Below are 60,948 nucleotides of genomic sequence, written 5' to 3'. Positions count from 1 at the left end.
CCGCCAGTGCCGCCAGTCTGCAAGGAGCTGCCAGTGCCGCCAGTCTGGAAGGAGCCGCCAGTGCCGCCAGTCTGCCAGGAGCCGCCAGTGCCGCCAGTCTGCAAGGAGCCGCCAGTGCCGCCAGTCTGCAAGGAGCCGCCAGTGCCGCCAGTCTGCCAGGATCCGCCAGTGCCGCCAGTCAGCCAGGATCCGCCAGTGCCGCCATTCAGCCAGGATCCGCCAGAGCCGCCATTCAGCCAGGATCCGCCAGAGCCGCCATTCAGCCAGGATCCGCCAGAGCCGCCATTCAGCCAGGATCCGCCAGAGCCGCCAGTCAGCCAGGATCCGCCAGAGCCGCCAGTCAACCAGGATCCGCCAGAGCCGCCAGTCAGCCAGGATCTGCCAGAGTCGTCAGCCAGTACGGAGCTACCCCTCTGTCCGGAGCTACCCCTCTGTCCCGAGCTGCCCTCTGTCCCGAGCTGCCCCTCTGTCCCAAGCTGCCCCTCTGTCCCAAGCTGCCCCTCAGTCCAGTGGGTTCATTTAGAGGGGTCGTCGTGGTTAGGAGGCCACGGAAGCGGACAATGGGGCAGACTAAGAATATGGTGAAGTGGGGGCCACGTCCAGCACCAGAGCCGCCACCGCGGACAGATGCCCACCCAGACCCTCCCCAATAGGTTCAGGTTTTGCGGCCGGTGTCCGTACCTTGGGGGGGGGGGGGGGGGGGGGTACTGTCACATCCTGACCAGAGTTTGCTTTGTATGTTCTATGTTTTGTTTGGTCAGGGTGTGATCTGAGTGGGCATTCTATGTTGGATGTCTTGTTTGTCTGTTTCTGTGTTTGGGCCTGATATAGTTCTCAATCAGAGGCAGGTGTTAGTCATTGTCTCTGATTGGGAACCATATTTAGGTAGCCTGTTTGGTGTTGGGTTTTTTGGGTGATTGTTCCTGTCTTTGTGTTTGTTGCACCAGATAGGGCTGTTTCGATTTCCATGTTTTCTTATTTTGTATTATACATTGTTCGAGTTATCATCTTTATTAAAGATGTTTATAAATAACCATGCTGCGTTTTGGTCCGCCTCTCCTTCCCAGGAAGAATCCCGTTACATGCTTATCCAATAGAAATGCACTAAATCACAATTTTGGCACATCTTTGATCACATTTTAGGCTACACATTATGAAATATATTGAGACAAATTAGAAACAGTAGCCTACAAGTAGCAACATAGAACTCAATTGATTGAACATGAAATATATTTCTACATGATTTAAATAGGCATGCATAGCCTACTGTTTATATGTTAATGCAGTCATCTCGGTTTTCATTTGAAGCATTTTATGTCCTTTGTTTGTATCAAATGCAAAGGAATTGGCAATTTTGTATTTGTGGTCAACTTTGTTCTGAAGTTATCATGGTCACAGAGAAATGGATAAACCATGTGATTCTATGTATAGCGGAGATCTTCTGGGAAAAAAGTGATGAGGGGGGTCAAAAAAGCATCTAACTACGTACTTAGCTGTTCTACGAGTGGTTGGACACGGAACCCAAACCGGCTGCGCGCGTGCACCATAGTGCATAAATGTATTTTGTCCACCCACAACAAACGCGATCATAACACGCAGGTTAAAATATCAAAACAAACTCTGAACCAATTACATTACTTTGAGGACAGGTCGAAAAGCATTAACCATTTATGGCAATTTAGCTAGCTAGCTTGCACTTGCTAGCTAATTTGTCCTATTTAGCTAGCTTGCTGTTACTAGCTAATTTGTCCTGGGATATAAACATTGAGTTGTTATTTTACCTGAAATGCACAAAGTCCTCTACTTCGACAATTAATCCACACATAAAACGGTCAACCGAATCGTTTCTAGTCATCTCTCCTCCTTCTAGGCTTCTTCTCTTGACTTTATATTGCGATTGGCAAGTTTCATAAATTAGGTGCATTACCGCCACTGACCTCGTTCATCTTTCAGTCACCCACGTGGGTATAACCAATGAGGAGATGGCACGTGGGTACCTGCTTCTATAAACCAATGAGGAGATGGGAGAGGCAGGACTTGCAGCATAATCTGCGTCACAAATAGAACTGACTTCTATTTTAGCCCTTGGCAACGCAGACGCTCGTTGGCGCGTGCGAGCAGTGTGGGTGCAATAATTGAATAATATAGATTTCTAAATGTATTTTGCAATGCTCACGCACGCAACGCGAGCGGTGTAGTCAGCATGTGAGGCAGACGTTAGATTACAAGTGTTTTCAAGTGCAACGTTAATAGCCTTCGCATATCTATTAGTGATCCAGACTGTTACAGAGTCTAGTTGATAGGTAATCGACTAGCCAAACTGTTCCCCGAACTCTGCTGTAGAGATTTTGTACAATGCTTGAACAAGGCTGTTGAACTTGACATTGGTGTCTGTCTTTATTCCTTTATCCAACATATCATACTGAAACACAGACCACTCGTAGAGCAGCCAAAGTGCATCTTTAGGCTTACTTTCTGCCTTACCTCACAATGATTCTAAAACAATTGATAAGTGTTTTGTGTGAATGTGTATGATCATACGATGATAAATGTTTAATTTGTGTAATGTATAGAATTGTATGTAATATTTGAAATATGTAGCCTTTGTAACATTTAGTCTAGATTCGTTTTGTCCCAAGCTGAATCTTATCCGGCGAAAAAAAATTGGCAACTCCTGGAACAATATAAATACAAAGCCATTGTCAGCCGTCGGAAGTATAACAATAAAACAGCTGCTTATTCAGCATATTGTATCTCTCCAACATCACCCGGGCAGCATCCGCCGCGCAGACGGTTGCATATTCTATAATGCTGCATATTCACAACAACCTGAGCCCCGTTGCAGACTCACAGTGATGGGACTATCCTTCTGAAATACAGGATCTCGCGAGAGGAGATACTCAGACCGCTTGACCTTTTCTTCCTCAATCAGCCGGCCAACCCCTTGCAACTTTGCGCTGAGTGCTGAGGTGCTGTTTCTTCCAGGTCCTTGGGGATGGACACGTATTCAGATGTATTTGTATTTTTTGAATGAAAAAACAAAATGTGTGCAGTAGAGGGTTAGTTAGTGTATATATTTCTGACCTGAAAGGAAACTATCTGAGACAGATATTGATTTCATTTGTACGTTTATTTGGCATTTGGCGTTTACAATGCACAACAAAAATATAGGCTAAGTCAAAGAGCACTAAGAAAGCATGTGTTGTACCACATTTAGCTGACAGCTAATTTCCATTTATAGTCCCTAAAACATATACATATGTGAACATCTAGACATGGAAACATTATATACAAAACAGAAAAACATATATACATTATACAGTAAAAAAATAAATATAGATCAGGGCAGGGTTTCCCAAAATCATCATAAGGCGTAGTTCACCATTAGAACCTTCGTAGGAGCATCATTAAATCTCAGCTGTTTCTGAAAACCATCAGTATTATGAGCCACGTTACTAACGAAGACTGGGAAACACCTCGGCCTACTAAAGATCCATCGTAAGACCGTTCTAACAATTATCTTAACACTACTACGGCTTAGGAAAACAAAGCCTAGGGCCCGGTTTCCCAAAAGCATCTTAAGGCTAAGTTCATCTTAGAACCATAGGATGGGGAACCGTGCTCTGGTCTTTACGCACGGTTGCGCATCAGATAGTTTCAAATTACATTTTGTGCGCTTTGGACTGTAAACAGAGCCTAGTTTCTATATCATATGTTATTATTTGATGTAGCATATAGGCTTATCACAAATGGCCAGATCCTGACATAGGAAAAATTTGAAACCGTTCTCCTTGGGTCATGACTCATGAATTTCACCGGACAGCGGCTGCCTGCCCATATGGTTGTTGTCTAATCGGCTACCTGCCCATGCTCTAAACTAGTAGGAACTGAAACTTGTGGTAATTGGTGGCAAGTTATTGAACCTATCCACAATTACGTAGGCTACAGTTTAGTGCTCTTGGTGGTAACAGTGGTGGAAGTGACTGTCTAACTGACCTAGGAGAATTTGAACTCAGGACATGACCCAATACAGTGAGTGTCCATCATCAAATCATTGGAATGAGAAACAAAAAATATCAATAAATAATGTTTCTGTTTATTCGATTACATATGCAGATCAAAAACATGAGAAACTAAACATTTATCATTGTATGTGTTGTCAGGATATTAATTTGCCAAAACGTAAGGTGCAAGGGTTCAACCAGAACGAACCAATCATTAAAATCACAACATTTGAATAATCAAATCATTATTCCGTTTGCAATTATTTAATATTTCCTTCGGACAATAAAAACTCAAAACAGTTCAAATAAACAAGGAATGATCTTTTACTCGTTTTTTATCTGGTTATGTAATAGGAAATAATAATTGACCTCCTACAACACACCGATGAGAAGAAAAAAGCCTGTCCCATGACTGTAAGTATGCATATCTCGCTAACTCTGCTGTACCCTACTTTGCTGAGACAATCTGACACCAGAACAGTATTACACTATTTTTAAATTGAATGCTTAACAGTGATAATTGATCTCTCTCTCTCTCTCTCTCTCTCTCTCTCTCTCTCTCTCTCTCTCTCTCTCTCTCTCTCTCTCTCTCTCTCTCTCTCTCTCTCTCTCTCTCTCTCTCTCTCTCTCTCTCTCTCTCTCTCTCTCTCTCTCTCTCTCTCTCTCTCTCTCTCTCTCTCTCTCTCTCTCTCTCTCTCTCTCTCTCTCTCTCTCTCTCTCTCTCTCTCTCTCTCTCTCTCTCTCTCTCTCTCTCTCTCTCTCTCTCTCTCTCTCTCTCTCTCTCTCTCCTAGTTGATGGCACCTACAGGCCAGTTTGAAGGACAGCTGGACAGAACATACCATAATTCTTGGACCTCAGCTGAGCTCCTCCTCCCCTTTTCCTTCTTTCAAGGAAAGCCCCTTCTTTATGCTTCCTGATTGGCATGATGCTCTCAATGTGTGTCTCTTTCTCATGCTGTGTGGTATTACCTATAGATGACTCCTAGACACTTTCACATACACTACGTAATCAAAAGTACAGTTGAAGTCGGACGTTTACATACACCTTGGCCAAATACATTTAATCTCAGTTTTTCACAATTCCTGACATTTAATCCTAGTAAGAATTCCCTGTTTTAGGTCAGTTAGGATCACCACTTTATTTTAAGAATTTGAAATGTCAGAATAATAGTAGAGAGTGATTTATTTCAGATTTTATTTCTTTCATCACATTCCCAGCGGGTCAGAAGTTTACATACACTCAATTAGTATTTGGTAGCATTGCCTTTAAATTGTTTAATTTGGGTCAAACATGTTGGGTAGTCTTCCACAAGCTTCCCACAATAAGTTGGGTGAATTTTGGCCCATTCCTCCTGACAGAGCTGGTGTAACTGAGTCAGGTTTGTAGGTCTCCTTGCTCGCACACTCTTTCAGTTCTGCCCACAAATTTTCTATAGGATTGAGGTCAGGGTTTTGTGATGGCCAATCCAATACCTTGACTTTGTTGTCCTTTAGCCATTTTGCCTCAACTTTGGAAGTATTCTTGTGGTCATTGTCCATTTGGAAGACCCATTTGCAACCAAGCTTGAACTTCCTGACTGATGTCTTGAGATGTTGCTTCAAGATCCACATAATTTTCCTTCCTAGTGTTGCATCAATTTTGTGAAGTGCACCAGTCCCTCCTGCAGCAAAGCACCCCCACAATATGATGCTGCCACCCCCGTGCTTCACGGTTAGGATGGTGTTATTCGGTTTACAAGCCTCCCCCTTTTCCTCCAAACATAACAATGGTCATTATGGCCAAACAGTTCTATTTCTGTTTCATCAGACCCCGTGTGCAGTTGCAAACCGTAGTCTGGCTTTTTTATGGCTTCTTCCTTGGCGAGCGTCCTTTCAGGTTATGTCAACATAAGACTTGTTTTACTATGGATATAGATACTTTTGTACCTGTTTCTTCCAGCATCTTCACAAGGTCCTTTGCTGTTGTACTGGGATTGATTTGCACTTTTCGCACCAAAATACGTTCATCTCAAGGAGACAGAACACGTCTCCTCCCTGATCGGTATGACGGTGCGTGGTCCCATGGTGTTTATACATGCGTACTATTGTTTGTACAGATGAATGTGGTACCTTCAGGCATTTGGAAATTACTCCCAAGAATGAACCAGACTTGTGAAGGTCTACAATTATTTTTCTGAGGTCTGTAAACAATTGTTGAAAAAATGGACTTGTGTCATGCACAAAGTAGATGTCCTAACTGACTTGCCAAAACTATAGTTTGTTAACAAGAAATTTGTGGAGTGGTTGAAAAACGAGTTTTAATGACTCCAACCTAAGTGTATGTAAACTTCCGACTTCAACTGTATATGGAAACCTGCTCGTCGAACATCTCATTCCAAAATCATGGACATTAATATGGAGTTGGTCCCCTCTTTGCTCCTATAACAGCCTCCACTCTTCTGGGACGGCTTTCAACTAGATGTTGGAACATAACTGCGGGGACTTCCATTCAGCCACAAGAGCATTAGTGAGGTCGAGCACTGATGTTGGCCGATTAGGCCTGGCTTGCAGTCGGCGTTCCATGTGTCTTTTACTGAGGCCACCCTACCATAAAGGCCTGATTGGTGGAGTGCTGCAGAGATGGTTGTCCTTTTGGGAGGTTTTTCTATCTCCACAGAGGAACTCTGGAGCTTGGTCAGAGCCACCATCGGGTTCCTGGTCACCACCCTGACCAAGGCCCTTCTCCCCCAATTGCTCAGTTTGGCCAGGCAACCAGCTCTAGGAAGAGTCTTGGCGGTTCCAAACTTCTTCCATTTAAGAATGATGGAGGCCACTGTGTTCTTGGGCACCTTCAACGATGCAGACATTTTTTGATACCCTTCCTCAGGTCTGTGCCTCGACATAATCCTGTCTCGGAGCTCTACAGACAATTCCTTCAACCTCATGGCTTAGTTTTTGCTCTGACATACACTGTCAACTGTGGGACCTTATATAGACAGGTGTGTGCCTTTCCAAATTATGTCCAATCTATTGAATTTACCACAGGTATTATTTCAATGTTTTAAATTTGTAATACATTTGCAACATTTTCTAAAAACCTGTTTTTGCTTTGCTTTGTCTGTGTGTAGATTGATGAGGAAAAACATTTATTTCATCCATTTTAGAATAAGGCTGTAATGTAACAAAATGTGGAAAAAGGGAAGGGGTCTGAATAGTTTTCAAGTGCAATGTATAGTGTAGTTTGCCTCTGATTTTGTTGTCCACATCAGGTTATTTACTTGTTACCTGTGTGTTAGAATGCTGTGTCCCTTTCACATAATTTGAATGATCCCTTCACTGCCACGTTCTCTCTCTCTCTTTCTCTCCTGGATATACTAGGGGAAGTTACTTTGCTGTTGGCACCAATCCCAGGCTGTCAGACGACATCAACGACTTTATCCCCCTCATCCTAAACTTTACTGACTCTTGTTCAACTTTTCTTGAATTAAATCGGTTATATTGCGTGTTTACATTCGCTTCAAGTGGGCTTTTTTTTACTGAAGGTTGACAGATGACACTTGTATGGAGTATGACATTTCAAAGGGTAACTTGAAGCATAAAAGCCATTTTCCAGTTGGTTTCCTGTCCTAATTTCAACAGCGTGTACCAATGTGGTATATCTGGTATTTTTTTTGTAGTAAATCTCACTCATTTGTGCCCCTGGTCTGGAAACTCAGTTATATTTTAAGACCTATTTTCAACTTCAGTATCCAAATTCCTCTAGCTGCTCCCATAGGATATAGTAATTACAAAAGTGTACAACACAAAATTAGGGCTTAGTTACAAAAGCTCTCATATGGTGTTTTATCATTTGCATTTTAGTGGGCACTATGCTGGCCCAAACGTTCCATTGCCCCAATAAAGCTAAATTATGAATCAGAATGTCATGGGAATTTTCTACCACAAATAATTTGACTAGGATAACAGGGACCGACTTCCTGATGCCTCTGGATCTGGAGATAGATACAGAGAAGATATTGGCTCAATACTCCCCTTCCAAGAAATGACATCCTTCAAGTACTGAGCAAATGTCAAAATTAATGAAATTCCCTTAATTTGAATTCCGAATGTTACTTTGATGGTTGTGATCAACAGTATGACCGTAAGTGTTAATGAAATGAATTACAGCAGCAGTAATTTTATGATCCAGCAGGTGGCTTTACTGAGCAGCCCAAATGAGTAGGGGCAGAGAGCAAGGTGCAGGAGATTAAGGCCATTCTACACAAATCTTTGAGTGATATCAATGCTGTGAGAATACATCTTGATATGGCCTATAGTGGTGACAGACTGTACTGTCAAACAAAGCTGAGAGAGAGTGAAAGACTACTGGAGATGTAGCTTCATCCAAGTCACTGTAGTTAGCCAGTAAATTTGTTAATTGTTGTTAACATTGTTAATGTCACATGCACATGTAGTGAAATGTCTTCCTTGCAAACTCAAAACCCAACAATGCAATAATCAAAAACTATGTGTTACTAGAAAAAAATAGGGGGAAAAATAAATAAGCAATACACAATAAAGTAAGTATACTATATACAGGAAATATTTAAAAAGTAAGTTCCAATACTAACTGTAACTGTGCAGGGATACTGGAGTGACGGAGGTAGATCGGTATAATGGTAAGGTGACTAGGCAACAGAATATAATATAAAAAGAGTAGCAGCAGCTTGCATGTGAGTGGGTGTGCGGGTGTGTAAAGTCAGTATAAATGTATGTGCATATTATGTGTGAGTGAGAAAAATGAGTGTTTGTGTGTGTGTGTTGGTGTGACAGTGTGTAGGGCCCTGTGAGTGTGCATAGAGACAGTGCAAATAATGAAATAAAAGGCCAATAAAGATAAGGTAAACTCGGTCCATGTAGCTATTTTGTTAGCTATTTATCAGTCGTATTGCTTGGGGATAGAAGCTGTTCAAGAGCCTGTTGGTGTCAAACTTGATGCACCTATACCTCTTGCCATGCGGCAGCATAGACAGTCTATGGCTTGGCTGGTTGGGGTCTTTGACAATTATCCAGACCTTCTTTGCACACAGCCTGATATTGTGGTCCTGGATGGCAGGGAGCTCGGCCCTAGTAATGTACTGGACTGTCCGAGGAACTTGAAGTCATGCGTCCTCCGATACACAACCCAACCAAGCCGCACTTAACACAGCGCCATCCAACCCGGAAGCCAGCCACACCAATGTGTCGGAGGAAACACCGTGCACCTGGCAACCTTGGTTAACTTTAAGAAACATTAACAACGGAAAAAATGGTTTCTAAAAATGTCAAGGTAGGAGATCGTTCATCACCGCCAGGGCTTCCCCCAGAACCGACCACCCATTGGGTTAATGGTGGACCCTCTGCCCTACTCATTGCAGGGTTTTTTCTTTATTTTCACTATTTTCTACATTGCAGAATGATAGTGAAGACATAAAAACTATGAAATAACACATATGGAATCAGGTAGTAACCAAAAAAGTGTTAAACAAATCAAAATATATTTTATATTTGAGATTGTTCAAATAGCCACCCTTTGCCTTGATGACAGCTTTGCGCACTCTTGGCATCCAGAAAGTGCCTATGTGGTCCCAAGTCTAAGATTAAGGGTCTCTTTTCCTAGTTTTTTCCTAGTCACGCTGGTATAAAGGATTCGGAGACAGGCGCAGGAATACACAATAGGGGTTTTTAATACACCCAAAATAAACACATATACAAAAACACTGGGCTGTACCCAAACAAAAGAACGAGGGTAAACCTTGTTGAATGACACGGGACAATACCCGTAATACACAATATATAAAGCACACAGCATAAGAGCTTCACCAATGCATAGGTACTCACACGACCAACAGACATGGGAACAATAACCGACAAAGACAGAGTGAACAGAGGGCACATATATAACATGCTAATCAGGGGAATTTTTTAGAGAAGACAGTCCGGGGTTGATGATATTGAATCCCGTTCAGTGAAGCCTAGAAAGCTGGTGACGTAGACCTCCTGAACTGGTGAACAGCATGAGCAGCAGCGCCGGGGGGATCCGTGACAAACATTGGCCATGCTGTCAATGAAGCATGATTTGTGCCGCACTCAAGACAACTGTTAACTTGGAACTGCAAAATCTGACTTTGGTGAGTTCAAAACAACTGGGAACTCTGTAAAAACGAGCTACGACTGGGAAAATAAGTTTGTTGAACTTTCATCCAACTTGGAATTGTACATTTGGAACTCGGGCCTCTTTCTAGAACTATGACCTGAAGATCACTGACGTCATCACGATTCTACTTTTTCCCCCAGAGTTCCCAGTTGTCTTTAAAGCACCATCAATCCAGAGAATGCCAGACTTTGATGACAAAGTTGGATGACAAAATTTGTCCACGAAAGACCACCGCACCACTTTCCTGTTCAAGGGGAGTCCAAAAATGTCTTGTATGCTGCTGCATAAATGATAAAATATGCCAGGGAGATATGTATACTGTAGCTAAGCAAATAATACTAAGTGCATGTTGTGTAGTAAGCTGTTAGTAGCCCTTGTGCCTCACCCTAATAATTTTGTCTATTTTCACCTCTTAATTTCGCCTACTGTTCTGACTTGGTGGTGCACATGTAGCCTTCCTGTTTTTGAGAAATGTAATCATCGAATATTGTAAGAGCTTTCATGGTCTGCTTATATGCCCCCTTTATTTATCTTACGAACGGTTCTGACTTGGTGTACAGGGAGAACACTGTAAGAATTCAGAGTTCTGAATTCTGTTGCTGTACATTTCAAAAGTGCTGAACAAATAGTTATATTGACTATGTTCATCCTAGCTCGCTCATTTATGCCTAATCGAAATTACGGATTGACTCATCCGCTCGTCGTCCCCTTATGCCATAATTTGTACATCTCAGCCATATCAGCTGTTTTTAAAAGGCAGTAAATGAGGCTGAATGAACTGTTTCACTGCCCGACAAGGCTCCGCTGATACCAAGGCGTAGTAGTGGTAAGGTGTTGGGACTTCTATTGTGACTGCTGTTGGGAAAGCTTTATTTAGGCCATAACAGTTTGTGGGCACCGTTTGTCACCGTTATAGTGCAATTAATGTATTGTTTAGTGTTGTGTAGTGACTTTGCTGGCATACATCCCACATTCTCTTTTTTTTGCCCCACCAAGATTTACATGCTGAAATCAACACTGGAGCCATGCCTGTTAATGGTCCATTAATAATGGTCCTGTTAATAACATACAAAAAATCATCCATCTACCTTGCGTATCTATTTGGACAATTTGCACATGTGGATCAAAATTATTGTAATTAATATCATCACCCCCTTTTGAGTTTCTTTGCCCATGGCAGAAGTATATTTCACCTCACCAGTCCTTTTTCCACACAAGTTCTTCTAAAATGGTTGAATAAGACTTTCTCCATATCATTGATTTTCAGCCACTCTGAAAGGTGGTAGATATACATTTCAGAAAAGTAGGCCAATTGTTGTAGCAATTCATGTAGTATCCTCCCCATTATGCCTTTTCCACATTTGCCTTTAAGTAAGCAGGAAATGAGGTTTCAAATCAAAAGCAAAATCGACAATTATCGACAATTTCCTCCTGAGACTAGAGTCCTTTTGGATACATTTCTTCAACACTGTCATCAAGAGGTCTTAACAAGGGTCTAGAAATAAAACCTTTCCATAAAATGTGTTCTGCTCATAGGGGGCTGCTGTTTTCCCATTTTCGTCATCATATCATATACAAAACGATTGATGCATTTGTCTAACCCATATTGTATTTATTGCACACCTCCAGTGCATTCGGAAACTATTTAGACCCCTTGACTTTTCCACATTTTGTTACATTACAACCTTATTCCAAAATGTATTAACTTATTTTTTCCCCCTTATCAATCTACACACAATACCCCATAACGACAAAGCAAAAACAGCTTTTCATACATTTTTGCAAATGTATAAAAAAATGAAATAACGGAAATATCACAATTGCATTAGTATTTAGACCCTTTACTCAGTAGTTTGTTGAAGCACCTTTGGCAGCGATTACAGCCTTGAGTCTTCTTGGGTTTTGCACAACAAGCTTAGCACAAGTGTATTTGGGGAGTTTCTCCCATTCTTCTCTGCAGATCCTCTCAAGCTCTGTAAGGTGTTTCATCGGGTTCAAGTCTGGGCTCTGGCTGTGCCACTCAAGGACATTCAGAGACATGTCCCAAAGCCACTTTTGCGTTGTCTTGGCTGTGTGCTTAGGGTTGTTGTCCTGTTGGACGGTGAACCTTCACCCCAGTCTGAGGTCCTGAGCGCTCTGGAGCAGGTTTTCATCAAGGATCTCTCTGTTCTTTGCTCCGTTCATCTTTCCCTCGATCCTGACTAGTCTCCCAGTCTTTGCCGCTGAACAACATCCCCACAGCGTGATGCTGCAGCCACCATGCTTCACCTTAAGGATTGGTGCCTGGTTTCCTCCAGACGTGACACTTGGCATTCAGGCCAAAGAGTTCAATCTTTGTTTCATCAGACCAGAGAATCTTGTTAATCATGAGAGTCCTTTAGGTGACTTTTGGCAAACTCCAAGCCGTCTGGCCAATCTACCATAACGGACCGATTGATGGACTGCTGCAGAGATGGTTGTCCTTCTCCCATCTCCACAGAGGAACTCTGGAGCTCTGTCAGAGTGACCATCGGGTTCTTGGTCACCTCCCTAACCAAGGCTCTTCTCACCAAGGCTCTTCTTCTCTCTCTGAATGCTCAGTTTGGCCAGGCGGCCAGCTCTAGGAAGAGTCTTGGTGGTTCCAAACTTTTTACATTTAAGAATGATGTTCTTGGGGACCTTCAATGCTGCAGAATGTTTTTGGTACCCTTCCCCAGATTTGTGCCTCGACACAATCCTGTCTCAGAGCTCCATAGCTACTGTCAGCTGTGGGACCTTATATAGACAGCTGTGTCCTTTCCAAATCATGTCCAATTAATTAAATGTACCACTTGTGGACTCCAATCAAGTTGTATAAACATCTCAAGGATGATCAATGGAAACAGGATGCACCTGAACTCAATTTTGAGTCTCATAGCAAAGGGTCTGAATACTTATGTACAGTGCCTTGCGAAAGTATTCGGCCCCCTTGAACTTTGCAACCTTTTGCCACATTTCAGGCTTCAAACATAAAGATATAAAACTGTATTTTTTTGTGAAGAATCAACAACAAGTGGGACACAATCATGAAGTGGAACGACATTTATTGGATATTTCAAACTTTTTTAACAAATCAAAAACTGAAAAATTGGGCGTGCAAAATTATTCAACCCCCTTAAGTTAATACTTTGTAGCGCCACCTTTTGCTGCGATTACAGCTGTAAGTCGCTTGGGGTATGTCTCTATCAGTTTTGCACATCGAGAGACTGAAATGTTTTCCCATTCCTCCTTGCAAAACAGCTCGAGCTCAGTGAGGTTGGATGGAGAGCATTTGTGAACAGCAGTTTTCAGTTCTTTCCACAGATTCTCGATTGGATTCAGGTCTGGACTTTGACTTGGCCATTCTAACACCTGGATATGTTTATTTATGAACCATTCCATTGTAGATTTTGCTTTATGTTTTGGATCATTGTCTTGTTGGAAGACAAATCTCCGTCCCAGTCTCAGGTCTTTTGCAGACTCCATCAGGTTTTCTTCCAGAATGGTCCTGTATTTGGCTCCATCCATCTTCCCATCAATTTTAACCATCTTCCCTGTCCCTGCTGAAGAAAAGCAGGCCCAAACCATGATGCTGCCACCACCATGTTTGACAGTGGGTATGGTGTGTTCAGGGTGATGAGCTGTGTTGCTTTTACGCCAAACATAACGTTTTGCATTGTTGCCAAAAAGTTCAATTTTGGTTTCATCTGACCAGAGCACCTTCTTCCACATGTTTGGTGTGTCTCCCAGGTGGCTTGTGGCAAACTTTAAACAACACTTTTTATGGATATCTTCAAGAAATGGCTTTCTTCTTGCCACTCTTCCATAAAGGCCAGATTTGTGCAGTATACGACTGATTGTTGTCCTATGGACAGAGTCTCCCACCTCAGCTGTAGATCTCTGCAGTTCATCCAGAGTGATCATGGGCATCTTGGCTGCATCTCTGATCAGTCTTCTCCTTGTATGAGCTGAAAGTTTAGAGGGACGGCCAGGTCTTGGTAGATTTGCAGTGGTCTGATACTCCTTCCATTTCAATATAATCGCTTGGGAAATCTTTTTGTATCCAAATCCGGCTTTAAACTTCTTCACAACAGTATCTCGGACCTGCCTGGTGTGTTCCTTGTTCTTCATGATGCTCTCTGCGCTTTTAACGGACCTCTGAGACTATCACAGTGCAGGTGCATTTATACGGAGACTTGATTACACACAGGTGGATTGTATTTATCATCATTAGTCATTTAGGTCAACATTGGATCATTCAGAGATCCTCACTGAACTTCTGGAGAGAGTTTGCTGCACTGAAAGTAAAGGGGCTGAATAATTTTGCACGCCCAATTTTTCAGTTTTTGATTTGTTAAAAAAGTTTGAAATATCCAATAAAAGTCGTTCCACTTCATGATTGTGTCCCACTTGTTGTTGATTCTTCACAAAAAAATACAGTTTTATATCTTTATGTTTGAAGCCTGAAATGTGGCAAAAGGTCGCAAAGTTCAAGGGGGCCGAATACTTTCGCAAGGCACTGTAAATAAGGTACTTCACTTTGTTATTTTTAAAACATTTGCAAAAAATTCTAAAATAGGCATTTTAGCATCATAGATTTAGCCTGTGGTAACCAATCAGCATTCAGGATTAGAACCCCCCATTGTATAATTAAGCAATAAGGCAAGAGGGGTTGTGGTACATCGCCAATATAATTTTTTTGTTATTATATATATTTTTTCTTCTCCCAAGTGTCGCAGCGGTCTAAGTCACAGCGGTCTAAGGCACTGCATCTCAGTGCAAGAGGAGTCACTGCAGTCCCTGGTTCGAATCCAGGGTGCATCACATCCGGCCGCGATTGGCCCAGGGTCGCCCTGGTTTGGCCGGGGTAGGCCGTCATTGTAAATAATAATTGGTTCTTAACTGACTTGTTTAGTTATATAAAGGTTAAATAAAAAATGTAATAATAATTAAATATACCACAGCTAAGGACTGTTCTTATGCGCAACGCAGAGTGCCTGGATACAGCCCCTAGCAGTGGCATATTGGCCATATATCACAACCCCCCCAAGGTGCCTTATTGTTATTATAAACTGGTTACCAACGTAGAGCAGTACAAATAAATGTTTTGTCATACCTGTGGTATATAGGTATATAGTCTGATATACCACAGCTGTCAGCTTTCAGGGCTGGAACCACCCATTTATAATGCGGTTTTGATCCTCTTGAACAAGGCCAACATTTGCGAGCAATGCAGTGCTTTGCGCTCTACCATGAGAAAAATATTTATATTTGGGCAAACAGAGATGTGCAAGCAAGGAGAGGGAGACTTGGACAATAGCTTCCAAAAAAGTTTTACAAAGGGCAAAAAAGCTGGCTAACTAGCCATATAAGAAAGACATTTAAACTTACCGCAATGACAAGTAACAGCTGCACTTTGGTGGACATTACGCAAGTGGTAACCTGGTAACGCACGTCTCGATTGACAGGTGGTTGCGCCAGACCACACGCCCATGTGAGCTGTAACCAACCAGATTAGAGTAGCCAAACTGGTCTATTAAAACCTAATCTGATTGGTTAGAAGACACAGGTTCCACTTCCAAGAGCTCCTGCTCTCTCTCTCTCTCAATTAAATGAAATGAAATGAAATGCAAAGGGTTTTATTGGCATTTGGAATCGTATTTTTACATTGCCCAAGCAAGTGAAATGGATAATAAACAAAATAATCAACAAAAAATAAACATTACACTCAAAACGTTCCAAAAGAAAAGGGACATTTCTCTCTCTAGCTCTCTCTCTCTCTCCCTCCTTCCTTGCAAATCGCTGTTTGCACCTCTACACATATTTTTGTCATGGTAAAATGCACTTTACCTACATATGTTCTTCTCTTTCGTGTAATGTAAGTTTCAAGAAGATGTGTTAAATCCTCAATGAAGCATTAGCGTTCTTGGATGCAACGGAAAGATTTCCACGGTCGTATTAGTTAACAGAAAAAAACGACAGGCACATGCAAGAGTATCAGACTCACAGGACTAAAATGAAAGCAAGCAATCTATCAAGGTTTACGTGACAAGTGGATTTTGCGCCACTCAAACACAGGAAATAGATGGCTGAAAAGGACAGATCACTAAGATCTGTCCTTTTCACTAAGAGCATTTATATTTCCCCTCATCCCTCCCTGCACCTATCCATGCATTTTTTAATTACCCTTATTAGTAAATAGGCTCACAGGCTTTCATCTCTCCAACTCCCTCTTTCCACAACTCTCTTTTCATCTTCGCCATTCTTTAACAGGTATGACAAACATCAGTACCTTGTCAACATGCACTCCTCTCGTTTTTTTAATTGTCTTTTCTCTTTTTCTCTGTCTTCCCTCTATCTCTTTGATGGTGACCACTTACTCTCCCAAAAGTCTGCCTGCCTGTCTCTCATTGCATGTCTGTCTGTTTGTCTGTCTGCCTGTCTATGAGGAAGATAAAATATTCAAACATTCTCATTTGTGAAGCATCTCTTCATTTCCTCATGTTTTTGCTTTCCTTTCACTACCAGGCTATCTTCTCTGTATTGTTCCTATTTCTAATCATTGAAACATTCCTTATTTTGCTGTATATCTCTGTCCATTTACTAGTCACTGTTCACAATATAAGCCATGGCCTATTGCACTGTGAAAAGAGAGAGAGGGGGAGAGAGAGAGAAAGAGGTGAGGGAGATTAGATTAGATTACATACAGGGTTTAGGAGACAGAAACTGCACAGAGAAACACAGGGAGACAAAGAGACAAGACCAAGGTTGCTGTATCCTGCCATTGTAGGGACACCAGGTTTGTGGGGTGTAGATGTAGGTAGAATGTGTGCTGCTATTGCATGACTGAAGGTGTTATTATTGAATATTGTACGTTAGGATGAAAAGTAATGCTTGATCACTCTGCATTGTAATTGTGTGTGTGTGTGTGTGTGTGTGTGTGTGTGTATGTGTGTGTGTGTGTGTGTGTGTGTGTGTGTGTGTGTGTGTGTGTGTGTGTGTGTGTGTGTGTGTGTGTGTGTGTGTGTGTGTGTGTGTGTGTGTGTGTATGTGTGTGTGTGTGTGTGTGTGTGTGTGTGTGTGTGTGTGTGTGTGTGTGTGTGAAAGCATGGATATGGATATGGACTTGGAGAGGATCATTCAGTGCATCAAACAAGGAGACCAGGACAGTGTCCAGATACACCTGGACCACTACAACACTCAGGTACTACACTGCCTGTGTTACTATGACTACCACACTACTGTAAACAACTGTCTGTAACCATGACTACCACACAGTGTGGCTGTCTGTTTCCATGACTACAATTCTCCACGACTGCACCATGTATCCTTGACTGTTTTCTTATACCCTCTCCTTCTCTTTCTCTTTCCAATTCTCTTTCTCCCTCCCTCCCACATATCTTCTCCACAGTATGCTGAATGCTTCTTCTTCAATATTGAGGAGAGGGAAAGAAGAAAGGTGAGGATGAGGAAAAGACTTGAACTACTCTTTATTTCTGTCATTCCTTTGCATCTTTTCTCCGTTGCATCTCTATTTCATTCTTCCATCATCCCTTAATTTCTATTTCTTTCGCCCTCTGTCCTTTCCCATCTCTCTCTCTCTGTCTATTCCCCTGGCCTGTCCCTGCCCTCTCAGTGTCAGGCCACCAGAGGCTCAGATTAACCATGTAATTAGACAAAATCCTGCTCATCCCCCGCCACTCATCTTTATCTCTCTCTTTCGCTCATACTCCATCCCTGTCCTTCTCCTCCCCTCCCTGTCTCGCTGTCCTATCTATCTCATGTCCTCTTTTTTTCTTTCCTTCTTTCTTTCTCTCTCTTTCTCACTTCCAACTGGGCACAGACGTCATTTCAATTTCCAGTTTTGATTTACATTTGGTTGTGTTGTCAAATAACGTGAATTGAATGTGACATCAACAAAAAAGATCACCATCTCATTGAGTTGGGTAAAAGAAAACACAAAATTCCCTTATGTTGATGACTTCTTGAAAATCCAATCAGTTTTCCATGTTGATTCAACGTTATCACATTGAATATTTTTTTTTAATGAAGTAGAAACAATGTTGATTCAACCAGTTCTTGTCCAGTGGGATGGTTCTTTTCCACCTCCCTCCCCTACAGTAATCTTCTCCCTATCATCCCCTTCTTTCCCTCTCTTCTGTCATCCCCTTCAGCTCCTCTCTTCTCTCTCTGTCGTATCTCTTCATAATGTTAATGATGTCATTATTCATCATTTCTATGTCTTCTTTCTTCCACCTATAATGGCTCTACTATAATGGCTGTGCAAATGACTGCAGCAAAAAGAGCTGGATGAGGTAAAAAAGACAAACTCATTACACCATCAGAAAGAGAGAGAGATAGGAATACAGGGGGGGAGAGAGAGACCGAGAGAAAAGAATAGAGAGAAAAGGGAAGAGAGAGGGAGGGGGAAGCTGAGCTGACAGGTCCTTACTCAACATTACACTAATCTCCATTCAGCGCAGTGTTTCATTAGTGGGTGTGTGTGGGTGGGTGTGTGTGAGTGCGTGCCTGTGTGTGTGTGTGTGTGTGTGTGTGTGTGTGTGTGTGTGTGTGTGTGTGTGTGTGTGTGTTTGTGTGTGTGTGTGTGTGTGTGGCCTACGCAAGTGTGTGTGTGTGTGTGTATGTGTGTGTACTCCAAAGCTAATTGTGTGTAATGACTCAACCTACTCCCCCCATTAACCCTCACCAGTTCAGGAAGAACAAAATGAGGGACTTTGTTCCCGACTCTGACTCTGATTTCAACTCAGACTCAGATGACGCTGAGGACCAGGATCTCCTTCTCAGACGGGTGAGTCAGGGTGTGTGTGTGTGTGTGCATGGATTTCTCTATTTCTACCTGTTGCTCTTTTCAGTTAAACTGAATTCTCCTCTCCTCTCCCCAGAGGCTGGCTGCAGCCCTGGTGTGGTTTATCCGTACCCAGCTCCAGCCGGGGGTTCTGAGAGTGACCCTGCGTACGCTACGTATCCTGTCCCGCGACCGGCAGGCTCTGGCGCCCCTGGTGACCGACACCGCCCTCCTCACCCTAGCCCACCTGGGCGGCATAACCTCCCTGCCCATCCCCGAAGGCCAGGAGGAAGACGAGGAGGAAGGTCATGATGCCGAGAGAGAAGATTACGGCTATGTCCCCTGTGACATCAGTTCGGATGCCTGTAAACAGAGCGACACAGAGGCCAGTGAGTGCAGTAGAGGCGCTAATGCTAATGCTAGCTTGTTAGCAGTTAGCAATGTGGATGCTAACGTTGTCGGTGCTAGCCCGACCCAGCACTCCTTGGCCCAGGCTTCCACTCAGACCTGTCCAGCCCTGGATACGGCCAACAACAGCCAAGGTGGAGCAACGACATCGCCATCAGTGACCAGGGACCCCTGCTGCACCCTCAGTACAGAAACCTGCCATGACAACCTGCGCTCTGTCTCCACGGAAACCTGCACTGCCGAACACCACTGCTCTCCGGGTCATGGAGCTCTGGTGCGCGGAAAGAAGGATGCCCGGGAAGAGATGGATGAAGAGGAGGACAAAGAAGATAAAGAGGAAGATGACCAGGTGGGGAGGAGGGAGGCCCTAAAAGCCCTTTGTAATATAATCTACAACAGTCAGAGGGCGCAAGAGAGGGTCAGCGCTCTGAGGTGAGGGAGAGCAACTGTTGGAGTACAGCAAAAACTATATCTAGTATGGCATCACTTCCCTCATCTCTCTCGCTCTCTCGCTCCCTCTCTCTCTCTCGCTCTTTCTCTCTCTCTCTCTCTCTCTCTCTCTCTCTCTCTCTCTCTCGCTCTCTCTCTCTCGCTCTCTCTCTCTCTCTCTCTCTCTCTCTCTCTCTCTCTCTCAGACTGCTCTCTGGTCTATCTGACAAGCTGAAGCAGGGGATCAGTACCAAAGCTCTTCCCAGTGGTCAGTTTTATGAACTACGGCTGCTCTTTCTGCTGACGGCTCTGAGACCAGAGCTCAGGGTGCAACTGCAGCAGGTAACAGCCTAGAGGAGGATGGAGTTGTGGTTTCCCTGCTAATGGTTAGGCGTATGATTTGGGATGGGTAGGTCTACTGTATGCCCCTCTCTCCTGCCATCTCTCCATCTCTCTTTCTTTTCTCTCTCTCTCTCCATATCCCCCTGTCTCTCTTTGTTAGGAGCGAGGGGTGTCCATGCTGACTGCAGCTCTGGAGCAGTGTCTGTCTGCGCGGTGGGGGGAAGAGTACGAGGTGCTGAGTGACCACAGTGCGCCCCCTATCTCTAAGGAGGTGTCACAGCGAGCTGTGGAGATCCTCAAGACCCTGTTCAACATCACATTCAGCTTCCACAGACAGGAGCCAGACGAGGTGGGTGGAGGAGAGTCCTATAGAATTAAAATGTGGCTTTGTCCCAAATAGCATGATCTATTCCAATATCTGTACCTTGTCCGTCTTCTATGGGGCATCCTTGGCTTTTAGTTTGTGAGTAGGTAAGAGTAGGTAGCTAGGAGCTATCTCAAAATACTAATCCAGTACTTTTTAAGCTAAGACTGGGGGTTAGTTTAAACTGATCCTAGATCTGTGGTCAGGAGGCCTTTTTAAAGTCACCTCTTTTCTTTGTGTCCCTCTCAGGAGGATGCAGCTCTCTATCGCCGCCTGGCTGCAGTGCTACGTCACTGCCTGCTGCTGACCTGTGACGGAGAAGAACTCACTGAGGAGATACAGGGGTATGCACGAGGGCTTCTGCTGTCCCCTCTTCTCTTGTATATCCATGCATTTGTATTTGCATCTTTATTTTGAAAGTAATGGTGGCCATTCTAGGTGTTGTCAAAATGTTTACTTTTTCATGGCGAAGTAGAAAAGATATGTTCTGAATAATTTTGAAATGGGTGCCATTTCAGGTTTGCCCCATGTCTCCTTACCTCTGATCCCTGACCCTTAACCCTTGACGTTTAACCTATAACCCTCCATAGGCACACAGTGAATGTGCTCTCTGCCCTACCCCTACAATGTCTGGACGTGCTGCTGTCTGTGCGTCTGACGGAGGGTTCACAGGAGTGGGAAGGGGTCAACATGGACACTGTCCACACCCTACTCACCTTCATGGAGAGACGCCTGGACAGGGTGAGGCAGAGGAAGAGGGAGGAAGGGACTGAGAGAGAGAGGAAAGTGGGGAGGAAACGAGGGAGGAAAGGAGGCACCTATCTCATATGAGGATGCTGTTTGCTTCCACATGGTGTACAGTGGAGGGTTGCATCTCAATAGAGCATAGCTATGGAAGCATACCGGGTGTGTATAAAGGGTCATAAGCTGACAAAATCACCTATGAATTTGTTATGAAGGGTCAGAAGTTGAAGGAGAAACTGACTCCAGTCCTGAATCTGTTGACTGAGAGCTGCCGCGCTCACCGCGAGACACGCCACTACCTCAGACAACAGGTACTGTTCTCAACTGTTGGGCTGAAACTCCAACTGATTATTGTGGCTTTAATACGGTATGAAAATGTTAGTCTGATGTTCGGTTTACATTGTTGTGTTGGAGAAGCCTGCTTCGACTTGTGATATTGGGGCCTCTGTCTGTCCCCTCCCTACATGGGTTCTGGATAGCAGCTAACTGGTTGAGCAGGTTTCTGCTCCCACCCAGCACTAACACCTGCCTCTGCCTGTCCACCGCTACAGATCCTCCCCCCTCTGAGGGACGTGGCCTTGAGGCCGGAGCAGGGGGCCACAGTGAGGGGACGTCTGGTGCGCCTGATGACCCACATGGACACGGACATCAAGCACTGTGCTGCCGAGCTCCTCTTTGTGCTCTGCAAAGAGAACGGTGCCCACATCATATCACACACCTGTCACACTTACTAGCTCCTCATTTCAAAGTAACTCTTGGTTAGAAGGACCCACTCGTATCACAGCATACTTACTAACCCCTCATAGCACATGTAGTAACTCATATAAACCCCCCCCCCCCCTCCCCGCTTCATCTCCGTTTCAGTTAGTGACAATCCAAGTGTGTGAAATAGATGGATGTTGCCATCTTATGTTTCTCCCTCTCTGTCTGTCTCTCAGTGAGTCGTTTTGTGAAGTACACAGGCTACGGTAACGCAGCAGGTTTGCTGGCAGCGAGGGGCTTGCTGAGTGGAGGTCAGGTGACCCACGCCCAGTACTCTAGCGACTCAGACTCTGACACAGAGGAATACAGGTGTGTAAAACAACCATTGATAATGTCACAAACACAACACTTTGTAATACTGTTTAGGGACACAATGCATTTTTAGGCTTGTGTTACATTACTCTGACTGATAGATTGGACTTGGAACTATCAAAACGGCATAAATCGGAGTATGCAACAGAAGCAATTTTAGATTGTTAGGAGTGGACAGTAATTACAAGGGAGGTGTTTGTAACTGTGTTCCACAGGGAAGCTAAGAGGCGCATCAACCCAGTGACGGGGAGGGTGGAGGAGGAGCAGCCAGACCCCATGGAGGGAATGACGGAGCAGGAGAAAGAGCAGGAGGCACTAAGACTCATCAGCCTGTTCAACAGGCTCTCACGGTGTGTGTATTTGTGTGTGTGTGTGTGTCTGTGAGTACATATCTGTTTCAGCTAGTGACTATCCAAGTGTGTGATATAGATGGATGTTTCCAATTTCTCTCTTTCTCCCACTGTCTCTCTCAGGGACAAGATCATCCAACCCGTGGGAGTGATGACAGGGGGGGGACTGGAGCCCCTGTGTGGTCAGATGAGGGGGAGCACTGTAGAAGAGGTGGAATCAGAGGGAGAGAGTGAGGAAGAGAGGGAAAAGTAAGGAGGTTAGAAAATAAAAATGAGAGATGGGAGGGTGATTACAAGAATTTACAGCATAGGATGGTGAAGAGACAGAAAGAGTAAGAGAGATAAGAGGTTGGTTTGTATTTATATAGCACAGTTGTGGAAAAAGTACCCAATTGTCATACTTGAGTAAAAGTGAAGATACCTTGAAATTGACTGAAGTGAAAGTCACCCAGTAAAAAGTATCTGGTTTATCAAGTATCCAAAGTAAAATACAATGCTAAAAATACACTTAAGTATCAAAATTAAAGGTAAATGTTATAAATCCTTTCAAATTCCTTATATTAAGCAAACTAGACTGAACAATTGATTTGTATTTATTCATGGATAGCCAGGGACACACTCCAACAATCAGACATCATTCACAAACAAAGCATTTGTGTTTAATGAGTCCACCAGATCAGAAGCTGTAGGGACGACCCACTTATTTTCTTGATAAGTGTGTGAATTGAATTAGCATTCGAAATGTAACAAGTACTTTTGGGTGTCAGGGAAAATGTATGGGAGTCAAAAACTACATGTTTTATTTAGGAATGTGGTGGAGTAAAAGTAAAAGTTGTATAAAATATAAAGAATAAAGTACCGATACCCCCCCCCCCCAAAAAAAATACTTAAGTAGTACTTCAAAGTATTTTTTGCTTAGTTACTTTACACCAATGATATAGCACCTTTCCTCCATTTACCTGAAAGCACTTTACTTTGGAGCGTGTGTCTGTACCCCACCTCATCTGTCACTATGTGTAGCGCTAGTCTGAATATACTGTATGCGGTAGCATCACCCACCAAAACACAACTCTTAGAATCACTGTTTAGCCAGGTACATTCCCTGAGAAGAAAATGTAAATTAAAAAAACACTAGAAAAAGGACAAGAAGCAGAGAATAGAGTCCTCAGATTCCTTGGCAATCGTAGTGTTGTTTTAGCTTCCATATCCTATATTTTCCCACTCTGGTTCCTCTCCTGGAGATACCCCCACTTATGTTCAAGGGTGCAATGCCATTTGCTTGTAACAGGGGATATATCTGGTTGAGTGTGTGGTATGTTTGTGTTCCTGTTCCTGTACCTGTACCTGTACCTGTACCTGTACCTGTACACTCCACCCAGCCAAGGAGCCAATCCACTCTGAGGACATTAATCCCAATGTGGAACAGATATCACAATTGGACTGAAGAGGGAATAACAGGTCCATAATGATTGTAATCAATGATGTGGGAGCAGTTATTGTGCAGGTGTCTGTCCCTGTCATGTGATGGTGAAAGGGTATCACTACTTTTGAGTAACATGCTTTTTCCTCGTCCAACATGTTGTCATTCATTCCTCTGCGTACAGACTTCCTTTCCCCTCCCACATTTGCTGTAGTGTAAAATGCATATGGTTTCTCATGTTGAAACATAAATAAACCATTCCTGCTGTACTGCACTGTCACCGTGGTCTGCCTTGGATAGGAAAAATAATCAATAGGGTTAAAAATCCTCTGAAACTCTTCTGGGGCAGTCAGAGAGAATATGTTTTGTCAGCATTTTCACGCAGAATAAAATATTAACTTGATTGGATCAGAAACTTCACAGGCACAGACTTTTAACTGACGGAACCGGGAACATTGCTGGAACATTAGCTAAGATTCCCATTAAGTTCTAGTTAAGATTTGATCTAACATTAGGATGATAACATACCAAAAGCATTCAAACAATGTTTTTGATAGCAAATTATTTTTGTCTTCCTTTAAATGTTTTAAATGAAATATCCTTGGAATGTTCTCATTCACTAAAATGTTGTGCACAGCAATCTGTAATCACTACCACCAAACATTCCCATTAGGTTACCAGTTCATGTCATAACACAATGTAGCAGTTATATCTTTAGAACATACTGCTGCAACTAAATGTGAAAGGGAACGTTAATGCGACATCAGGCGAATGTTTTAGACAAACATTGTATAATCATCCGCACAACTGGACAGTTTCTGATATGAGAACATTTGCCTCAACGTAACGAATGTTCTGGGAACTTTCAAATAACCAATTTTGGTTTGCTGGGGACTCACTCATACACAGCATCTCCTTTTACAGATTTTTTTCTTTTCTTCTGTCTTTATATTCCTTTCTCTTGGATCAGTATGTACCTCTGAACTCCTACCCATTTTATTATATCCCCTCCTGCCCAATCTGAGCTGTTTCATTACTCTGTATTTTTTCAGACAATTTCAGGTCAACATACACTACATGACCAAAAGTATGTGGACACGTCAAACATCTCATGCCAAGATCATGGGCATTAATATGGAGTTGGTTCCCCTTTACTGCTATAACAGCCTCCACTCTTCTGGGAAGGCTTTCCACTAGAGATGTTGGAACATTGCTGCGTGGACTTGCTTTAACTCAGCCACAAGAGCATTAGTGAGGTCGGGAACTGATATTGGGCGATTAGGCCTGGCTCGCAGTCGGCGTTCCAGTTCATCTCAAAGGTGTTCGATGGGGTTGAGGTCAGGGCTCTGTGCAGGTCAGTCAAGTTCTTCCACACAGATCTCAACAAACCATTTCTGTATGGTTTGGAGCTCTGTAGTGAGTGTTGCAATCGAGGACAGACACTTTTTTACGCGCTTCAGCACTTGGCGGTCCTGTTCTGTGAACTTACGTGACCTACCACTTTGTGGCTGAGACGTTGTTGTCCAAGACATTTCCGCTTCACGATAACACTACTTACAGTTAACTGTGGCACCTCTAGCAGGGCAGAAATTTTACAAACTGACTTGTTGGAAAGGTGGCATCCTATGACGGTGCCACGTTGAAAGTCACTGAGTTTTTTAGTAAGGCCATTCTACTGCCAATGTTTGTCTATGGAGATTGCTGTGTGCTTGATTTTATACACCTGCCAGCAACAGGTGTGGCTGAAATAGACGAAGCCACTAATTTGAAGGGGTGTCCACATACTTTTGTATATATAGTGTACTTAACAATAGTACATGTTGTCCAGGGTTGGGAAAATCCTATTTCCAGCCAAATCAAAAGGACACCAAATGTCCCTCATTGGAATTGCAATTTCAGTGTACAATTTTAATTGACTGGAATTGAAATGGATTTGACCCCAACCCCGATATGTGGTCAACCACACCCTTACTATAATGCATTCTCTTATAAAGTTGTAGGAGGAAAAACAAAAATTTTTGCTGTCATTTTCACATTTTTATTTGCTTTTGTCAAATACAGGAATAGCATGTACAGAAGAGGAACTGGGCTTTAGAGACTCAAGTAACTGTACAATATTTACAGATAAGAGAGCTTGAACAAATAGGTAAACCTCCAAAATAATAATTATCATAAACAACAAACAGATCAAATAAAAACAGTCAACACAGATTTTATACGCGTTTTAACAGTTACACCTCCCTAAAACCACAGCGCTTTCTTTTAGAAAGCGAACAGATATTTATTTTAATTTATTAACTTCAGGTGTAAACTCTGCTCTCATTGTCTTTTGAAGAACAAACATAAAGAACACAGTTTGCTTAGGTTTTAAATACATTTTTCCCCCTCACAATTTATTTAGGCAGACAGAAAAAAGGGAACATCACACACTCCTCTAACCTCCCTCCCTCCCTTCACCTCAGTTTTTCTCCCCTCCACTCTTTTATACCTTCAGCAGTAAAAGGGGGACTGAGCAAAGGATTTTGGGCAGGCCATTTCATGTATACCCTAACAAAACATTATTATTTAAAATAACAACAGCAAACAATCCCAGCTAGGGAGGGTCATTTCCTTGTATAAATAATACAAATCATAATTATTAATACATATACGTATATATATATATATATAGTGTTTGTATGTTGGCGTGTGTGTGTGCCCGTGCATGTTTGGATGTAGATCGCAATCGTTTCTGTAGTGCTGACTGATTCACCGTGGTCCCCTGCTTTCCCTGTTCAGGTCAAGTGGCAGACGTCGTACCCTTTCACACATTCACTATTTTCAATCCGCCTCCTCCGCTCTCCTCCGTCCTTCTCTTTTCTTTAGTCAAGAGATACTTTGTGAGAGAAAAACTAAACAAAAGCGCTAAAAACAGTTCATTGTAGCATCCATTTTAAGTTAAAACTCAACCGTACTCAAAGACTGAACATTGACTGTTCGGTCTTTCTCACTGGGCAAGAACTAGAGTGGTAGGGTCTGAACCCCCCCCCCCCCCCTCTCCATCTTGGTACAGTCCAGTGTTCTCCACTCCAACTCTCTTGCTATGTCTCCCAAATACTGTATACCTCCTCCCTCCCCACCCCTCCCTTCTTCAACCCACATTCTGCTTTCCAAATGGCACCCTATTCTCCATATAGGCCCTATGGCTTAGGCCAATTGTAGTGCACTATTTCGGACTGTGCCCCCTCCTCCCTCATCAGGCTTTGGTGCTGAGGGTCAGCAGGTCGATGAAGGAGTTGAAGAGGGTCTCCAGCCAGCCCTGGTTGGCCATACACTGCTGCACCACCTCCTCCTGACCAGGGTCCTCCGCTGCCTGCTCTATACTGTCCGTCTGGAGGGAATAGAGAAAGAGAACAGATAATGTTTCTATTGAAATTAATTTGCTTATTTACAGTATATATACAAAAGTATGTGGATCTTCAAATTCAAATTAGTGGATTTGGCTATTTCAGCCCCACCCGTTGCTGACAGGTGTATAAAATCGAGCACACAGGCAGGCAATCTCCATAGACAAACATTGGCAGTAGAATTTCCTTACTGAAGAGCTCAGTGACTTTCAACGTGGCGCCGTCATAGGATGCCACCTTTCCAACAAGTCAGTTTGTCAAATTTTTGCCCTGCTAGAGCTGCCCCGGTCAACTCTAAGTGCTGTTATTGTGAAGTGGAAACGTCTAGGACAACAACTCCATATTAATGCCCATGATTTTGGAATGAGATGTTAGACGAGCAAGTGTCCACATAATTTTGGTCATGTAGTGTATTTTACCATAGTACAAAACCTTTATTCTCAATTCTATTTTCTCTAAAGCTGTAAATAGATGTACTCCGTCTTCTAGGCCAGAGTATAGACATGTTGCATATACATCTAACATTAATCGATGTTATGCAAGTCAAATATCCACTCTAGGATGGATAATAAAGTTATTATTTTTATATAAGCACAACACAGCCACTCACAAATGACAGCCAACCTTCCACAACAAAAGGACTGAATACACAGTGCTCCATTTGAATTATTCTGACCACAATGGAAACAGAGAGAGGGGGGGGAGAAAGAGAAACAGAAAGAAAGTAGAGAAGAACAACAATGCCGTAGAGGAAAGAGGGGTGTCGGAAGGTCAGTGTTGTGAAAAGCGATTGTGCTACTGAGTCTTACCTCCTTCTTGCAGTTCAGGAAGGTGTGATACTTGTAGTGATGGAGAGAATGATAAAGGCTATAGACACGACACGTCTCTGTGGACAGCTTGAGGTCCTGAGAGTCGCAGAGAGAAGGGAAAAGGGGATGGAGGGAAAGGAGAGAGAGGAAATAATTTATTAGGGAATCTCGCCGGTTCTCTTTGGCTAAGGAGGAACAGGGAAAAGGCACAGTCTACTATGTATTCACAACTTCACATACTTTCAGAGGACCACTAAAAATACAAATGCACTTGAACAACGCTAAAAGAAGAAACATAGCCTCGTCGAAAACGCGGTTTCCCTGATCGGGAAGCCTGGTGAAGTCTATGGCCGAAAGTGGCTAAATACGAGTGAAGACCCCGGTGTAAATCAGTGGCGCCTTGCAACACGTCAAACCCATCGAATGCATTGCTTGGGCGGGGCTTAACACACAGCACTCCTTCAACGGGCACGTGGGGGGGAGGGTTCTTGAAATGTAAAATCCCTAAAAATGTAGCCTCCGGAAGCCAATGGACCATTCAAACCGTTTCCAAAGGACGTGACAACAACGGTTTTTTTTTGGGCGGTGTGGCTACGCGAGACGAAACGAGACAACTCAAGAGTAAATAAGGATGGTGTCATGGTTTAGCTTTGTTTGTACACGGGGCAAACACCATCCGGGCCGAGTTAAACCCACCGAGATGGGTTTGTATGTACAAAGCAAAGTGACAAACAGGTCCGGACTTTATTACTCCAGTTTTTGTGAGACAGAATGGTCTCTTCTACTCGGCTTCTACAGCACCTAGACACAATTGTTCGAGGCCAGGGTTAGCCACGGTGCAGCGGATTGGATACACTGGCGTCAGCGGCGGGAAACTAAAGTCAAGGAGTTTCATGACTGGGCGTGGTTCACTCACCTGCTGTTTGGGCGCGGTGCTCTTCTTGACGCGGTTGAGGGTTTTACGGTTGTAGCACTCGCCGCCGAGGTGCAATTTGACCGCTCCAGAGTCCAGGGGGTCCGCCGTCATTTTGGGGAACGTATGTAGAGTCTCCTAGAGAAGAAACATGTAAAAGATGGAGGGAGCGAGAAGTAGTCATTTCGACTGTTTTCACTTGCCAATATGATAGTGAGAAAGTTGGATGAAGATTGGAATTGTACCATATCTCCCCTTCCAAACACATCAGGTACTTTTCATAATCAGGTTTCAGCATTTTTACAACTAAACAGACAGACGTACCTGGTGTTGGCCACTCATGTTGACTCTCCTTAACAGTCTCCTCTTTTGTTCGTTGAGGAGGCTGTCAATCTTCCTCATGGGCGGGAGGTACAACTCGTCTGGGGGCCAGAGTGGGAGGGACATAGAGTCCGTATGACTCATCTCATGACATCGTTCTTCCTCAATCCTATTCTCAATCCTTTACTTTTGATCAATACTCTCTTTCTCTCACTCCCAGGGCTGGGGCCAATTCCAAGTAAACTGAAATTCTAATTCCAAATTATCATAGAGAAGCATAGCGATTGATTGATTTTTTTATTTTACTTCTTGAAATGACTGAATTGACCCCAAACCTGACCAAATCATCACCCACTCATTTGCTCACACCACGACCCCATCCCTCTCACCGTCTGTGTCCTCCAGGGCTTGAATCATGTCGGGGTCAAGTGCTGTACTGACCAGCATCTCTATGTAACTCCTGAACATCTCCCTCATGGCTCGACTGTTCATCCCCCCTCTCACCGGGGCTACAGGGGAGAGAAACAGAGATAGAGAGAGAGAGAGAGAGAGAGAGAGAGAGAGAGAGAGAGAGAGAGAGAGAGAGAGAGAGAAAGGGAGAGAGACATAGAATATGTCACTGAGTGGGTTTGAACCTAGAACCAAGGCATTACATATAAATATACAGTGGGGCAAAAAAGTATTGGGAGAATGTCATATGGTCAGATGAAACATAAATATAACTTTTTGGTAAAAACTCAACTCGTCGTGTTTGGAGGACAAAGAATGCTGAGTTGCATCCAAAGAACACCATACCTACTGTGAAGCATGGGGGTGGAAACATCGTGCTTTGGGGCTGTTTTTCTAAAAAGGGACCATGACGACTGATCCGTGTAAAGGAAAGAATGAATGGGGCCATGTATTGTGAGATTTTGAGTGAAAACCTCCTTCCATCAGCAAGGGCATTGAAGATGAAACGTGGCTGGGCCTTTCAGCATGACAATGATCCCAAACACACCGCCCGGGCAACGAAGGAGTGGCTTTGTAAGAAACATTTCAAGGTGCTGGAGTGGCCTAGCCAGTCTCCAGATCTCAACCCTATAGAAAATCTTTGGAGGGAGTTGAAAGTCCGTGTTGCCCAGCAACAGCCCCAAAACATCACTGCTCTAGAGGAGATCTGCATGGAGGAATGGGCCAAAATACCAGCAACAGTGTGTGAAAACCTTGTGAAGACTTACAGAAAATGTTTGACCTCCTGTCATTGCCAACAAAGGGTATATAACAAAGTATTGAGATAAACTTTTGTTATTGACCAAATACTTATTTTCCACCATCATTTGCAAATACATTCATAAAAAAATCCTACAATGTGATTTTCTGGATTCTTTTCTCTCATTTTGTCTGTCATAGTTGAAGTGTACCTATGATGAAAATTACAGGCCTCTTTCATCTTTTTAAGTGGGAGAACTTGCACAATTGGTGGCTGACTAAATACTTTTTTGCCCCACTGTACATACCAAAATTGTATTAACACACAGTTTCACACACACACACAGTCCCTCACCTTGGTCCTCACTGGGCCCATCAGTGGAGGAGTCTGAGTCAGAGGGGACTTCCTTCTGCCACTTCTTCCTCTTCTTGGGTGGAGGCTCTGCCTTCACTGGCCTAGCCCTCGAAGGGCGCTCTGTCTTCTTCTCTCCTCCTCCTCCTCTCTTCTCCTCCCTCAGTCTCTTTCGGTCCTCTTCACTGCTCCTTCTCTCCACCTTCTCCTGAGGTGGTGGATGCCTCTTCTCTTTTTCTTCTCTCTCCTTCTCCTCCTCTCTCTCCCTTTCTCGCTGTTTCTCTTTTTCCCTCTCCCTCTCTCGCTCCTTTTCTTTTTCCCTCCTCTCTCGCTCCTTCTGCTCCCTCTCCTTCTCTTTCGCTTTCTCCCTCTCTTTCTGCTCTCTCACTTTGTCCTTTTGCTCCCTCTCTTTCTCCTTCTCTTTGTCCTTTTGCTCTCTCGCTTTGTCCTTTTGCTCTCTCTCTTTCTGCTCTCTTGCTTTGTCCTTTTGCTCTCTCTCTTTCTGCTCTCTTGCTTTGTCCTTTTGCTCTCTCTCTTTCTGCTCTCTTGCTTTGTCCTTTTGATCTCTCTCTTTCTGCTCTCTTGCTTTGTCCTTTTGTTCTCTCTCTTTCTGCTCTCTTGCTTTGTCCTTTTGCTCTCGTTCTTTCTGCTCTCTCGCTTTCTCCTTTTGCTCTCTCGCTTTCTCTTTTTGCTCCCTCACTTTTTCCTTTTGTTTCCTCTCTTTCTCCCCATCTTTCTCCTTTTGTTCCCTCTCTTTCTCTTTTTGCTCCTTTTCCTCTCTCTCTTTCTGCTCCTTCTCTTTTTCCTTTTGCTTCCTCTCTTTCTGCTCCTTCTCTTTTTCCTTTTGCTTCCTCTCTTTCTGCTCCTTCTCTTTTTCCTTTTGCTTCCTCTCTTTCTGCTCCTTCTCTTTTTCCTTTTGCAACTTCTCTTTCTGCTCCTTCTCTTTCTGCTCCTTCTCTTTCTCCTTCCGCTCCCTCTCATCTCGCTCCAATCGTGGTGGAGTTTGACTGATGGCAGGGGGAGGTGGCTTGGGGAGCGATGGGAGTGATTGACGCCTGTCAAGGTACAATTTTTGTTGTTGTAATTTTGCAGGTTATTGCTTACAGTTAATATTTTCAGATCTACACAAGTGCATGGGCGTAGGGGCTTCAGCTCTACATTGGGTTGGGCACGTATGAATCAAGATCCAGAGGAGTACGGCAAACACGCAGGGACAAACCTACCTCAACATGAGTCCAGGTCTGTGCCAGGGTTTACGTGAGCACACACGGACATAATCCTTTTTATTGAAATTCTCCAGGAACTTGACATAGAGACGTTGGTACCGCATCTTGGCATCGCCAAAGTAGCCCAGGTACTGTGAGAGAGAGAAAGGGAGAGAAATATTTATAGAGACATAATAATTTGAGTCATTATAAACAAATAATGTGTAGCTTCAAAATGTGTACAACTATCATGACGATCTCATGCTGGATTGTAAAATCCTTGCATCCATTGCTGGATTGTACTTTGAGATGAAAAAGAAGGAGAGAGTCTCCTGTCTTAAAGGGGATGTGAGTAACTCACATTGCTGGTGGCACAGAACTGCCTCTGTCCGTCTTTGATCTCGGGGCTGAACTTCTGCAGCAGGGCTTTCTGCACTCTCCAGATGGGTGGTGGCTCGCGGCCGGTCTGCAGGGCCATCTTGAGAGACAAAGAGAGTATGCACAGGGCCTTCAGAAAGTATTCATACCCCTTGATTTACTCCACATTTTGTTGTGTTACAGACTGAATATTCAGGATATTAACTTAATTTCTTTGCCACGTTATTTGCAGTTTTACTTTCGTGCCTTACTGCAAACAGGATGCATGTTGTGGAATATTTGTATTCTGTACAGGCTTCCTTCTTTTCTTTTTGAGAAGACAAGACATACCACCTCCCACAGTAAATGCCAGAAGCCCTCACCTTGAGCGTGCCAATGTCCTCAGTCCGCACCACAAACTCATCTCTCTCCCGGAAGATGCCCTCGCCGCCACTCTCACTGTCCTCCTCCTCACTCTCTCCAGCAATGGCCGCATTGTCCTGCTTTTTGGCCAGGTGCAGAGAGGTGATCTTGGGGGCTGGCGCATCCTCAGGGGTGGGGGGTGAGTGTGGGGAAGAGGAGGGTGAGGAGGAAGGCTGGGCCAACTCTGGAGCATCCGAAAGGGGAGGGGAGGAGGAGGGAGGGGGGGTAGTGGAGGGGGGCATTGCAGGGGAAGGGGAGGGTGGAGAGGGCAGGGCAGGGGGAGAGGAGCTGGGGGGAGGAGAGGCGGAGGGGTGGTGGGTTTGTTGGGGGGACGGCTCCTGCTGCTCCTCTTCATCATCCTTATGCTGGAAGGGCAAAGGGGAGGGTGGGGAGAGGGGTGGGGGAGATAGGGGGGAGGGGGAGGAAGAAGTGAGAGGGGACGGGGAGAGGGATGGGGGCGAGGGGGGTACGGGGGCGAGGGGAGGCCCGGATGGAGAATCTGGGGGGGGGGGGGGGGGGGTTCAGAGTATATTACATCTTTGGAAATGAACAACTGTTTGTCAGACCATTTCAGAACATCTGGGATTGTAGGCTACTCACCTTCCACTTTTGGAGCATCCAGCATCTCAAACTCAGGCTCTCTCTCCTCCTCCTCTTCCCTCTCCTCTACCTCTTTCTCCACACCCCTGCACTCTACATTCAGGTCTTCCTTTACACTCTCTTCTTTCTCCATCTCCTCCTCTTTCTCCATCTCCTCTTGTCGTTCGTCCTCTCCGTCCATCCCTTTCAGTCCTTCCTGTTCTGGGGGCGGTGTATTTGGCTGTGCGTTGGCCTGTGTGTTGTGAAGTTGCATGTTTGTCTCTACGTCATCGTCCTGCTCCTCCAGATCGGCTACGTCCTCCTGCATTTGGGCCACGGGCGGCGGCGTTGGTGGCAGCGATGGGCTCTGGGGCGGAGATGGGCTGGGTGGGAGCGGGGCCACGGCTGCAGCCAGCGTATGGGGCGTGTCGTAAAGGGCAGATATGGCCGAGGAGATGCTCTTCTGCAGGTCCTGGTTCTTACTGACAGAGTCCTCCTCCTCGTCGGAGGAGAAGGACGGCAGCGTCTCCAGGTTCCTCTTCAGCTCGTCGTCCAGACGCTTACAGGGGCTCAGCCCGTCCTCGCCCTCGCTACTGTCCCCAAACGGAGGGGGTGGAGGAGGGGGCGGTGGAGGGGGAGGCGGGGACAGGATCCTACCCTTCAGGGAGGAAGAGTCTGTGGTTTCAGCTCCTTCCACTGGCCCTCCGAGGTCTTGGGGTCCACCAGGTCCAGATTCAGGCTGCTTCTTCCCCGTCTTGAGGAAGTCCAGGAAGGAGGCCATGAAATTAGACTTCAGCTCCGGGGGCTTGTCCTCCGTCTAAGAGGGAGGAGGGGGGGAGAGGAGATAAGGAGAGAAGAAAAAAGAGGGGAGAGGAAAGGTGAGGTGCAGATAAGACCGGGGAGGAAAGAAATAAGAAAATTAATAGCAGGAGAAATGAGAAAAGGGTGTGAATGGGAAAAGTGAAAAAAAAAAGGTTATATAGGAGGGTGATTTGTATATATTATAATAAAGCTTGGACAGAAACCAATGGTAAAATCTCCCTAAATGCTATATAACTGTATTTTTCCATGCTTCGTGTTGGGGTGTACCTTTAGAAACCTTTCTCTTCCTCTGAATAGAGGTAGTTCACCTTACCAACAGCAGGGGGGGTCTGAGGGTGGTAAGAAAATATAATTGGGTAACCATGGCAACAGCTACCCTGGCAACAGCCTTCTCTCTCCTCTCTCCCTTTCTCTCTGTTTTATTGTCAGTCAGAGAGGCTGGCTGTCAATCACCTCAGACTCACGTCTCCGCTCCGCCCTCTATAGGCTGCCGATATGCGCACACACACACACAGCATTACACAGCCTCAAAAACACAGCTCTATGTTGATACACACACACACAGCCTCACATACACACAGTTCTAATGCATCTTCAAAGCAAAGCCAAATGGAGAGGTCATCTGTTTTGGCTGTCCTGACATTTAAAAAAAAAAATCACTTTGGGACCTTTTTCAGATGTAAGCGGTATCCCTCTGGGCACACTGCATCATTTCAACGTGGATAATTGGCTAATATTTGGTTGAGACGTTGATCAATGAGATTACAACCTCTATTCACCCACTCGAAAAATAAATAAAAAGTTTGTTGAATTTCCAACGTGTTATCACCATCCTTTCAACCATCTAAAAGCACAAAATAAAAAACTGTCTGATTTTTGGTTTAGTCGTCAAACAAATACCTATCCCCGCGCTTTCAACCATATAAACTGCACAGCAAAGTTCAAATGGGACTACAAAGTCAGATATTTTGTTTATTTATACAATTGTGATATCACTGTGTTTCCTCTAATGGCAGAACCAAATGACCTGGATTGCAGTTGAGATTACATTAAAAGTACATGGTGCAAGTGCTCAATGCCGTTTGAGATTCTGCTGAGATTATTACAGCAATCTCCACGGATGTGCAGTGACCTATGCATGCCATCTTAAACATGCACACTTTATATGACTACGTAAGAAGAAATGTATAGTTAACCTCAACATTTGGCCATGGATGGAATGATAGCAACGGTGACTATTTAGTTTTTAAGCAGAGATCTCTCAACAATCACTCACAATAGCACATTGTTAATAGTCAGTGACAAATATAATAGCTGGGCTTTGTTAAAACTTTGGATGGGAGGGTAGCTGTAGCTAGAGCAATTCTCCAGTAGGAGGTGCTGCCCAGTCTATTGTTTTGTTTCTTCTGACAGTGGATATAACAGTGAAAATCTGACGTTGTTTTAAAGTTGCAAATTCAACATAAGGTTTGTCTATGTTGAAATGTGGTTACCATGATGACATAATCCTGTGGCTGATAACCTCAGAACAATAGTTGTGAACCTTTTTCATATCCATTGTATTTTCCACGTAGATTCCACGTCACAATACGTTGACAAATGACGCTGAAACAACGTTGACTCAACCAGCTTGCACCCAGTGGGATATTTTCAAAACTCTAAGTACAAAACTAAACTGATAACACTTGTATCTTATGTTCAGAACATTTGATTGTTCATTCATTGATGTCTCACGGTTTCATTAGTCTTACAGTCCCATTATCCTTGCACAGTACATATGTTTTGGCTCTGTACTCCAGCACTTTGGATTTCAAATGATACAATGACTACGAGGTTAAAGTGCAGACTGTCAGCTTTAACTTGAGGGTATTTTGTTTCATTTCTATTTTGTGCCCAATAGAAAGAAATGGTAAATAATGTATTCTGCCATTTTGGAGTCACTTTTATTGTAAATAAGAATATGTTTCTACACACTTCTACATTAATGTCGATGCTACCATGACTACGGATAGTCCTGAATGAATAATGATGAGTGAGAAAGTAAGACTCACAAATATCATCCCCCCCTCCCCCCACACACAAAAAAAATACTAACCTCCCTTGTTATTTTAATGGTGAGAGGTTAGCATGTCTTGGGGGTATAATATTTGTGCGTCTGTAACTTTCTCACTTATCATTACTCGCAATTCATTCAGCACTCTCCGTAATAATAGCAGCATCCATATTAACGTAGGATTGTTTAGAAACATATTATATTCTTACTTGTATTTACAATTAAAGTGACTCCAAAACGACACATTATTTACCAGTCATTTCTATTCAGCACAAAATAATCTGAAACAACAAAAAACAAACAGCAAATGCGTCCAACAAGTTTCTAGAGTCCCAAGCTTGATGTACACATTGCGTGCTAGGACTATGGGACCAAATACTCATCTTTTGACTACTTTAACACACATAAGTGAATCTGTCCCAATATTTTTAGTCCCCTAAAGGGGGGACGATGTACAACAAGTGCTGTAAATTCTAAATGGTTCACCCGATAATGATGAATACCCTCAAATTAAAGCTGATTGTCTGCACTTCATAGTCTCATATTCATTGTATCATTTCAAATCCAAAGTAGTGGAGTACAGTGTGTAACTGTCCAAATAGCTTTGGAGCTCACTGTATATTGTTATATACAACCCAGGTATTTCAGCAGTGCATTGTACACTACACTATAATTCCAAATGGTAGCACAGAGTGACTCTTTCTACTTTGTCCTATTGAAGCACACTGGCTGATGGAATATGATGATGTAGTATTTACAGCCACATCCATATATATGATTCGGTTTTACCTTCCAACATAAATTTATGTCAAATTTGATACATTTATGGAGGGGAAAATATAGAAATGTAGTGCTCAGAAGTTATCAAACTATATACGTTACAGTAAGCAATCTTTTGGTTCAGTAGTTATGTTTGGAGCACTTCGATTAAGTGATAGTTGTATTGTTAAAAAATGACAAGAAAATCATTATCTAAAGGCAAGTGAACATTGCATTTGAAAACCAGATACTTAGATTGAATGTGTCCAAATTGAAAGACTGATTTGGTGCAGTGAACAAGTGACTTTGTGAAGGTCTGTGTGGGACTCAGTCAATCAAAAATGCCTAGAGTTGTGAAAATGCCCCACATACTTGTAGAAAATTGCACCAAAATGTTGAAAATAAAACTAACACACGCCAATGTGTTCTCTTTTGTCTTTCCCCGACTTGAAATATCACTTGTGGAGCCTTATGCCCCTCTATCTTATTCGCCCCACTAACCACAAACTCTAACTACACACACAAGCTCTCCTCTGGATGTTTGTGTTCCAGTCAACGTTAGCCTACCACTGTTGTGACTGAGGTAGAGCCTACCCTGAAGCCTTCTTGCCTGACGAGTTACCCTGAAGCCTTCTTGCCTGACGAGTTACCCTGAAGGCCTTCTTGCCTGACGAGTTACCCTGAAGCCCTTCTTGCCTGACGAGTTACCCTGAAGCCCTTCTTGCCTGACGAGTTACCCTGAAGCCCTTCTTGCCTGACGAGTTACCCTGAAGCCCTTCTTGCCTGACGAGTTACCCTGAAGCCCTTCTTGCCTGACAAGTTACCCTGAAGGCCTTCTTGCCTGACGAGTTACCCTGAAGCCCTTCTTGCCTGACGAGTTACCCTGAAGCCCTTCTTGCCTGACGAGTTACCCTGAAGCCTTCTTGCCTGACGAGTTACCCTGAAGCCTTCTTGCCTGACGAGTTACCCTGAAGCCCTTCTTGCCTGACGAGTTGCCCAGCGCTGAAGGGATCTCTGAGTTAAAGGACTTGTGAAATATGAGTAATGAATTATAGATGACACTGTGAGTTATTTCGGAGGCGTAGGTAGGAACGGATTGAGGTTTCTCACCGTGTTGGAGAGCTTCTGCATGGCAGCCCAGGCCTCTGGGGTCAGCTGCTCATCCATGTCCCTTTCCCACGTCATCTGTGGCGGCCACAAAGCAAAGACATTAATCACATGTTCAAAAAACGAAACCCCACAATCAATTAAAAGCAGTGGTCCGGCCCGCTTGTTTCATGGGGCAACATTTACATTTCTGGCATATCGGCTCTGCTGTGTGCTACAAGAGAGGTTTAACGAATGATTCAATTGATGACTGATGAATTGATTGATTGATTGACTTTGCATTGTTGTTTAGTTGAGGTTATATTCCCTGTTCTATAGAGTGATGTGAGGAAACCGGTCGCCACCGTTTCGGCTGTTCAACATCAATATGGACATCTGAACACATTTGAATAAGACAAAACAACAGTCTCTGTTGCACCCCTGTGAAAATGTTCTCTCTCGTCAATTAAACTTACTGCATTATGTTAAAAGGGCATTACAGTCAATTGATACCAGTATATATTTGTAATTACAACCGCTTTACAATGAGTAAAAGGCAAGTGATGAGAGTTAGGAAGGGATTGAATTAGAAAATCGCACAGAAATCTACACTGTTCATTTCATTGGCCACTTTCCTGTGTCCACACTCTCCCTGTTGCTGAGGCAACAGCCGCCATTTTACTTTTACCATGACCAACCAGCAGACATCAACAGATGGAATCCAGAACATCAAACTCACACAAAAAGACTCCATCTTATCTATCTCAAGCCCAACATAAGAAATACATTCAAAAGCCCCCCCCCCACCCCCCCACAATACCATACATGGCTGGCAGCTGTTACACTTAACGCTCAGACTACAATCACATATTGATAGAGGATGAGGTGACTAAGTGCTTTGAGCACCGGGAAAAGGGCAGTGTACAATCTTAATGATTTCCTATGAGATTCCGACTATTATTATACAAAATAACGAATATAAATAAATATACAGTGCCTTCAGAAAGTATTCACACCCCTTGACATTTTGTTGTGTTACAGTATGAATTTAAAATTGATTCAATTGAGATGTTGTGTCACTGGCTTACCAACAATAACCCATAAAGTCAAAGTGGAATTGTGTTTTTCCGAAGTGTTTACAAATTAATAGTCAATAAGTATTTAAACTCTTTGTTATGTCAAGCCTAAATACTGCAAGTTCAGGACTACAAATGTGCTCTAAAAGTCACATAAGAAGTTGCATGTACTCACTCTGTGAAATAATAGTGTTTAACATGATTTGGAATGATTACCTCATCTCTGTACCCCACACATACAATTATCTGTAAGGTCCCTAAGTCGAGCAGTACATTTCAAACACAGATTCAACCACAAAGACCAGGGAGGTTTTCCAATGCCTCGCAAAGGAGGGCACCTATTGGTAGATGGGTCAAAATAAAATAAAAAGAAAGCAGACATTGAATATCCCTTTGAGCATAGTGAGGTTATTAATTCCACTTTGGATGGTGTATCAATACACCCAGTCACTAAAAAGATACAGGCATCCTTCCTAACTCAGTTGCCAGAGAGGAAGGAAACCGCTCAGGGATTTTACCATGAGGCCAATGGTGACTTTAAAACAGTTACAGAGTTTAGTGGCTGTGATAGGAGAAAACTGAGGATGGATCAACAACATTGTAGTTACTCCACAATACTAACCTAAATGACAGAGTGAAAAACAGGAAGCATGTACATAATAAAAATATTCCAAAACATGCATCCTGTTTGCAATAAAAGTTAAAGTAAATTAAAGTAAAACTGCAAAAAATGTGGCAAAGAAATTAACTTTAAGTCCTGAATACAAAGCGTTATGTTTGGGGCAAATCCAACACATCACTGAGTACCACTCTTCATATTTTCAAGCATAGTGGTGGCTGCATTATGTTATGGGTATGCCTGTCATCGGCTAGAGATTTCTTGGGGATAAAAATAAATGGAATAGAGCTAAATACAGGCAAAATCCTAGAGGATAACATGGTTCAGTCTGCTTTCCAACAGACACTGGGAGACAAATTAACCTCTCAGCAGGAGAATAACCTAAAACACAAGGTCAAATCTACACTGGGGCTGCTTACCAAGAAGACACAATGTTCCTGAGTGGCCGAGTTACAGTTTCGACTTAAATCGTCTTGAAAATATGGCAATTCTTGAAAATGGCTGTCTTTCCCAGAAAGACCCACAGCTGTAATCGTTGCCAAAGGTGATTCTAACATATATTGACTCAGGGGTATGAATACCTAATATAAATTAGATATTTCTGTATTTCATTTTCAATACATTTACCAACATTTCTAAAAACATGTTTTCACTTTGTCATTATGGGATATTTTGTGTATATGTGTGAGATTTAAAAAAAAGATTTAATCCATTCTGAATTCAGGCTGTAACACAACAAAATGTGGAATAAGGGGCATTAATATTTTCTGAAGGCACTGTAAATATTGAATACTATATATGCTGAATTTAAATTATATAAAGTCAGATGCAGATTAAAAACATACTCATTATCACATCTGGCAGATGTCCAAGTTATTTTTTGGGCCTAGTTGTTCATATCAGAAATATTTCAGTTTTCTTTGCAAAATGTTTGTCAGTTTTAATTTCCCCTCTGAAAGAGAGACAAGTGATCCATCCCTCCCAAGCTGCTGTGTATAATGTGACAGGAAAGAGGAGAAAACTCTCAGGTTTAGTCACACACCACAGAGCATCAATCCCCCAAAACACACATCAAATACCTTTGTCATTCTCAGAGACGAATCCCAAATTCACCACTTTGAAGTGAGAAGCTCTGCCGAACATGAATAATTTAAAAAGATATCAGGTACACCCACTAATGAGAAGGAATCTCTTTCGAAACCTCAGATACTGTAGCTACAGTGCATAACAACAAATCAACAGTGAAGTACTGACCAGGGAGTTCAGTAGAAAAATAAACATCATTGCTGATGAAATATATTTAAAAAATATATTTTTTTTTTAATCAAAGCAATGCATCACTACTGATTCTCTGAAACTATCCCTTAGTGTCTTATAGAGAGAGGCCTACCTATCACCCTTGCCCAAGGATGTACATGTAGTGGTAAATAAGTTTGGATAAAGCTGAACACTGGTCAAAATGACAGATGGTGAGTGACGTAAACATTAAAGCAAACAATAACGTAATAGGTACTGTCATGACGTTGGCCTGGGGGTTGGTTTATGACAGTCATAAATATCTCTTCCCCCCTTTTTCCTCTCTCTACCCTACTAAGGTTACATTTGCAAAACCCCTTGGTTAACATAGAGATTCTGGGAACGTCAGAAGGTGGGGGGGAAATGAACTATATTCTGGTAATCCGAACAATTGAACATATGCAGTGGTACTTAATGAATATGATGTCAGTTTCGTTTGTCATCTGAGACATTCTCATCAATGATAAGATGACATAAGCTCTACAGTGGAAAGTCTATACATCAGAGTTATCAGAGTCACATGGAATTGTTGTTCAATTTAAATGTTTGAATATGAAATTATTTGTGATGGGATGAAATGTGATTTTAGCTTCTAAAATGTGAGATGTGGGTTTTCATTAAGTTAGGGCTGCTCACTCAGTGGCCCGCCCACGTGAAGAGACAGAGGTAATAAAACTTTTCAAACACACCCTCCTCTTCCTTCCTATATAAGCTCTTGACGACAACAATGTTCCAATGAGGTAGGCTGATGATCCTATGTCAGAATGGTTCAGATAAAACTACAGAACGAAGCCAACGAAGCCAACATCAGCATGAGCTTTGGTTGCGAATGGTATGAACTTTGAACTCTTATTCACGACAGAAGTGATACCTCCTAGCCGTTGAGTTAGCGACCGCAGCTGCAAACGCAGGTTAGGAAGGAACAGACAGAGTATCCTTTCCAAATGGGAGGGTAATTTAGAATGCATAAGATACTGTATTTACGATAGCACAGCTTCTTCCCTTTGTTCCCCAGTCTCCCGCTCTTTCACTCAAACCCCGCCCCTTTTCCTTTGGGTAACAAGCTGTCATATCTGTTCCGCCCGCTAGGGACATTTTCCTATGACGTAAAGAATTATCTAGGTATAATTCATTCTTTGTATATGTAATTCTGAGTGATTAGTTAGGTATTTAGTAAATAAATAATTAAACCCAATTTTATATTGCTGATTCAAATTGTTAGCCAGGGTTCTTCAAGAATTTACAACTTTCAGATTATGAGACTGAAGTAAGATGACGATTAATGTTGACTGCTATTGATGTAAAATATTACTAAATCTTTAAGAGTTTATTCGGAAGATAACAGCTCAATAAATATTCTTTCATGATGCCCGTTTCTCTAGTTAATTACATTTACATGATTAGCTCAATCAGGTGATATTAATTACAGATAAATTATTTTATAGAATAGCATGTTATAGCAATTAATCCGGCATAGCCAAAGACACGACAGTACGATTTACCAAATAAAAAACAGCAGGTAGAACCCAAAAAAGACAAAGGCAGATGCACTTACCTCCTGGGCTTGAGCTTTCTGCTTCATCTTCTCCTGGCTCCTGGTGATGTTCATGTCCATCCCAGCAGTGGGTCCAGGACTCAGGCCCAGGGAGGGAGCCGAGCCCACCGACCCGTCAGAGAGAACCGGGTCGGTGCTGGACAGGGAGTCTGTCCTTAGCAAGGAGTCCGAGGGAGACATAGAGGGGATAGGCAGCTTGATCTGAGAGATGTAAAGAGGGGATGGAGGAGAGTGATGGGTGTAGGGAAAAGAGGAAAAGAGAGAAGGAGGAATGAGGGTATTAGGGGAATGGTGAGGGGAAAAAGAAAGGGATAGTTGAAGTGAGGGGTATAGGGATAGTAGTAGTATTGAGTTAGTGGGGTAAGAGAGGAAATAACACAACTGATTACTTACAGTGCCTTCAGAAAGTATTCACACCCCTTGACCTTTTAAAATGATGTTGTGTTAAAGGCTGAACTTAAAATTGATTAAATTGAGGTGTTATGTCGCTGGCCTACAGACAATACCCCATAAAGTCCAAGTGGATTTGTGTTTTTAGACATATTTACATATTAAGAAAAAATGAAAAGCTGAAATGTCTTGAGTCAATAAATATTCAACCCCTTTGTTAAGGCAAGCCTAAATTAGTTCAAGGGTAAAAATGTGCTTAACAAGTCACACAATAAGTTGCATGGACACAACACATCACTGAGTACCACTCTTCCTATTTTCAAGCATGGTGGTGGCTGCATCATGTTATGGGTATGTTTGTCATCGACAAGCACTTGGAGTTTTTTTAGGGTTAAAAATAAATGGAATAGTGCTAAGCACAGAGGAAAACCTGGTTTGGTCTGCTTTCCAACAGACATTGGGAGACAAATCCACCTTTCAGCAGGACAATAACCTAAAACACAAGGCCAAATATTTCCTGGAGTTACTTACCAAAAAGACATTGAATGTTCCTGAGTGGCCCAGTTACAGTTGACTTAAATCGACGTGAAAATCTATGGCAAGACTTGGAAATGGCTGTCTAGTAATTATAAACCAATTTGACAGAGCTTGAAGAATTAAAAAAATAATAATGTGCAAATATTGTACAATCCAGATGTGCAAAGCTCTTAGAGATTTTCCCCAAAAGACTCAGATGTAAACCTTGCCAAATGTGGTTCTAACATGTATTGACTCAGCGGTGTGAATAGTTATGTAAATTAGATGTGTCTGTATTTCATTTTCAATACATTTGCTAAGATTTCTAAAAACATGTTTTCACTTTGTCATTATGGGGTATTGTGTGTATAATTCAGGCTGTAACACAAAATAAGGAATAAGTCAAGGGGTATGAATACTTTCTGAAGGCACTTACGGAGTCCATACAACTCGCTATCTAAACATGATATCACTCTGCTCATGTCTCCCTTACCTTGATAGGCTTGAAAGGTTTCTGGTGCTGTGGATGCTGTTGATGAAGGTGTTGTAGGTGCTGCTGCTGTTGAGGTTGTATATTTTGCTGCTGTTGGAGGTGATGGTGTTGGTGCTGCTGTTGTTGAAAGTGCTGTTGTTGGTGAAACTGCTGCTGCTGTTGTTGTTGTTGTTGTTGTTGATGATATTGGAGGTCGGGTACTTTGTTCATTTCTCGGTGCATCTCTATCATCCCTTCCTCTTTCCTGCCACGCCCCCTACCCCGCCCACGACCCCTGCGGGTCTCCCCGCCTACATTTCCCATCAACCCCCTACAGTAGGGCGGCTCCGGGAGCGGGCGGATGCGAGGGCGCCCTCTGGGCCGAGGCGGCCCTTCACGTTTGGGTTTGGTCGGTTTTCTGCCCCTCTTCTTGGGCCCGTCGTGGGGTAGGAGCTGGGGAGGGGGGCCAAGGGAGGGGTAGCCGGACGGGTGGCAGAAGTCCAGGTCGCCCATCAGAGGGCTGAGGGAGCCCACCCCTGAGGCCCCTCCTCCTCCAGCCTTCCTGCAGCTGGACACCAGGTCGGGGAGGAGGTCAGGGAGCCGCCGGCTGTTCAGGCGGATGTCAGCGGGAACATCAGCCTTGTCCTCGTCATCCTCGAACTCATACTCCTGGGCGTAGTTCTTCTTGGCCTGCGGCTGCGGGTCGCGGCGCTGCTTCAGCAGGTGGAAGGAGCTGGTCTTCAGCAGCTTCTTGGGTCGGGAGGAGCAGAAGATGGGTGACGTCAGCCCGGCCAGACCAGAACCTCCACCCACGCCCGTACCCCCAATCATCTTGTTGGCGGAGCCGTCCCCAGGAACTCCCCCTGGAACCCCCAAGCCAAGGCCTGGGGTCTGGGACTGGATGAGGCCGAGCTGCTCTGTGTTCACAGTGGACGGGAGCTCATGGGTTTTCAGAGAGTCCAGGTCCAGATGCATGGTGCTGTTTTCTGTTTCCGTGAGGCTGTGGCAGTACCCATACCCCTGGTCGCCATGGTGACCCATCATGTCATAGCCACCTCCTCCATCACTGGTCTTGACGTCCTCCATGCTGTCTGGTCCCTGTACACGTGCCTCAGACATACCTTCCTGCACCCCTTGGCCTGCCCCGGGAACCCCGGCGCAGCTCGACTTGGAGTAGTCGTCAGAGCAGAACATATCCTCCATGCCGGGGAAGAAGGAGCGATCCTCATCCTGTAAGAGGGAGTCTGGGAAACAGATGGAGGTCAGAGGCACAAACCTTTGCTGCTGGCCTTGGATCTGGCCCGCTTTCCCCACAGGGCTCACAGTGTCAAACTGGTGCTCTTTGAGCTGGTCCAACTGGGATTGACAGAGCTGGGGCTCCTGGTCCCTCTGATGGGGCGGAGGCTGCTGCTGCTGGGGCCCTGCGTTGGTTGCCAGGTGGTGGGAGTGGGGGTGGGCATGGGTGTGCGGGAGGGGGTGGTGCGGGTGGGTCTGCTGTTGGTGATGTACGTGGGGGTGGTGTGGGTTGAGGTGGTGCAGGTGGGAGGTCGTGGTTATTCCCAGGTCTGGCTCGGAGAGGAAGTCGTGAAGCTTGGAGGCAGTTTGTTGGGAGTGGTGATGAGACGGCAGCCTGTGCTGCTGCTGTTGTTGCCTGTGTCCGTCACCACTGCCCCCATCTCCTCCCCCCACCCCACTTCTCTCCACGGCCCCTCCACTGTCTCTGCTGTTGGCACGAGACAGGGTGCGCTCCAGCATGTCCAGCGGAGAAACCGAGTTCTGGCTGGCCTGGCTGTAGTGGGCCTCCATAGCCTGGGACTGGAGTTGGAGCTGCAGCTGGGATTGAGACTGGGGCTGGGGATCCACCCCTGCTTGTCCCCCAGGCTCTGCCTCTCCACCTGCCCCCATCATGGCCTGCTGACTCATGGAGTGCTGCTGCTGCTGAGAAGCAGCTTGCTGGGTGTCCATCTTGTTGCGGGTAGTGTGGGACAGAACAGACTGGAGCATGTGGGCAGAGGGAGGCTGCTGGGGCTGGTTTGGAGGGGAGTCCATGAGGGAAAGGGAGGGCTGGGACTGTCGGGGCTGCTGCTGCAGTTCGGGTGTCTTCCGCAGGTATGGCAGCTCGGACGAGTCGGGAGGCTTTTTGAGCTCCATGTGAGGGTGGCCATGGGAGTGGGGGTGGGCGTGTCGGGAGTGCTGGGTGTGTTGGGGGTGTGAGGGGGCCTGCGAGGGATGGTGGGGGTGCTGGGAGTGAGGGTGTTGGGAGTAAGGGTCGCTCCTGCCGTAGTGCACCACTGAGCCGAGGGAGTCGTGTTGCTGCGGATAGGGGACGTGCGGGTTGGGGTGGGAGAGGGAGTCTGCCCCCCCCCTTCCTCCGCTGGCTCCTGCTCCAGACAGCCCACGTTCGTTCTTGGCCTGCTGCTGCTGTTGTTTCTTCAGCGACATCTCCAACTGGCTCTCCAGGCCACCTCCGCTGACGTTACCTGCAGTACCGGGGACCGAGCTGTTGGTGGCGCTGTTGGTGCGGATGACACTCTGCAGGTGGTAGCGCTCCTCAGAGGCCTTACTCAGGTCGTAGGCCAGACCTTTGCCCCCATCCCTGGCCTGAGGGATGGACTGTGGCGGCTGCTGCTGGGGGTGGTGCTGGGACGGGTGAGGCGCAGGGCTCTGGGCATGCAGCAAGTGCTGGATCAGGAAGTCATCGTCATCGTCATCCTCCTCGTCTTGAGAGCGCTCCACTCCCAGCATATCGGTGTCTGGCTTGGGCTTGGGGGGCGTGGGGTGGTAAGACTGAGGCTGGGGGCCTCGGGTGTCGGGGTAGCCCTGCGGAGAGGACAGGAAGGCAGGGGAGAGGACGGAGGATAGGTATTTGTTCCCCCCGGCTCCCCCGGGGGACTGGGCAGGGCGGGCGGGAGCAGGAGAGTGCAGCCCAGGTCGAATGATGCCAGAGTTGCTGGAGGGAGAGGGGCTGGAGTCAGGGAGGTGATATGAGCTGCCTCCTCCAGCTCCACTGCTACCACCTGATCCTGCACCCCCACCTCCTGAACCACCACCAGCCCCGGACCCTGCCCCGCTGCCGGCTGACCCTCCACCCCCCCCAGACCCCAGGAGGGCAGGGGAGTGCCTAGGGCCACCGTACCCCAACGAGGGACTGCCTGCTCCCCCGAGGGAGGTAGGCAGCGAGCTGTATCCTGAGTCCGTCCCGTAGACCACTTCGGCAGAGAAGGAGCGGCCTCCTGGCCCCAGTCCTCCATACCCTTTCCCAGAACTCCCAGGGCCAGAGGTCAGGTCCTGGGCCTGGGGGGAGCTGAAGCCCCCATAGGGCTGGTGAGAGGGGAGGTGTGAGGGAGGGGGCTGGCTGGGGGAGTAGGACTGCTGCTGGGGAGGTGTCTGTCCAGGGAGGCCTGCGGTGGGCTTGGCGGGGGCCACAGGGGACCCGTATGCTGACAGGCAGGGTTTAGGAGGAGGCTGCTGGGCCGGGGCGGAGGACACTGGAGGGGGAGGTGGGGGAGGGGGCGCAGACTGAATTGGGGGCTGCTGTCTGGATGGGGCTGACGAGGAGCTGGAGGAAGGGTTAGGGTTGGAGTTTGAGGAGGACGAGGAGGCTGAGGGCGGGGTGTGGGGGGTTCGGGAAGACGAAGAGCCCGAGGAGGAGTAGCCGCTACTGGAGCTGGAGTTCTTAGCCCCCTTCCCTAGACCTCCACCTGATCCTGAGGAGGAGGCGGCTGAGGAGGTGTACGGGGTCTGGATGATGGGGCGGTACACTTGGTCTGACCGGGGGGAGGGTTTGGGGTCTGCTGAAGGGCTCTGCTCTCCCAGCGGACTGCAGGACACCCCTCCATGCCGGTGGTGGGAGATCTGCTGGTAACCCGATGCCCCACAGCTGAGGTAGTGCTGCAGGGGGTGGGGGGCTGAGGAGGAGAGCTGGGACTGAGCCGGAGAAGAGCGCTGGTAGTGCTTGATCACACTGTCCTGCCGGGGGATGGCCCTTTCCTGGGGTGGCTGGGGCGGAGGGGGGGCGGGTGCCGATGAGAACACAGAGGCATTGTACAACTGGGAGGACTGGTCCTGGAGCTGGGAGGACAGCAGGTTAAACTGGGGAGGGGGTAAGTGGCGGCCTGAGGAGGAGGAGGAGGTTTGCGGCGGGCCTGTGGGGTCCTGCGACCCTCGGTAGGCGGCGCCCTGTGAGGAGAGTAAGCGGTCGAAGCCCAGGCTAGACTGCGAGGGCGTCTTGATGTGCAGCAGGGGGTCATGGGGGGACAGGAGGCCGTTGGACGTGGGGCTGAAGGTGGGGGAGTCCTGGAGGGAGAGCGAGGCGCCAGGGAAGGACCGCCCAGAGAAAGAGGCTGGGTGCTGGTAGGCCGAGAGGGAGGAGGAGGGGAAGGAGCCAGACCCGATGAAGAGCTCTGGCTGAGTGTGCATCGCTATGGGAAATGGAGATAGAGAGAAAGACAAGTAACAGATATTATTATAAATGTGCTGCTGTCCTTCATAACACTTAGAAAATGATGAACACGACTCAGTTGTACTTGAACATGACTCAAGACTGGCTCCTGCACTCACCAGTCTGCCAGGAGGGTGTTCGGAACTGGGAGAGGAGGGAGGAGGCTGAGGGGGGTGGCTGCCGACCCTGGGACTCCAGTGCTGAAATCAGGTTCATGACAGATGGGTCTGGACCAGAGGGACTGGCATGGTGTAGCCCAGTATCAAACAGCCCAGATAAGCCTAGAGGACACAGACACAAAAGCATTTACTCAACCACACACATTTTTCTGTTTATAGTGACTCATCTAAACAACAGTCTAGTCTAAACAAAAACACTTTGATAGAGAGAAAAATGTACATGCTCCCTGACTAGAGGTCGACCGATTAATCGGAATGGCCAATTAATTAGGGCCGATTTCAAGTTTTCATAACAATCGGAAATCGTCATTTTTGGGCGCCGATTTGCCGATTTTTTTACACCTTTATTTAACTAGGCAAGTCAGTTAAGAACACATTCTTATTTTCAATGACGGCCTAGGAATGGTGGGTTAACTGCCTTGTTCAGGGGCAGAACGACAGATTTTCACCTTGTCAGCTCAGGGGATTCAATCTTGCAACCTTACAGTTAACTAGTCCAATGCAATAACGACCTGCCTTTCTCTCGTTGCACTCCACAAGGAGACTGCATGTTACGCGAATGCAGTAAGCCAAGGTAAGTTGCTAGCTAGCATTAAACTTATCTTATAAAAAACAATCAATCATAATCACTAGTTAACTACACATTGTTGATGATATTACTAGATATTATCTAGCGTGTCCTGCGTTGCATATAATCTGACTGAGCATAAAAGCATACAAGTATCTAAGTATCTGACTGAGCGGTGGTAGGCAGAAGCAGGCGCGTAAACATTCATTCAAACAGAACTTTCATGCGTTTTGCCAGCAGCTCTTCATTGAGCGTCAAGCATTGCGCTGTTTATGACTTCAAGCCTATCAACTCCCGAGATGAGGCTGGTGTAACCGAAGTGAAATGGCTAGCTAGTTAGCACGCGCTAATAGCGTTTCAAACGTCACTCGCTCTGAGCCTTCTAGTAGTTGTTCCCCTTGCTCCACATGGGTAACGCTGTTTTGATGATGGCTGTTGTCGTTGTGTTGCTGGTTCGAGCCCAGGGAGGAGTGAGGAGAGGGACGGAAGCTATACTGTTACACTTGGCAATACTAAAGTGCCTTTAAGAACATCCAATAGTCAAACGTTAATGAAATACAAATGGTAAGAGGGAAATAGTCCTAGAATTCCTATAATAACTACAACCTAAAACTTCTTACCTGGGAATATTGAAGACCCATGTTAAAAGGAAGCACCAGCTTTCATATGTTCTCATGTTCTGAGCAAGGAACTGAAACATTAGCACATATTGCACTTTTACTTTCTTCTCCAACACTTTGTTTTTGCATTTAAAATAAGTATTCATTCAGTATTGTTGTAATTGTCATTATTACAAATAAATGTTTTTTTTTTAATTATTGTTATTTTTTTTAAATTGGCCGATTAATCTGTATCTGATTTTTTTGGTCCTCCAATAATCGGTATCGGTAGCGGCGTTGAAACATCATAATCGGTCGACCTCTATCCCTGACTGTGTGTATAGGTTAAGACAATATTGTACTGTAATAACAGGTATTCTAACATTCTATATGACAACCTTTTGGCATCATGCAGAGACCTCAATTTCACATATGAATCAAGGTTCATATTAGCCCTGCCCCTTACCTAGACTCCGCCCAGCCCCCCATGCCCCGCCCTGTCCAGAGCTGCCAGGGTGGTGATTGGTTGCGTAGCCCTGCAGAGGGTGGGGGGTGCCATAAGCCTGGCGATGGAGCAGCTCTGAGTCCGGATGGGAGGACCTAGAACTCCCATACACCAGGCTGAGGAAAAAGGGAGGAAGGGGTGAGAAATCATTAATTAATGAAAAGTTGGATTATTCTTCTATATCGGGGATATCTAAATCGAGATCTGCAGTACAGCTGTTTTTCTTGTCTCTTTGGTAGATAATTGATTGATTAATGTAGCCTAATTGATTGGCCAGAGAGTCCACTCACTTAGGTTGGAATTAGTCTCTGATTATAGGGTGAATGTATGTCAATTTGTCTCAGGCAGCATTGACTTTATATTTATTTTCAATCGTCAAATAGTCATTCAATCAATCAATTATGAAAACCAGAAGTGCTGCAGACTTGATACATCCGAATTGGGACGCTCATGTTGTATACCAGGGGTATTCAAATCTTACTCTACGAAGTCCAGAGTACTGCTGGTTTTATTGTCTACCTGATTGCACCGACCTGATGTCCCAGGTCTAAATCAGTCCCTGATTACTAGGAGAAGAACAACAAAAAAGCAGTAAAACTGACTGAGGTCAAGATTTGAATTTGCGGGTTGTATACGAATAGTGAGGCAAGAGAAGCATTGTGCATACAGGATATTACTGATAAACCCATCATCGTCAATTAGGCCTAGATAAGGCTATTTTCTTGAAAGCCTACAGAATTTTACATAACACATCCTGTTATCAAATAACAAAGAAATAGTTAATTTCCCAAACAAAACAACTGTCAACATCTAACAAAATAGTAGTAGTGTGAGGGAATCAGCAAATGCAAGGCTTTCTGCATCGATAAAATCCTGTTCTAACCACAAAGCCTAAACAACAACAATGCATTCTAGTCCGGTTGACAGTGTCTCCCAGGCTTTGGTGATGGATTACCTTTCTAATCTACCTATACTCTCTTGTAGAGTTGTTTACTTAGGTATACTCCATACTGTATAAGGTCAATATCGCCCTTTCCAGCCCACACCATAAAATATGAGCCAGTCTTGCACTTTACACAGGGCAACCTAACACTCAAAATAAGGTATTGCTCATCAATATCAGCCGCTAAATAGAACTGGGAGCAACATTCACATGAAAGTCTGAATGAAAAGAAAGATTTTCAACAATCACTCCCACTTCTAATCACTTACTCGCACAGAGGGGAAAAACAACACCCAAACAGAGACAGTGTCCCAAATGGCCTGGTCAAAAGTAGGGCACTATGTAGGAATAGGGTGCCATTTGGGATGCAGTAGGGTACCTTTTAGGATGCAGTCAGTGTCGGAGAACAGAAAATCTCCATAGAGTCAAGAAATCAAAGGTTGGGCAGTCACCACACTACAGTGCAGTGTAGTCTCTACATTTAAATTATGTTATTTCCTTAATTCATTCATGTGGAATACACTCAAAACGATTATGCATAAAGACAGTTATTATTAACTGTTTACTTATGAAGTCCTGTGATTCTATTGTTGAACTGCCCGATAACCATGGTCTTTTATCAATTAGATGTGCTCGCCTCCTGCGTCCTCTCTCTTCTGTCCTCTCTCGCCAAAGGTAATTGAGGAGAGGCGGCAAGGAGATGGAAAGTCGACGAAAATGGCTTGTAATGAAATGAGACTCCTTCTCCAATCGCACGTCATCAGGCAAATCAAGTTTACAGGTTGGAATCCGGAATCCCAAATCAAATGTATAAACTGACCAAAACGATTAAGCTAGTGCACAACCTTTTATCAATAAAAGGATAAGTATCATATTATTTTTAAATGTTTGCATGCTTTTTCTTAAAGGGGGTTTGGCAGATTTCAAAACATTTCCATGAAGGACTCAGGTAGGATACACTTGTGCTTCCTTGCCAAAAGGAGGACATCAAGGAGGGGAGGACTGTATTCTGTTTGCTTGCTAACGAATTTACACACTCTTCGACCACTCATCGGTTTCCGGGTCACGGAGGAGAGAGGACAGTCTTTTTTGCTCCAACGAGAAAACCGGCATATCACCCTTTGGTTATCTTCAGTGTAATGTGATGTTGATTGGCCACCACTCTGTCACCATTCAACCAATCATGTGACTGTGACTAGCCACCTTAGCTGATTGGAATTGCTGTTCCCCAGTCATGCATAGAAAGCTAGCAGCAGAGGCGAGCGGTTATGACTGGACAACAAAGGCGAGATGAGGCGAGACCCATAGTGGTTTCATTGATAAAAGCGTGGTGACTGTCTGAGTGTATCGGTCGCTGACTCCTCCTCCTCCTCTGCAGCCGTGCTAAGTTTAGCCACGGCTCGGTTAGCATACGCCTCTATCTGACTCAGGAATCAGGGGTAATTTTCTCTGAATATGACGCGTCAGCGTGTTCAGCATTCTTGAGTTTGACACATCCATATATTCTACTGAAATCTTTATAATATGTTAACAATTGAAATATTTATGGCTAAGAGCTAAAATATCAAACTAAACCATAATCCCTAAATGTCGATTTCTATGTTTAAGAAATTGGTTCCATTGAAAAGAATGGTTCTGGAACTAGACACTATATTCTAGAACCAGACGCAGTCAGGTTCAGTACTTCCACTTTCCCAGAATATATGTACATTGAGAATTCAATGGGCTAAGCAAATGAGTCAATAGTATGTATTTAGTTGAGTGCTAATCTCTTGTACTGCTCAGATGCAATTTTCAAATGAGCGCACCACCTCTCCATCTCTTCCCATCCTGTTCTCTCTCCATCACCTCCTCTCCTCCTTCAACCTGTCATCTTCTCTCCTCTCCACATCTCCTCTCCTCCAAATTCAACCATTCCTTCCTCCTTTTCTTCTCTCCTCTACATCTCTTCTCCCACCCCCTCCCCTCCTCTCCAACTCTCTGTCGGGCCATATAACCATGATGGAGTGAGCTGCAGTCCTCAAGATTGTGAAAGAGGGGATGAATAAAGGAGGGGGAGCTATTAATCCTTCATTAAGACTGCTTTCGCAATCAACCACTGTTCATTTCACCCTGCCTTTCCGTCCAGGCAGGTGTATGATGATAATAGGCTCAGTAGTTTAATACACTAGACATTTGTCTTCTACAGACATGCCTGGTACTAGTAAGAGCTGGTAAGAGCTTGGTATGGAGATTCTGAGCTAAACAAATGTATTCTACTGGTATTATTGCTATGGTTAGTTGAGTGCAGCAGAGGGCATTTTTTGGAACTCCGCTGTATTTACAATACAATATGATTCAGACTATAAATGGGCAAGACTACCAAAATGTGTCAAGGCTACCTGCAAGCATGTACAGGTATGATACCAAAATAGATGTAACCACTATACAGTCTCATATAATCATACAACTGATTAAATGACTCATACATATTGGAATATGTTCATTAATTGCACATTAAAATAAAAGGTTTCTATAAACGTTTTCACTTCAATTAATATGGCTGAAGATAAAATATTTTGTAACTGTCATCCAATGTTGGTTAGGTTCATTACCCTAGAACAGTAGTAGAACAGTAAAGTAGTAGTAGTTTCTGTTAATTTACCTTTTTCAGTAAAGGCAGCCAGACAATCCCACATTAAGGAGCATGAGGTCATCATAAGAACACCAGGACTACATCAATCTGCCTGTGGGCTTGGAGATGCCCTTGACTCTGGGATTCAGCCATCAAAAAAAAAAAAAACTGCTGGCTAGGCTAGATCAGCTGACCCACAAAAGAACATATGTGTGTGTGTGTGTGTATATATATATATATATATAATATATATATATTATTTTGGGGCCTAAATACTCCTTGGTTTAAAGATAAAATACAGTAGTAGACTACATAAAACATTGTATGTATCTCAAAACTGTCAGTTACCAAGGTTACAGGTCTTGGTACAATAGTCTATTCTGCATAAGCAATTACTATAGCTTTGAAATAGTTTTTGCAGTGATTTGATCATTTGCATCTTTGTGGAACCAATGAGTATTCAGGCCCAAAATAGAAAATATGGTAACACTTTATAAGAACAATATAATAAGTGGCACTACCAGTGAATGACACTGTAATAGAGGGCACGGTTAGGGCTTTATGCAATTGCTCCATGCACACGCTCAGTCAGAATGCAACATTTATTTGCCTGTGGGACTAATACTTGAGAGTTATGTCCCTTACAACCATTATGCAATGGTATTTTGCTCATATTAAATCTTATCGCCAATCGGGAATTTCACAGTATCTGCGTTTTAAAAACAAATTATCCAAATAAACTGGTGTTTACTGCGAGCTACACTGTTGCTACATGTAAACGTACTCAGTAGCAAGATTGATTTGGTTGTCCCGGCGACGACTGGTAATGTGCGTAGCCTTTGAAATGTAAGTAGGCCCCAATTCATTAAAAACACAGGAGACGGGGCATTTTAAGACACACAATGTCAAACATGGTAACATTTCGTTACATTAATAACGTTCTTACATGATATATCATTCCCGTTTTAATTCATGCGTTAACGGAAATTAGAGATGATTTGAGATATTTTACCAGTTGCTAACGCGTTAATGTTATCTGGCTAACGTTCGGTTAAGCAACTGTCTCTCAATACCGCATAACATGAGTTAGCTAGCTGGGTAGTGAGTTCTGGCAAACATCACACAAGCCATAATTTTAGCTAATGACATTCGTTGGTGTTTATGTTCGATTCTTATACATTTTACTTTGTAGCCAAAGACCTGCAGCATTGAGTCAATGCAGAATCATTTAACTTGAACAGACCAACTAACGTTAGCTAGCAAGGACAACAGTTACATGTAACCTTTAAGCTAGCTAACTTTACCCCAAAATGGCTATAGCTAGTAGAGGTTTTTCTCGCATGAATGAAAATGCAGTTGGTGCACACAAAAAAAGTAATACACCTATCATTGCACCTGTTAATAATACGCCTATCACCTAAACTTGAGAGTGAAGTTAGACAGTTACTGTATTACTGTATTACATACCGTTACCAATTTATTCAAGTTTCCATCAATACAATTTCTAGGCTTAAAGCTATCTTGGAGTTATTACCCCTATATAGAAAAACATTTGCACTAACATCCATGCTGCAACTGCTGCTGCTTTAATAATGGGATTTAATGTACTCGTGCTTGCAGAGTGAGTTAATTAAAATACCTTACAATTCACTAGCTAGCTGTCACTAAATTGTCACTGTTATTAGCTTAAGTTATGAAAAGTGTTTACTCTTAATTGTTTGATGATAGCTGCATATCTTTATTTGATTTAGCCTACACTCATCCTACAGTGTATTTGCGAGAATGCGAGACGATGAAAAAGCAACCCTGCAGCACCACCATTTCTAGCATAAAGGCAATTTCATTTGTAGACAGTGTGCTAGCTACAGTAATCTGCCGACAGTAGCCTAGCTACAAACATTGCATTTTGCATCGTCAAATGCATTTGGTTTGTATAGCTAATTAGCACCAACCATTGCTTTGTAAACGTATTACGCAATCAATGCATTAGTAAAGACAACACCGTATGCATTCATATAATGATGGAATATTGTGAAAAATGCAAAAGTTCTTTGCAAATATCATTACATGATTATTTTTCTTCATTTCTGATTATTCACTAGCCAGCTAAAGCTAGCTGTATCCTCCCAAGCACAACCCATCCCCCCTCTTTTCGCCCCTCTCCCCCCTTTTTTTTTCTGTCTCGGTCTACCTTCCGTATCGCGTATTAACTCTCAATCGCGTTCCTTGCATCCTCAAGACCCCCCCCCCCCCCCCCCCCCCCCACACACACACAATCTTGCTAATGACAATACTGATAGCCTTGCTATAGCCTATCTGGCGCTTGCAAACAATGTAATCTATATATATAATCGGAGCGATAGAGGGAGCACAGATTGCATTGCCTCTATCGGCATGGGCATTGTTACAGCAAGCTAAGCATATTTATGCATCCAATGTATGAGGGCGCACATGTACGGGTACAAATGCTTACCTTGCCTTGGCCGATCTCTCGTAACTCCATCCCGTACCAGCGCCCAAATCACCGAACCCTGTACCAGGATAATTTCTTTCCATTAAAGAAAAGACGAGAGATGAAGATGGAGAGATAGTGAGGGGGTAGGGGAGGGAGGAGATGTCTTAAATTCTCGCACGCTATCACTCCCTGTGTCCTTTTTTCCCCCTCTGCTCAGTGTCTGTTTATTTCTCCCGATTCACTAGCAAGTCCTCAAGACTGAGACCAGCACGGAGGGGGAGAGGAATGGAGGGGAGGAGAAGGAGGAGGGGGATATGGAGGATACAGAGGGAAGGAGGGAGTGGGTGGGGGGGTCACACCAACCACCACCACAAAAATCCGGTTTCTTCCTTCCCTCCCCTCTTCAACTCGCTATATATTTCAATGTCTATTGTCCTTCTCGGCACCACCAGCGATTCAGCTGATGCTAGCGCGTAGCCTAAACCAGTCTGTGCAAAGCTAAATATTTGGTGCCCATGTTTCACTCTAGAATGATGTACGCTCTCTTACAATCCCCTGTCCCCTACGTTGTTGAAGTATTGTATTTCTAAATTTATTTGGAGAAAAAAAAAATATATATATATATATATATATATATATATATATAAATAAAATGTGGCGATTCTATTATAGCGACAGTGTCTATTGTTTATATTTTGGCATGCCAGTTCCCTCTCCAAAATACATTTACACACACCCCCTCCCTAATATTGGTAGCATAGGCAGCCGATAGTGGGCGCTAGATCTGCACTATTGTGTAGAATTTATGTTCCCAGACCGTAATGCACTCGTATACACCGTGCGTGCCTGACGAATCAAATGGAATTATTTGACTGGTCTCTATTCGCAGCATACTTCAGTCGGAGACTGCCAGGCGTGATGGACAAAAAGTAATCAGCGATTGGATCATCTCTAACCGGCTCAGAAAGCCCGCCTACACGACCAATCAGATGAAGGACGGTGATAACCAAATACACAACGTCACTCAAATGCATAACATTGAGAAAGGACAAAAGTTTTGGGCAAAAGGGTAAATTGTCTTTTCTTTTTTAGATAACTAGTAGCTAACTTTTGTTACGCTCATGTAAAATGAGCTAGCTAGCAAGCATATGGAATTCCCTTCCAAGCACATAGAAGTTATTCTATTTGATGGAGTAACATTGCTAGTTTCCCTACAAGCCTTTCATTCTAATATTCTTGAGCTTCAACAGATGCACAGCCTTTGGCAGGGGAAAAAAAAACTCAGTTGGGAAAGTAAAAGTCTCCCAACTTGAAGTTGTGAGCACAAAGACATATGAATGCCACCATGGAAAAGACAGACAAACAAAAGCCAAATATAAATATGCTGCTGAAATGAACATGAAGGCAGTAAGTTCAAGGACCGATCACTGTCATTTATACCATACACTTTTACATTAATTTAATTTTAATAATGTTAAAGTACCAACCAACCAACAATGGAGTGTACCGCAATAAAATGTAAGATGGGGCTTTATGTAATGATGAGTACCATTTTATGTGTAATGTGTATATAAAACTGTATTCCTATCATGTTATACTGTGTATAAAATGACCATGTATATAAAGTTTATGAATAATGTACAGTATATGAAAGAATATCTGTACAATTAAAGTACAATTAAAAAGAAAAACAAGGTTACCTTTGTCATCCAAAGAGGGGAGTGGATGGGCCAATAAAATAAATACAAATAAAGAGTATGTACAGGGCCTTTAGACAATATTCACACCCCTTGACTTTTTCCACATTTTGTTGTGCTACAGACTGAATTTAAAATGGTTTAAATGTAGACTGTGTCACTGGCCTACACACAATACCTCATAATGTCAAAAGTGGAATTATCATAAATATATATTTTTTTACAAATTAATAAAAAATGAAAAGTTAAAATGTCGAGTCAATAAGTATACAACCCCTTGATTATGGCAAGCCTAAATAAGCTCAGTAGTAAAAATGTGCCTAACACGTCACATAATAAGTTGCATGGACTCACTCTGAATGCAATAATAGTGTTTAACATGATTTTTGAATGACTACCTCTTCTCTGTACATCATATATACAATTATCTGTAAGGTCACTCAGTCGAGCAGTGAATTTCAAACACAGATTAAACCGCAAAGACCAGGGAGGTTTCCCAAAGCCTCGCAAAAAAGGGCACCTGTTAGTAGATGGGTATAAAAAAAAGCACAACAAAATGTGGAATAAGTCAAGGGGTTTTAATACTTTCTGAAGGCACCAAGTGGGGTTAGGGTGGTGAGTTTTCCCTTACACTGTAAAGAGCTTTGGGTGTCTAAAGTGCCATGTAAGTCCAATTAATCATAATAATTATTACATGTTTGAAGACCATGCCTTTGTACTGAGACAGAAACAGGTACAAAATACCAAAAAGGTGTACTGTCAAGTTAAATAAATGACTATAGTAAGTTCCTAGGTGCCAAATAAAGTAAACGGGTTGAAGTTTATCTTAAATCAGGCAGAAATAAACACATTTAAAATGAAAATAAACATTTATGTGAAACTGTGTACGTTTTCAAGGTGTGTCAATTTGTCTGTCTTACATGCCATTTTAAAAACAATGCTGATATTGGAGTAAACCTATTTTGGGTTAAAACAAGTAACTGAGTAAGGGAAAACATAATGATAAGCTTTCATGCTGAGTTTGAAAAAGACATCCGATTACCACTTTACATTTAGAACGGTTGGTTTTATTATAGCTAATAAATAAAGAAATCATTGTGATAAAAATGGTGCCGCGTTCACTTACTAGTCGGAACTAGAATTTCCGACTTGATGATTCGTTGAACGCGGCACGTGCAGAACTACAACCATTTAGCAAGCCAGAAATGTCAGTATCCTAGATCCGACTACCATTTGAACGCAGCATAAATGCATGTCTCTCGTCTGCCCCTGCAAACTGGTCAGCATACGCGTGATCCACTCCCTCATCTGATTGGTCAAGTAGGCGGGCCTTCTGACTTTGGCAACGACTACAATATTCGTACCGCGCAACATATATTGTATTGTTCCTCGCGTTCTTTTGTAAAAACCAATTATAAATAGACCTGAGAGAATTGAAGAGAGGTTTCGCGGCCATACTAGAATCTTGATGTGAGGGTTACACGTCATTTTCTTCTTAAGACGCCATTTTTTTAGAGCGGCTGGTTGGATCGCATGTTAGCACACTCCCTCCCTCTCCCCACTTCCTCGCTTTCTCTCCCTCTCCAGTGCGCACACACACACATACGCAGTGTCTGCTAATCCAACTCTTTCTAAAAGCCAATTTATGTTTGACCCGAAATGTGGTCAGAGACTTCGTATGACGGGTGTGACGCAATTGCGGAGCCACCAGAGGAATGCAGAGGCCAAATCATGCGCTGTACCACATCGCCGTGCGCCTCTCAAATTTTGTAACAAAGCGAAGGGCTCTGTATAGCTCCGCATTGACAAGATTGGTTGAGGGTAGGTGGGAGCGGGAAGTCCAGTATAAACACTAACTCACTTCCTTGACAAATTCCTTCACAATAGCTCGGCTCAGCTAAGTACAAGAAGTATGAAGGCCCTGATGTCTGCGGAGGCAGCATCGTAGTAAATGCTATACGGCCACCTCAGATGCAGACTGACCAGCCTTTAGTCATATACACAGAGAACATTCTCAGACAGAATACAGTGTAGCACAGGCCAAAAGGGTACATTTGGGAGCAATGCAAGATACATTTCGATTAAAGAGTGCAGATATATGCAGGGTTGGGCGGATTACTTGAAAAATGTAACCATTACCGTTACTCAATGCTGCAAAAAATAAAGTAATCAGTACCGTAACATTTTGGATTACTCATTTCTGAATCGGGAGAAATAAACAGACCCTGAGCAGAGGGGGAAAAAGAAACGTGCAACTCTATGGAATCTAGATGACTGTCTGATTGACCAGTGGGCTAGGTGCAAAACGTTTTATTCAAATGTTTTGACTAAGAAATGTGTATAAATATAGACTTAATTTCAGAGCGGTCTGTCATGTACCAATACAGATAAAAACAACCGAGATAAAACAAACAAACAGCCAACATGTTGACCTAAATTCTATACCATCTGCTAGTTTATACATATTAAAGGAAATTCCATTAGCCCATTGTTGAAATAGTCCCAAAATGTTTTGCTTGTCATCAATCAAGTTGTCAAGATATGTAACTTTGCAATCAAGGGATTGCTTCTCTTTCTCACAGGTAACCTCTTAACAAGTCTTCATCCCATTCCCTTAATTTCTCTATCTATAACATCCTTCAGCCTTGCTATGAACTCCCCTCTTCCCCCGAATAAAA

General features: G+C 44.0%; 3 protein-coding genes across 4 annotated transcripts in view; 1 reads left to right on the top strand and 2 right to left on the bottom strand.

The window, feature by feature from the left end:
• The first annotated feature begins 16,856 nt into the window (after positions 1–16,856).
• si:ch211-195b15.7 (chaperone Ric-8A) lies at positions 16,857–24,361 on the top strand. Of its 2 annotated transcripts, none has more exons than XM_036937944.2 (15): positions 16,857–16,954; positions 17,263–17,359; positions 17,567–17,614; positions 18,453–18,470; positions 18,866–18,964; positions 19,059–19,801; positions 20,005–20,140; positions 20,301–20,489; positions 20,754–20,848; positions 21,095–21,245; positions 21,464–21,559; positions 21,800–21,944; positions 22,187–22,319; positions 22,538–22,672; positions 22,796–24,361. In XM_036937944.2, exons 2-15 carry the CDS (start codon positions 17,264–17,266, stop codon positions 22,923–22,925), a joined length of 2,214 nt encoding a protein of 737 aa, XP_036793839.1. In that variant the 5' UTR covers positions 16,857–16,954; position 17,263; the 3' UTR covers positions 22,926–24,361. The 2 variants fall into 2 exon arrangements, with proteins under 2 accessions (XP_036793839.1, XP_036793840.1); XM_036937945.2 differs by having other exon boundaries at positions 16,898–16,971.
• Positions 24,362–26,107: 1,746 nt separating this feature from the next.
• prr12b (proline rich 12b) lies at positions 26,108–57,112 on the bottom strand. Its single transcript, XM_090192930.1, has 16 exons — positions 56,592–57,112; positions 50,523–50,677; positions 48,830–48,991; positions 44,291–48,690; positions 42,892–43,092; positions 38,370–38,444; positions 33,647–34,442; positions 33,007–33,545; positions 32,628–32,744; positions 32,285–32,418; positions 31,065–32,116; positions 29,911–30,030; positions 29,525–29,622; positions 29,204–29,338; positions 28,288–28,383; positions 26,108–27,462 (listed from the first exon to the last, which is right to left on the bottom strand). The coding sequence occupies exons 1-16, from the start codon at positions 56,672–56,674 to the stop codon at positions 27,328–27,330; spliced, it is 8,298 nt and encodes a 2,765-aa protein (XP_090049056.1). The 5' UTR covers positions 56,675–57,112; the 3' UTR covers positions 26,108–27,327.
• Positions 57,113–58,834: 1,722 nt separating this feature from the next.
• Positions 58,835–60,948, bottom strand: part of prrg2 (proline rich Gla (G-carboxyglutamic acid) 2) — a 9,618-nt gene continuing 7,504 nt past the window's right edge. Inside the window, exon 7 of the mRNA XM_021624373.3 lies at positions 58,835–60,948. This exon is cut by the window's right edge and continues 255 nt beyond it. The gene's annotated coding sequence lies outside the window, so the exon portion shown is untranslated.

This window comes from Oncorhynchus mykiss, chromosome 12, assembly GCF_057628025.1.
Source record: "Oncorhynchus mykiss isolate SJ-2025 chromosome 12, ASM5762802v1, whole genome shotgun sequence".
Classification (NCBI taxonomy): domain Eukaryota; kingdom Metazoa; phylum Chordata; class Actinopteri; order Salmoniformes; family Salmonidae; genus Oncorhynchus; species Oncorhynchus mykiss.
Note: the sequence above shows the minus strand (reverse complement) of the source record. Positions and strands in the feature narration are given on the sequence as shown.

Bases quoted from the DNA above. Each gene is read 5' to 3' on its own strand.
- si:ch211-195b15.7 (XM_036937944.2), top strand. From the start codon at position 17,264: ATGGATATGGATATGGACTTGGAGAGGATCATTCAGTGCATCAAACAA. The intron at 20,849-21,094 runs GTATGCACGAGG...AACCCTCCATAG, and splicing joins CTCACTGAGGAGATACAGGG to GCACACAGTGAATGTGCTCT. The intron at 21,560-21,799 runs GTACTGTTCTCA...CCACCGCTACAG, and splicing joins GCCACTACCTCAGACAACAG to ATCCTCCCCCCTCTGAGGGA.
- prr12b (XM_090192930.1), bottom strand. From the start codon at position 56,674: ATGGAAAGAAATTATCCTGGTACAGGGTTCGGTGATTTGGGCGCTGGT. The intron at 48,691-48,829 runs GTGAGTGCAGGA...CATTTCCCATAG, and splicing joins AACACCCTCCTGGCAGACTG to CGATGCACACTCAGCCAGAG. The intron at 43,093-44,290 runs GTAAGGGAGACA...TACATCTCTCAG, and splicing joins AACCTTTCAAGCCTATCAAG to ATCAAGCTGCCTATCCCCTC.